We start from the raw sequence: 71,916 nt of genomic DNA, 5'->3' as shown, positions 1-71,916 counted from the left end.
GAGCGATAATCTGGATAGGCTAATCAGGGTTTGGGGGCTATCCCCTCTCACTCAGCCCCATAGCCCTGGGCTCTGGATCACCATAATAAGGAGCAGAGGGGTGAGGGCAAGGCTGATACAGGGATAGGGCTGCCATGGGGAGCCAGCCGGGGATCACTGACTACATCTCCATGCCCTAGTGATGTGTTTTAGGTTGGGGTTTGGGTGGGTGGTGGAGGGGGTCAAATCCTCAGCTCTGGGAATCCAAAGGATATGGAAAGGGATTGGTAGGGGAGGAATGGAGGTGGTGGCAGAATGGCTTATAGGGCAGAGTACGAAGAAGAAGGCCTCTTCCGTATGATAAATGACTGAGGAGGAAGCTAGTGTGGAGATCTATAGACTTTAAAGTACCTTGGTTTGAGTCTGGAGACTTTCAAACTCAGCTAGGAGTCGGGAGGAACAGGTCCAAACCTAGAGCCCTTTCCTGCAGTCAAATGACCAAATCGCCCTCTAGTGGCCTCATGGGTGGAACGTTATTAATACTGTTCATAATTTCATAATTAATCAAATAAAATTAAAAAAAAAATGCCAAAAATCCGGTGTTTCAAACAGTTTAGTCATATTTCGGTCTTCTGTGATGTATATAAAGTGTAATATTGGAATGCAACCACAAAATGGAAGACATTTCAACTCTATATCTGACATGGTACAGGTGTCTTCTTTTTTTGTTGATGCCCATAACCATGTTTGTGAGGTGTATACTTTGACTTCAAAGTAGATTTGTTTAAGACTTACCAAGAATCACTCTGTGTGACCCTGATTTAGCCCACTGCAGTAAAACATTTAAGTAGATCAACCAATACTCTTAACTGAACCTTTGCCTCCAATAAAAATCCACCTTCAGGAATCAAACCCACCATGCGATTGACTCACAGAGATTCTCTTCTGACCAAGGCGCTTTCCATGAGCCAGTTAAATGCCAGCAGGGGTTCAGTCTTGATTCCTATTCGCCAGCCAAAGGTGGCTCCTCAACCCCTGCATCATGAACCTACTCCCCTTCATCTCCCCCTTCACCCACGCCGCCCAAATTCAGCACCCCGGTCCTTTCGCCGCCCCTTTAATTCAGTCACTTTGAAGTGCCCCTGGCTGTAGCAGGGAAGGCACTCAATCAATTACGAACAAAATAATCTCTTTACGATATTCCAAGGTTTTCTTTAAGTGGAGGCAAAATGCAGGAAGAGATTACTGAATGCAAATCAGTTTTTAGCCACATCTAAAGTGACAGGAGGAGAATCAGCGCAGGCAATGCTGAGATATAAAAAAATAAAAACGATTATGTCTGACGAGAGAGGTGGAAATTCATTATTCCAAGACACATTTATTAAAAGGACCAGGGTTATTCAAATAGGTTTGCCTGCCCGAAGAGAAAACATTCACACATAGCAAAACATCTGTGTAACCTATATTTGTGTGACATATCTGTGGAAGAACACAGGGCATAAACAAAGAGAGGCATCTGGTCACACTTTGAATCCAACTTTACACACTGTCACACATATAACCTGTCTCTCCATCTCACTGTCACACATATATCCTGTCTCTCCATATCACTGTCACACATATATCCTGTCTCTCCATCTCTCACTGTCACACATATATCCTGTCTCTCTATCTCTCACTGTCACACGTATATCCTGTCTCTCTATCTCTCACTGTCACACATATATCCTGTCTCTCTATCTCTCACTGTCACACATATATCCTGTCTCTCTATCTCTCACTGTCACACATATATCCTGTCTCTCTATTTCTCACTGTCACACATATATCCTGTCTCTCCATCTCACTGTCACACATATATCCTGTCTCTCTATCTCTCACTGTCACACATATATCCTGTCTCTCCATCTCACTGTCACACATATATCCTGTCTCTCCATCTCTCACTGTCACACATATATCCTGTCTCTCTATCTCTCACTGTCACACATATATCCTGTCTCTCTATCTCTCACTGTCACACATATATCCTGTCTCTCTATCTCTCACTGTCACACATATATCCTGTCTCTCCATCTCACTGTCACACATATATCCTGTCTCTCTATCTCTCACTGTCACCATATATCCTGTCTCTCTATCTCTCACTGTCACCATATATCCTGTCTCTCTATCTCTCACTGTCACACATATATCCTGTCTCTCTATCTCTCACTGTCACACATATATCCTGTCCCTCTATCTCTCACTGTCACACATATATCCTGTCTCTCTATCTCTCACTGTCACACATATATCCTTTCTCCATCTCTCACTGTCACACATATATCCTGTCTCTCTATCTCTCACTGTCACACATATATCCTGTCTCTCTATCTCTCACTGTCACACATATATCCTGTCTCTCTATCTCTCACTGTCACACATATATCCTGTCTCTCTATCTCTCACTGTCACACATATATCCTGTCTCTCTATATCTCACTGTCACACATAAATCCTGTCTCTCTATCTCTCACTGTCACACATATATCCTTTCTCCATCTCTCACTGTCACACATATATCCTGTCTCTCTATCTCTCACTGTCACACATATATCCTGTCTCTCTATCTCTCACTGTCACACATATATCCTGTCTCTCTATCTCTCACTGTCACACATATATCCTGTCTCTCTATCTCTCACTGTCACACATATATCCTGTCTCTCCATCTCACTGTCACACATATATCCTGTCTCTCTATCTCTCACTGTCACACATATATCCTGTCTCTCTATCTCTCACTGTCACACATATATCCTGTCTCTCCATCTCTCACTGTCACCATATATCCTGTCTCTCTATCTCTCACTGTCACACATATATCCTGTCTCTCTATCTCTCACTGTCACACATATATCCTGTCCCTCTATCTCTCACTGTCACACATATATCCTGTCTCTCTATCTCTCACTGTCACACATATATCCTTTCTCCATCTCTCACTGTCACACATATATCCTGTCTCTCTATCTCTCACTGTCACACATATATCCTGTCTCTCTATCTCTCACTGTCACACATATATCCTGTCTCTCTATCTCTCACTGTCACACATATATCCTGTCTCTCTATCTCTCACTGTCACACATATATCCTGTCTCTCTATCTCTCACTGTCACACATATATCCTGTCTCTCTATCTCTCACTGTCACACATATATCCTTTCTCCATCTCTCACTGTCACACATATATCCTGTCTCTCTATCTCTCACTGTCACACATATATCCTGTCTCACTATCTCTCACTGTCACACATATATCCTGTCTCTCTATCTCTCACTGTCACACATATATCCTGTCTCTCCATCTCACTGTCACAAACACACTACCATTCAAAAGTTTGGGGTCACTTAGAAATGTCCTTGTTTTTGAAAGAAAAGCACATTTTTTGTCCATTACAATAATATCAAATTGATCAGGAATACAGTGTAGACATAATGTTGTAAATGACTATTGAAGCTGGAAACAGCTGATTTTTAATGGAATATCTACATGGGCGTACAGAGGCCCATTATCAGCAACCATCACTTCTGTGTTTCAACAGCACATTATGTTAGCTAATCCAAGTTTGTAATTTTAAAACGCTAATTGATCATTAGAAAATCCTTTTGCAAATCTGTTAGCACAGCTGAAAACTGTTGTACTGATTAAAGAAGAAATAAACTGGTCTAACCAGAATAGAAAGAGGAGTGGGAGGCCCCCGGTGCACAACTGAGCAAGAGGACAAGTACATTAGAGTGTCTAGTTTGAGAAACATCTGGCAGCTTCATTAAATAGTACCCACAAAACACCAGTCACAATGTCAACAGTGAAGAGGCGACTCCGGGATGCTGGCCTTCTAGGCAGAGTTCCTCTGTCCAGTGTCTGTGTTCTTTTGCCCATCTTTTCTTTTTATTGGCCAGTCTGAGATATTACTTTTTCTCTGCAACTCTCTGCCTAGATGGTTGCTGATAATGGGCCTCTGTACACCTATGTAGATATTCCATATAAAATCAGCCATTTCATTCTACAATAGTCATTTACAACATTTACAATGTCTACACTTTATTTCTGATCAATTTGATGTTATTTTAATGGACAAAAATGTTTTGCTTTTCTTTCAAAAACAAGGACATTTCTAAGTTTACCCCAAACTTTTGAACGGCAGTGTATATCTCATCTCTCCTCTCACTGTCACATACAGTGGGGCAAAAAAGTATTTAGTCAGCCACCAATTGTGCAAGTTCTCCCACTTAAAAATATGAGAGAGGCCTGTAATTTTCATCATAGGTACACTTCAACTATGACAGACAAAATGAGAAAAAAAATCTAGAAAATCACATTGTAGGATTTTTAATGAATTTATTTGCAAATTATGGTGGAAAATAAGTATTTGGTCAATAACACAAGTTTATCTCAATACTTTGTTATATACCCTTTGTTGGCAATGACAGAGGTCAAACGTTGTCTGTAAGTCTTCACAAGGATTTCACACACTGTTGCTGGTATTTTGGCCCATTCCTCCAGGCAGATCTCCTCTAGAGCAGTGGTGTTTTGGGGCTGTTGCTGGGCAATATGGACTTTCAACTCCCTCCAAAGATTTTCTATGGGGTTGAGATCTGGAGACTAGGCCACTCCAGGACCTTGAAATGCTTCTTACGAAGCCACTCCTTCGTTGCCCGGGCGGTGTGTTTGGGATCATTGTCATGCTGAAAGACCCAGCCACGTTTCATCTTCAATGCCCTTGCTGATGGAAATAGGTTTTCACTCAAAATCTCACGATACATGGCCCCATTCATTCTTTCCTTTACACGGATCAGCCGTTCTGGTCCCTTTGCAGAAAAACAGCCCCAAAGCATGATGTTTCCACCCCCATGCTTCACAGTAGGTATGGTGTTCGTTGGATGCAACTCAGCATTCTTTGTCCCCCAAACACGACGAGTTGAGTTTTTACCAAAAAGTTATATTTTGGTTTCATCTGACCATATGACATTCTCCCAATCTTCTTCTGGATCATCCAAATGCTCTCTAGCAAACTTCAGACGTGCCTGGACATGTACTGGCTTAAGCAGGGGGACACGTCTGGCACTGCAGAATTTGAGTCCCTGGCGGCGTAGTGTGTTACTGATGGTAGGCTTTGTTACTTTGGTCCCAGCTCTCTGCAGGTCATTCACTAGGTCCCCCCGTGTGGTTCTGGGATTTTTGCTCACCGTTCTTGTGATCATTTTGACCCCACGGGGTGAGATCTTGCGTAGAGCCCCAGATTGAGGGAGATTATCAGTGGTCTTGTATGTCTTCCATTTCCTAATAATTGCTCCCACAGTTGATTTCTTCAAACCAAGCTGCTTACCTATTGCAGATTCAGTCATCACAGCCTGGTGCAGGTCTACAATTTTATTTCTGGTATCCTTTGACAGCTCTTTGGTCTTGGCCATAGTGGAGTTTGGAGTGTGACTGTTTGAGGTTGTGAACAGGTGTCTTTTATACTGATAACAAGTTCAAACAGGTGCCATTAATACAGGTAACGAGTGGAGGACAGAGGAGCCTCTTAATGAAGAAGTTACAGGTCTGTGAAAGCCAGAAATCCTGCTTGTTTGTAGGTGACCAAATACTTATTTTCCACCATAATTTGCAAATAAATTCATTAAAAATCCTACAATGTGATTTTCTGGATTTTTTTTCTCATTTTGTCTGTCGTAGTTGAAGTGTACCTATGATGAAAATTACAGGCCTTTCTCATCTTTTTAAGTGGGAGAACTTGCACAATTGGTGGCTGACTAAATACTTTTTTTGCCCCACTGTATATCCTGTCTGTCCATCTCTAACTGTCATACACACACACATACAGTACACATGCACCCACTCCATACCTATTCAATCACACTCTCGTTATGTCTCTCTCTCACACGCATTCACACACACACACACACACCAAATGTTAGGCGGGGATGCTGTGTCCTGAAGTGGCAGTAAATAAGAGCTCAGGAAAGTACGTTATGACATTAATCAGCCTTCGTGCCGCATTTCCCCCGAACCCCTCCGACTGAGCCTCGCCGACTAAGCCTCCCTCTCATTGAGAGGGGGAACGAGGAAGGGAGTGGTGAGGAGGTGGAGGGGCATGGCCAACCACGTTTAACAGCGCGGGCGCTGGCACCAATTGTGACCGCAAAAAAGACCAGCTATTGCCGGGATGCAACAGGTGTGACACCAAAAAAGGTTACAGTGAGGTTGACACAAAAAGAGATAGAGAGAAGTAGACAAAAAGAGATAAAGAATTAATAACTCAGCCTAGATGGCGCGGCAACTCCTCCTCGATGCTGTGGTAACTCATCCTCGATGGTGTGGAAACTCAACCTCGATGGTGTGGTAACTCATCCTCGATGGTGTGATCACTATCTTGAGACCACATAAATGCAATCTGGGTCTGGTCCTTGGGTCCCTGGATTTTGGAATCAATTATGTTGGTGTGGGCCTTGTTTTCTTACATTTCTCACCAAGGTCTCAATAACACACAGTTTCTCAGTAGGTCTGTGTCGAGGGCTCCTGTCATTTCTTCATCTCTGACGTAGAGTGATCAGAGAGATCATTAGTGACCTGTTCAGTAAACCCAGCACTATCGGGCAGCCCTCATCACATAGCAAACCATGGCCTCATTGGCATTGGGTCTCTCCCGTCTACGGCCTCCACTCAGGCCGTATTAGTGTTCACCTCCCTGGCCTGAAGCTCTTATTTCCTCTTGATGGTTGTTTCTGCTGCTGCAAGCTCAACCATCACTCCACATTGATCGACCCTTCATCCCCAAAGTCCTTCCTGTATACCTGGCTAATGCTGCCTCACGCCCTCTTCATGCAGAGTGAGAAATCAATAACAGAACCAAGTGGGTGGGGTCAGGGGTCGACTAGGTCCTTAACAAGTGTGTCGGGGGAGGGAGGTGTATATGTGTGTGAAAGGGGAAAGGAATGGCCTAGTCTCTCTGCCAACCAACAGTCTTGTCAGAGATAACATTTACAACCGTTGATGAGGCGAAGGTTGTGCGGGTGTGTGTCCTACCCATGCTAGATTATGGAGGGATAATTTATAGATCGGCAGGTAAGGGTGCTCTCGAGCAGCTAGATGTTCTTTACCATTCGGCCATCAGATTCACCACCAATGCTCCTTATAGGACACATCACTGCACTCTATACTCCTCTGTAAACTGGTCATCTCTGTATACTCGTCGCAAGACCCACTGGTTGATGCTTATTTATAAAACTCTCTTAGGCCTCACTCCCTCCTATCTGAGATATCTACTGCAGCCCTCATCCTCCACATACAACACTCGTTCTGCCAGTCACATTCTGTCAAAGGTCCCCAGAGCACACACATCCCTGGGTCGCTCCTCTTTTCAGGTCGCTGCAGCTTGCGACTGGAACGAGCTGCAACAAACACTCAAACTGGACAGTTTTATCTCCATCTCTTCATTCAAAGACTCAATCAGGGACACTCTTACTGACAGATGTGGCTGCTTCGCGTGATGTATTTTTGTGTCCACCTTCTTTCCCTTTGTGCCCAATAATGTTTGCACCATGTTTTGTGCTGCTACCATGTTGTGTTGCTACCATGTTGTTGTTATGTTGTGTTGCTACCATGTTGTTGTTATGTTGTGTTGCTACCACTCTGTGTTGTCATGTGTTGCTGCCTTGCAATGTTGTTGTCTTAGGTCTCTCTTTATGTAGTGTTGTGTTGTCTCTCTTGTTGTGATGTGTGTTTTGTCCTATATTTATATTGTATTTGTTTTTTATTTTAATCCCAGGCCCTCGTCCCCGCAGGAGGCCTTTTGCCTTTTGGGAGGCCGTCATTGAAAATATGAATTTGTTCTTAACTGACTTGCATAGTTAAATAAAGGTTAAATAAAATAAAATAGGCTATCTGTGATGAGGCTAAGGTTGTGTGGGTGTGTGTTGTAGAGGCTATCTGGTGAGGAACCAGTGTGTGTTACTATGTGATTAGTAGGGGAACACCTGGTAGAAGGTGAGCAGTCATCTGATCAGCAACGTTATATCCAATGAGGGAAATGTGTCAGGTAAAGACTCTACAACGGTCCGAACATTTCCCTCCATTTGACATGCCCTGGATTTCAGTATACTGAAAAGTATACTATCAAATAGAAAAACAGGTAATTGGTCCACCCACCAATCCATAAATCAATCAAAACCATCCATAATCCATCCATCCAACCATCATCCATCCATAATCCATCCATCCATAAATCAATCAAAACCATCTATAATCCATCCATCCATCCATCCATCCATAATCCATCCATCCAGCTACCATCCATCCATAATCCATAATTCATCCATCTAGCCATCATCCATCCATAATCCATCCATAAATCAATCAAAACCATCCATAATCCGTCCACCCATAATCCATAATCCATCCATAATCCATCCATCCAGGCATCATCCATCCATCCATAATCTATCCATCCATTCCTAATCCATCCATCCATAATCTATCCATCCATTCATAATCCATCCATGCATAAATCAATCAAAACCATCCATAATCCATCCATCCATCCATAATCCATCCATCCAGCTATCATCCATCCATAATCCATCATCCATCCATAATCCATCCATAAATCAATCAAAACCATCCATAATCCGTCCATCCATAATCCATAATCCATCCATCCATAATCCATCCATCCAGGCATCATCCATAATCCATCCATAATCTATCCATCCATTCCTAATCCAGCCATCCATAATCCATCCATCCATAATCCATCCAGCCATAATCCATCCATCCATAATCCATCCATCCATAATCCATCCAGCCATAATCCATCCATCCATAATCCATCCATCCATAATCCATCCAGCCATAATCCATCCATCCATAATCTATCCATCCATTCATATGCACTAACCTCCAGTTCCCTCTGTAGTAGTACTGCTGTAACCACACAGCTCTGCCGACAGCTCTCCTGAGATTGCAGCACTTAGCGATCCCCCTCTGCTGCTCAATTTGGCCGCTCTTTTCCCACTGTTTAATTCCCACTGTAATCTCCCCAGTCCTGCTCAATCACCAGGCTTTTCTATTCAGGAATCATCTCAGGTTGAGTGTGTGTGTGTGTGTGTGTGTGTGTGTGTGTGTGTGTGTGTGTGTGTGTGTGTGTGTGTGTGTGTGTGTGTGTGTGTGTGTGTGTGTGTGTGTGTGTGTGTGTGTGTGTGTGTGTGTGTGTGTGTGTGTGTGTGTGTGTGTGTGTGTGTGTGCGTACGTGTGTGTGTGTGTGCGTACGTGTGTGTGTGTGTGTGTGTGTGTGTGGATAAGGGTGAGTGTTAATAGCCACAGTTAAATGACTGCCATCTTCATGATACGAGTAATTATCACTGATGTACTCCCACAGAGAGAGAGAGAGAGAGAGAGAGGAGGGGGGAGAAGGTGAGAAGGGGTTCTCCCCTCTTAACATAATGACATGATCATGGAGTGGGGAAACCCCACACATGTAACTCACTCATGAAAGAACAGGGACACATACAGTTAAATTGAGAGACAATTCCACCATCTGTGAATATGAAGTGAAACTTCATGATAGTAAATTAGTCATTCCATAACTCTTAATTAATAGGCTAAAATAATGAATAGGCTAAAAACTGGTTTTACCATTATATTATTTTCTTGGCTTCTATGTTTATTCATAAAACTCGAAGCAGGTGTGTGTGCTACAGAGGTGGTGCATGTGCTTCTGTAACAATGGAAGGGAGTGGGGCTGGGGAGAAGCCATTTGCAATTTAAATGGAAATTGAATGACCCCATGGTGGCAGTGAATTAGCCTGCTGATCAATTGATCATGTCAAGGATAAATAGGTAAACAAACATGTCCATTAGCTCTGTACCTCCTCCTCCTACCCTGACCCTAACCCTCCCTGCTGGGGAAGAATGCTGGGGGATCACTGCATACGCATGCTTTCACACACACACAGTCTCCCCACACTCCCCGCTGATACGGACCTGCCCACCTCTTTACACGGGCAGTTGGACTCAGCAAGACTCCTTTGAGAGATGTTGGAGAGGGATGGCAGAGGAGGGAGTGAGGAGGCCTCAGAGACACTACAGAACAAGTGAGGAGGGTCCCAGAGCACAACCAAGTGGAACCAGACCTGCTGCCAGGTCTCACCCAATCTGCCCCACAAAAAAAGAGGCATCTGGGAGAGGATGAGGTTTGTGTGTCTTGGAGTTCCAGGGAACCTTTGGTTATTGTTAATTGGTATGGAAGATGGGTTGGATGCTCAGTAATTGTGGGCAACTGCCATGACGGCATATGTCTTACCGTTTGTTAAAAAGGGGGACCCTGGGGTCTATTGTGACAGTCTATTGGACTAAATGTAAGTTCCAATGCTGCACAAATTCAAGCATGACATTTATAAAAGAAGACGAAAGCACTGGGATCTACAGCCTTCAGAAAGTATTCACACCCGTTGACTTATTCCACATGTAATTGTGTTACAGCCTGAATGTTTTATTTATTAAATTGAGATTTTATATTACTGGCCTACACACAACACCCCATAATGTCAAAGCTTTTTTCGAAATGTTATACATTTATAAAAAATGAAAAGCTGAAAGGCCTTGAGTCAATAATAATTCAAACCCTTTGTTATGGCAAGCCTAAATCATTTCAGTAATACAAATGTGCTTAATAAGTCAAATAAAAAGTTGCATGGACTCACTCTGTGTAGAATAATAGTGTTTAACATGATTTGGGAAATTCTACCTCATCTCTGTACCCATACATACATAATTATCTGTAGGTCCCTCAGTCAAGCAGTGAATTTCAAACACAGATTCAACCACAAAGACCAGGCAGGGCAAAGAAGGGCACCTATTAGTAGATGGGTAAAAAAAAAGCAGACATTGAATATTCCTTTGAGCATGGTAATTCAACTTTGGATGGGGTGGCAGGTAGCCTAGTGGTTAGAGCGTAGGGCCAGTAAACGAAAGATTGCTGGATCGAATCCCCGAGCTGACAAGGTTAAAAAAAAATCGGTAGTTCTGCCCCTGAACAAGACAGTTAACCCACTGCTCCCCAGGTGCTGTGGATGTCACCTCTCTGATTCAGAGGGGTTGGGTTAAACGCCTCACAAGTCCTCAACTGACAGCTTTGTTAAATAGTACCTGCAAAACACCAGTCTCAATGTCAACAGTGAAGAGGCAACTCTGGGATGCTGGCCTTCTAGGCAGAGTTCCAGTGTCTGTGTTCTTTTGCCCATGTTTTTTTCTTTGCAACTCTGCCTAGAATGCCAGCATCCCGGAGTCGCCTCTTCACTGTTGACATTGAGACTGGTGTTTCGCAGGTACTATTTAATGAAGCTGCCAGTTGAGGACCTGTGATTTGCCTGTTTCTCAAACTAAACACTCTAATGTACTTGCCCTCTTGCCCTCGTGCACCGGGGCCTCCCACTCCTCTTTCTATTCTGGTTAGGGCCAGTTTGCGCTGTTCTGTGGTGGGAGTAGTATACAAATCAAATCAAATCTATTTATATAGCCCTTCGTACATCAGCTAATATCTCAGTGCTGTACAGAAACACAGCCTAAAACCCCAAACAGCAAGCAATGCAGGTGTAGAAGCACAGTGGCTAGGAAAAACTCCCTAGAAAGGCCAAAACCTAGGAAGAAACCTAGAGAGGAACCAGGCTATGTGGGGTGGCCAGTCCTCTTCTGGCTGTGCCGGGTGGAGATTATAACAGAACATGGCCAAGATCTTCAAATGTTCATAAATGACCAGCATGGTCCAATAATAATAAGGCAGAACAGTTGAAACTGGAGCAGCAGCACGGCCAGGTGGACTGGGGACAGCAAGGAGTCATCATGTCAGGTAGTCCTGAGGCATGGTCCTAGGGCTCAGGTCCTCCGAGAGAGAAAGAGAGAAACAGAGAATTAGAGAGAGCACACTTAAATTCACACAGGACACCGAATAGAACAGGAGAAGTACTCCAGATATAACAAACTGACCCTAGCCCCCCGACACATAAACTACTGCAGCATAAATACTGGAGGCTGAGACAGGAGGGGTCAGGAGACACTGTGGCACCACGGCACAACCTAAGGGGGGGGGGGGGGGGGCGCCAACCCAGACAGGAAGATCACATCAGTGACTCAACCCACTCAAGTGACGCACCCATCCCAGGGACGGTATGAAAGAGCCCCAGTAAGCCAGTGACTCAGCCCCTGTAATAGGGTTAGAGGCAGAGAATCCCAGTGGAAAGAGGGGAACCGGCCAGGCAGAGACAGCAAGGGCGGTTCGTTGCTGCAGAGCCTTTCCGTTCACCTTCCCACTCCTGGGCCAGACTACACTCAATCATATGACCCACTGAAGAGATGAGTCTTCAGTAAAGACTTAAAGGTTGAGACCGAGTTTGCGTCTCTTACATGGGTAGGCAGACCATTCCGTAAAAATTGAGCTCTATAGGAGAAAGCCCTGCCTCCAGCAGTTTGCTTAGAATTTCTAGGGACAATTAGGAGGCCTGCGTCTTGTAACCGTAGCGTAGGTGTAGGTATGTATGGCAGGACCAAATCAGAGAGATAGGTAGGAGCAGTGTTGTACCAGATCTTCAGTTTCTTGGCAATTTCTCGCATGGAATAGCCTTCATTTCTCAGAACAAGAATAGACTGATGAGTTTCAGAAGAAAGGTCTTTGTTTCTGGCCATTTTGAGCCTGTAATCGAACCCACAAATGCTGATGCTCCAGATACTCGACTACTCTAAAGAAGGCCAGTTTAATTGCTTCTTTAATCAGTACAACAGTTTTCAGCTGTTAACATAATTGCAAAAGGGTTTTCTAATTACCAATTAGCCTTTGAAAATGACAAACTTGGATTAGCTAACACAACGTGCCATTGGAACACAGGTGTGATGGTTGCTGATAATGGGCCTCTGTACGCCTATGTAGATATTCCATTAAAAATCAGCCGTTTCCAGCTACAATAGTCATTTACAACATTAACAATGTCTACACTGTATTTCTGATCAATTATATGTTATTTTAATGGACAAAAAAATGTGCTTTTCTTTCAAAAACAAGGACATTTCTATGTGACCCCAAACTTTTGAATGGTAGTGTGTGTAAATTAGATATTTCTGTATTTCATTTTCAATAAATGTGCAAACATTTCTAAAAACATGTAAAAACATAATGGGGTATTGTGTACATATTTTGGTTAGGCCAGGGTGTGACTAGGGTGGGCATTCTAGTTTCTTTATTTCTATGTTTTCTATTTCTTTGTTTTTGGCCGAGTGTGGTTCCCAATCAGAGGCAGCTGTCTATCGTTGTCTCTGATTGGGAATCATACATAGGTAGCCTTTCCCCACCAGTGTTTAGTGGGTAGTTGTTTTCTGTATAGTTTATTTGCCTTACAGAACTGTTCGGGGTTCTCTTTGTTATTTTGTTTTGAGTGTTTTGATCAATAAATAGCATGAACATTTACCACGCTGCGCTTTGGTCCATGCTTTCCGACGAGAGACGGAACACTACCAGTCACCGTTGCTTAGTTCTTTTATCAGTCAGATTTCAATGTTCTATGAGAACTCTTGGGCCGGTCAATCTCTTAACATAATTTACCCTAATGGGAAACTGATAAAGACTTTCTTTGGCTTGATAGGGTTTCAAAAGATCTTGATTACCACGATATGGCAGAAGTCTGCATCAATAGCTCTAGGAAGAAAAGAACCACTGCCAAACAAAAACAATCAATGGATGCAATTGGGCTCAACAGACAGGTTAAGGTTCTGAGGAACTTTTAACCTGTATCTTTTAAAGTTTCAGACGTATCGCAGACGTATCGCTGCCGAATGCTGTGGTAGCCTTGCTGGTATCTTTGAAAGTTGGTCCCCCGAGTTCCTTATTTTGGGTTCTTTTGCTAAATCTCACCAGCTCCAGGTGGCCTTTTCCAGGTACCTGCTCAGCTAATAGGGTGGCAGGTAGCCAGGCGATTAGAGCGTTAGAATATAGGGCATACTTTACTTTTACAAAGAGCCTGCTTCTGAAGCAGAATATTACCCTCAGCCTTTGAGGGCAAGGACATACAGTACCAGTCAAAAGTTTGGACACCAACTAATTTAAGGGTTTTTCTATATTTTTACTACTTTCTACATTGTATAATTATAGTGAAGACATCAAAACTATGAAATAACACATGGAATCCTGTAGTCACCAAAAAAGTATTAAACAAATCAAAATATATTTTAGATTTTAGATTCTTCAAAGTAGCCACCCTGTGCCTTGACGACAGCTTTGCACAATCTTGGCATTCTCTCAACCAGCTTCATGAAGAATGCTTTTCCAACAGTTTGAAGGCATTCCCCCATATGCTGAGCACTTGTTGTCTGCTTCTCCTTCAATCTGCAGTCCAACTCATCCAAAACCATCTCATTTGGGTTGAGTTCGGATGATTCTGGAGGCCAGAACATCTGATGCAGCACCATCACTCTCCTTATTGGTCAAATAACCCTTACACAGCCTGGAGTTGTGTTTTGGGTCATTGTCCTGTTGAATAACAAATGTCCCACTAAGCGCAAACCAGATAGGATGGCGTATCGCTGCCGAATGCTGTGGTAGTCTTGCTGGTTAAGTATGCCTTGAATTCTAAATAAATCACAGACAGTGCCACCAGCAAAGCACTCCCACACCATCACACCTCATTCTCCATGCTTCACAGTGGGAACCACACATGCAGAGATCATCCGTTCACCTACTCTGCGTTTCACAAAGACACAGCGGTTGGAACCAAAAATCTCTAATTTGGACTCATCAGACCAAAGGACAGATTTCCACTGGTCTAATGTCCATTGCTTGTGTTTCTTGGCCCAAGCAAGTCCATTATTTGTATTGGTGTCTTTTAGTAGTGGTTTCTTTTCAGCAATTCGACCATAAAGGCCTGATTCACACAGTCTCCTCTGAACAGTTGATGTTGAGATGTGTCTGTTACTTTAACTCTGTGAAGCATTTATTTGGGCTGCAATCTGAGGTGCAGTTAACTCTAATGAAGTCATCCTCTCCAGCAAAGGTAACTCTGGGACTTCCTTTCCTGTGGCAGTCCTCATGAGAGCCAGTTTCCTCATAGCGGTTGATGGTTATTGCGACTGCACTTGACAAAATGTTCCTGATTGACTGACCTTCATGTCTTAAAGTAATGACGGACTGTCGTTTCTCTTTGCTTATTTGAGTTCTTCTTGCCATAATATGGACTTTGTCTTTTAACAAATAGGGTTATCTTCTGTATACCACCCCTACAACACAACTGACTGGCTCAAATGCATTAAGAAGGAAAGAAATTCCACAAATTAACTTTTAACAAGGTACACCTGTTAATTGAAATGCATTCCAGGTGACTACCTCATGAAGCTGGTTGAGGGTGGCTACTTTGAAGAATCTCAAATATGAAATCTATTTTGATTTGTTTAATACTTTTTTGGTGACTACATGATTCCATATGTGTTATTTCATAGTTTGATGTCTTCACTATTATTCTACAATGTAGAACATTTTTTAAATTATGAAAAACTCTGGAATGAGTAGGTGTGTCCAAACTTTTGACTGGTACTGTATATAAATAATAATTTGTTCTTAACTGACTTGCCTAGTTAAATAAAGGCTAAATAAAATAAAATAAAAATAAAAAGGCATTTGAGAATTATAATATATTGGATACTGTGCTATTTGGATTGCATGACAAGTTCTATACTATCCACTATTCTGAGACCACTACAAATTCTTCTGGATTGGTGCCAAAACCTTGTATCCCTACAGAGCTAGCTTCTGAAGCAAGCCTTTACAGAGTCTGACCTGACCACTGTCATAGCACTCCCGTAACACAGCTATGACAGTCTTACGAGTCGCATATCATGCCATGGTGTCTAAAACACAGTGAATGAAATAAGAATCGAAAGCCACAATCCAGAAAACAACGAGACAGTAGGTTAACACAGGATGAGGTTTTTATTCGATACAAGGCAAATAGCTTTTAAAAGGGCCATTTGTAAAACAAGGAGTTTAAACCCAGATTATAGGACAACAATAACCCAATCCCTTATGTTCATTCCCATAATATGCTGTGAAGAAGAGGATTTGTACTTATTGTGGCGCTGCAGAGCATCAGGCAGCTTCACTGGGAAACATTTGCTCCTAAGGCCAGGTTTAATCCCTGTGTGGCGAGAAGCTATGATTTGATGAGCCAAAATGACAGAAGTATTAACACTTTACCGCTAAGGGGAAAAGTAATTAAATCCACCAGTCTGGTTGGGTGGTTGATGATGCCATTGTGACTCTTCTCAACATCTCCCTAAGAGTTGGATTGCATTGGATTGGCTTAATTGGCTCTAATGGCTAAATTGTCCTCGCTTCTCGCTTCATTAGCTTAGCGTTAGCTCTGTTTAAGTGGGAAGAGAGTCAAAGGGAGACGGTAATTGTCTGACTGTTAATGAAGGCATCACAGGGAAAGCTTCTAAATGTGACTCTTCTATAAACGTACAACGCTGCTAAGGTCTGCTGAAATGTCCCATCGTCAAGTGTATTTTTACCTTGCAAGCTTTCGTCAGATGTATTCCTCAATATCATTTTAAAGCTGACAGTTTAGCCAAATCAACTGCAATCTGAGGTTTTAACCAAATGGATGCACTGTGACTACCTGTATTCAGGTCATAACCAGAGTGATGAATAGTGGGAACAATAGGTGGGCTGAACAGTATGAACACAGGAGTCCCAGACAAAACATCTAAGTGTTTGTTTTATCTGTATAAGATACTAGTCAAAACAAAACCCACTTTGCTACGTTCGAAAGTTGCATCAAGTACAATACACAGAACTGGTCTATTCAGCACTACGACAATTATTGTATATTTTCATGTTGATCTTCTTGCTAGATCTCCTTCAAGATATCTAGCCTACCTGGTTAAATACAGTTTTTTTTTAACTAAGCCTACATTCCCAGTGCAGAATGATCAGTCCCTTGCCTAAATTGCCTCACTATCTAGTGCAACAGGTAATACCAACTAGATGACACCCTATCCTCCACAGCCCTCACTAAACCCTCCCCACATGAGCTAACCCAGATTACGGGTTGATATTCCAAAGAGGAGCAGATACAAAGGGATTTGGGAAAGTAAAGACATATGTTTTAGGCGATCAACAGGGAGGGATTTTGCCTCAGGGGAGCAGAGGGCTTTGGTGGGAATTGTCATCGTCAGGAGATTGGCCCTTATACTGAACCCATCTCTTTAAATGGGGGAGGAATTTTGGACAAATTAAGATCACAGCCTTATCTGGCTATGCATATTAGCAGAGTGGGGATGAGGGCAGACCTAGCATTAATTCCCTATTTATTTATTTATTTAACCAGGCAAGTCAGTTTAAGAACACATTTTTATTTACAATGACGGTCTATCCCGGGCCAAACCCTAACCGGGCGATGCTGGGTCAATTGTGTGCCACCCTATGGGACTCCCAATCACGGGCAGTTGCGATACAGCCTGGAATTGAACCAGGGTCTGTAGTAGTGCCTCTAGCGCTGAGACGCAGTGCCTTAGACCCCTGCGCCACTTGGTATCCCAAACATATATATAGGGTGGATATATGGCATTGCCTTCTAATGTCAATTCATCCACTGTTTGTTATTGGGCTAAAGGTATGTAACAGAACCTGGTCTAATTAAGCCCCCATATGGGTACTAAATAAATATGCATAATCTTATATTTACTGATATGTTATAATTGGCTCTAAAAGGCTGTTGTAGGTTCAACTCTTTCTGCACTGGTCAGAACATACCGTTTCTATCCAACCCAATAACATAAACCCTCAGTACTGCAGTTGGCTGCTCAAAATGGCTACATTACTTTACATGGGAGGCCACAAATGAATAGGTGCTCTGTCTGGGGATGCTGGTATTCCCACCCTGTAGCCCACCACCACCACTTCTCCTCCCTGCTGGCCTTCCCATTATAAGCTGCTGATTCAGTACTAATCACCCAGTCAGTGATGAGGTTGAGTCCTGGGCTCTCCAATCATCCTCCGTACTGAGCCCTCTCATTCTATAAAACTAACTGTGAGTATAAGGCTACAGCAGCTGATATGACCTAAAAAGAAACCATTGTTTAACATTGACTAGATGTTTCTGACATTTCCAACACCTTTGGTGACTCTGAAGTGAATACTTTTAACACTAACAGGGAGGCCCTTTTTGTTGTGACAGTACATAGGAACCCATGTCATTCAAACTCGTAACGCCTCGCACACTTTGTGTCAGAAATACTGTTGACTCAAAATGGCATACCCAGGCTGTGAGTACATACTGGAAACAGCTTTCTTGACCCTGTGGGAGAGCCAGGCTCATTTTAGTGCCTATATAACCTGATACAGAAAAATGCAACCATCTCTCAAGTGCAATGCAAACCGTAAATGACAATAAGCATGCAATAACTTTATTTTGTGGTTACCAGGGGGCAATTTCATAACTGATGATAAAAGCTTGTCAGTAATGGTTAGTTTCTCCATGAAATTCATTCCTTTGGGTCTTAGCTCCCTGTTCAACCCCAGAGGGTGTGAGATTTTTTTTCACCCCTCTCTGTTTTTTTTTGCCCCTTTTCTTTTTTCGAAGAGAAGGTGGATTATGGCAGAGGGGCTTTTGTTTAGATAAAGGGAGGGATTAGGAAGAGATTTGCCCCCATAAAGTTGTGGGCTTGATGGGCCTTTTATCCCTCCATGTTGCTAAAGCTGTGTTGCCTCTGGATTAGGATTTTACAATGGGGCCCCTTGTGCTGAGAGATCCGGGCCAGAGAGAGAGACAGACAGAGAGAGAGAAAGAGAGAGAGAGAGAGAGAGAGAGAGAGAGAGAGAGAGAGAGAGAGAGAGAGAGAGACAGACAGACAGACAGACAGACAGACAGACAGACAGAGAGAGAGAGAGAAAGAGAGAGAGAGAGAGAGACAGGGAGAGAAAGAGAGAGAGAGAGAGAGAGAGAGAGAGAGAGAGAGAGAGAGAGAGAGAAGGGTGAGAGAGAAGGGCGAGAGAGAAGAAGGAGAGGGTGAGAAGAAAAAAGAGAGAGAGAAAAAATGGGGTAAAAGGTACAAATAGAAAGAACCTAGGGTAGAGAAAGGGGTGAGCCAGAAGGATAGAGAGACAAGGGTGAAAATAAGGGAGGGTGAGAAAAAAGAGAAAGGGATTGAGTGAAGAGTGAAAGAGGGGGAATTATACAGCTTTTAGAGAGAACTGACAGGTTGAAAACTTTTAGTGTGGGATTTGTTGAGGAGATCCTGAGATCTTGTCGCCAATAAAAGGATATCACCAGGATTCGGAGGAGTGGTGTTGACCATAAAACGAAAAATGTAGGTGTTCTTCAACGCAGGTATCTAATTAGGGAAATAAGGGAGTAAGTACATGGGGTTAAGATGGTTTGCTAATAACGTGTCTAAGAGATAGCTCCTGGCAAATTGCTTTGTTATTCTTGTCAAAAAAAAGGTCTCGTGGAAGTAGTCGATTCTAAACTACACATCAAAATGATTAATTGCCATGGGATGAACAGATGCTGAAATACCCTTGAATGGAGCCGCGGAGGCTAACGCTGGCTGGATTGCAGGCCTAATGTATTCATGAAGTTGCAGAAACACCATTAGGACTATTAATTAGCTATTAGCGAGCAGTATTCACTGTCAGTAATACATTTTTCCCTCTTCTGTCCCCCCCCCCCCCCCCCCCCCCCAAAAAAAAAGTAGCCTACTATTTCATTCGTTTTCATGTAAATATAATTGCAGGCAATCATCCAAAATGGAAATAAAGTTCCCATAACCGCCATAACCGCGCCATTATCAACGTTTTATAGGCTGCCATCATATAACATAAATGTTTCAATTGGCGAAACACTTACATGACTAGACATAATATGGAGATCAATGAACAGGACATAGGCAATTAATACATGTATAGACGATTAGGTCTAAAAGCAACTCACATCAAAATTATTTGCATGATGTAAAGGCGAGAGTAAGATAAATCGTAAACTCAAGGGTCTAAAATAACAAGTGACAAGCCGCCAAAAACCCAGGATGGACCTTGGGATAGCTCCAGTCCCAGGACCGTGGGGTCATAATTCGGAGAGGTGAGGACACTTGGCAGGGCTCGAGAGGTATTCTTATTGGGAAGCTCTTGTGACACTTGGGCGTTTAAACCTTTCAGATGCGCCGGACAGTAGTCGCACTAAGCCCAGCGCAAAGCAGCTTTGGAGAAGAGGCGCTGAGAAGAACTCGTTCTCGCTTTAATTGCTTTAGAAACGGTCCTCACAAAGAGACACTGCCCAGATTTACCTCCCGTTTAAGTTCTTATTTCCATTGGTTCACAAGTTAATCCTCTTTCTTTCTCAGACCTCAAGAAGAAACCGAGTGATAGACGAAGGCAACAGAAACCAGAGAGGGACAAGAGTTTGTTTGCGGGGCAGATTGACAGTTGAGCCAAACTTTTTACAGTTGAAATGACTATACCATAACTGTAATAGTCTATGTATGCACGGTATATATCTGCAGATATACACAAAGACATAGCATAATAACCATAATAATAATTATTATTATTATTAATACTGGTAAAAACATAAATAAAAAAGGTAATTATTGTTGTGGTGATTGAATGTTATAACGTTGGAATTATATTCATTTCAATCACGCTCATTTAGCCAAGTAGCCTATGCATCATTTAGTTAACTAAGTAAATAGTCAAAAGTTTCACTTTTACAGTTGTACAAACCCGAGCACATAATTGAACCCCAAAACAGCCTAATTTAAAGCAAAGATGAGGACCAACTTCTAAGCGTGCAACTTCAGAATCAGAATTCTCTATTTGGACCATAAGGAGCAACAATAGACCTATACCACCTAATTGGAATATAGACAATATATATTACCTATTGTCGAAAGATCATGTGTAAAAACTACGTTATACCAATTTTCTTGGAAAATCGTAATCCTGTTTACTGCACAAATGTGCTATTGCTACCAGTTTCTCTAACTTTCATATAGAAAAACAAAAAAAACGCATTAGGATTCATCCCATGAAAAATCATATTTCATGTGGTTTAGTTTCAGACTGTAGATACTGACAGCAGTGCCTTAATTGGAATAGTAATTGTATAACATTGTTTACAGTGTGTAATTCGTGCGTAATGTCTACCCGTCTTTGGGTACCTGCAAAATACCTCTCACTCTCTCTCTCTCTCTCTCTCTCTCTCTCTCTCTCTCTCTCTCTCTCTCTCTCACACACACACACACACACACACACTCGCTCTCTCTCTCGGACAGAAGTATGTTTCCCAAAGACAGTTGCAGAACAGTCTATACTATACTAGTCCATACATATTCATGCATTTGAGTGCAATGCATATTTCAAAGGGGGCATGTGTTATATAGAGGGTGAAAATGCAATATTCTCTACTCCATGGGATATTTTGTTTGCAATTCAAATGTATGTGGATGAGAAACATGGTCAGAGATAAAACTACGGCTAGGATTTTGTCCCTGGCCCGCATTCCCAAAGAATATTTTATAAAATATGCAAGCTTTACGTTAAAAGGCTACTTTGCGCTGCCCTTAATTCCCACCTAAACGGTTTTGCTCCGGGAGAAGAATCTTCTCTGCGACCCCTTCAAGAAGAGGAGGGCATTATTGTTTTAATCCTCTTACCCGCAGTCATTTGAAGACAGGGGTTTTTGGAGGCTGAGATGGCGTCTTGTCTTCCCTATCCTAGCCCAAATCCTTCAAGGCCGGGTGAGATTCTAAAGGCACTAGCCTGGCATCTTTTTGCAATCTCTCCAAAAGTCTTTGCACCGCGCTCTCTCCTCCAATGGCATGAGGAAAGCCGAAATACAAATAAAACCAACGTATGAGGTTTTCCAAAACCCAAAGAGATCCATGTACATCACTAATGCCAAAGTATTCTGAGGAATATACATTTCATTTCTCAGAAAAAATACATTCAGAAATATTTGATTAAAAAAAAACACAAAATAATGTTAGACCCTGCAACCACAATGTCTGTCACTGGTCATAGGAAACACTGACGTTACCACACTGAAGTTAAAACAGGCTCCTTTGTCAATTTATAAATCAATACAATTCATTATTATAAAATTATCAAAAATATTAGAAAATAAGTATTGAATATTGTTTTATCTTTTTAAAGATAATTGAACAGCGTTTAAATTCTGGAAATGTCATCCATCTCCCAATTAGGGGCTACTCAATTCACTGATCCAATTCCCTCAAAGGCAAGAAAAATCGAAGTATACTTGTTTTTACGTCTTGCTTTCCAGAATTTAAAGGAGATGATACTCTTCTTAATCCATGAATTGACTGAATGTTTATCAATTCAAACGCAAATGCGAAACAAATACATGTTGATTGCATATGGGAATCCGCATACATTATGTTCTGAAGTTGATGATTTCGAATATAGGTATGGTCATTGGCCAAACGTCCGCTACTAATGGTGGAGAAAGAGCCTCTTTATTTGATTGACAGCTTCAAGGACCACTAGAAAGCTAACATGACCTCACAGAGCACGCTTTAAAATCCCTCATCAGCTCATGGCCCAGTAGATGGCAGCCTACAATGTTTAGCGCGAGACGCACAGGATTCAGACACGCGTAAAGTAGCAGAGCACGCGTTTCACACAGAACAATATGGACTTGTAGTCGTTCGTTCCCAATCGCATGAAGAGCACGAGAAAGGTGGACATTATTAACAAGGAGCCATAGCAATAATACGAATCTTAAGAAAATCACTTCAGAATCGGGATACACTTCCAAGCAGCACAACATCCAAAGACAACTCGGCTGACTAAGCAAGAGGTAAGAACTTTTAGGACATCTCTGGGACTGGGTCAACTTGTTCACAGCATTGACAGGTTGGTTACAACAGTGTTGATACACATGTGGTGGAACAATATTTACATTATTGGTGCACACTTTAATCGTATAATAAACCTAATGGTAATTGCACGATATGATATTATGTTTTACAAGACGTTGTCGATCAAATATCGAGCAAGCATTTACAGTATAGCGAGCACAGTAAAATTATGTTTTGGCTGCAGATGTGAAGGACTTGACATAAGTGATAAAGTAGGCCTATTCAATTGGTAACGATTCAAGTACATTTTTGTAGAATTAAAATGAGGACATCCAAAAGGGAATGAGAGATCTTGCAAAAAAAATGGTACATAAAAAAATACATCAAATTAATATGTAGATATACAGGGTTTTGTGGAAGTACTTCAGTCATTTCCATCTGGGAATTATGACGCAATAATTTGTTGAGCGCATGAGGATTTCATGGCCTGGTATTGTAACTGATATAGGCATAACAGCTACATTTCATGTCATTTCCCTTTCATAATTATTAACATTCAGGATAATGAAGTACATTTTCAACCCTCAGATCTATAGGTTCAGATTAAACAAACAAAAAAGTGTTTTATTTTATCTTTCGTTTAGCAGGGAGTCGCCATTGAGACTGGTGTCGCTTTTTAAAGGAAGCTCTGCATATACCATTTCATGGAACTATAAAATCAAAAACAATATCAAATAAGTCAAATACAAAAAACAACACAAATTGCACAGACCCATGCCATTGTGTCCATATGAAATTGCAATTAAATTGTTTAAACTAATTGTAAATGAACGAATAGTTTGTCAGGACTAGTGGTTAATGCTACGTTGTTAACCCGTGTTGCCTCCGCCTCCTCACGTTAAATCCGCTAATCAAACACTTTTCTCGCGGATATGAACAGTCTGGAATACAAAATATGACTCTGACACCCCAAAGGGCAGATTGTCGCTTGCTTACACCTCCGGCCGAAGGGTTTTTAGCAATAAAATGTTTCCTAATTTAGTCAGATCAAAGGGTTGCAATGTACATGCCAAATTTCATAATGCTGTTTTAATAACCGATGCTTTGAACAGTGCTGCCTGGGGCACTCAAAAACGTACAACCCGGAGAAGGGATAGGCACATGAATAGACAACAATGGCAGCTAGACAGAATAAGTAGGTTTGTGTGGTAAATATGGTAGGCCTATCATAACAGTACAAATATCAATAACAATAAAATGCATGAAAAACGTGAAAGTACAAAATAAGAATTAGTATGAGTAAGTAGCCTCGGTATCTTTCGCTCTACTCATGCACGTGCACATGGACGCACACACACGTGCGCACGCTGTTGAACCGCACTGTATGTCCGTCGGTGTCAGCGTTGCTGATAAATGGAGAGCCTCGCAGTCGAAACCTATTTGCACTTCCATTAGACGGGGAGCCAAATGGGGATCAACATGCATATTTTACCCACGGAGAAGCCATACATCTCAGCCAAAACGTTGCCCCGCGGGGCGATGGGATAAGAGACCGAGAGAGAGGGGAGGGAGGAAAGCGGGCCCATTCAACTCAAATACTCGGGGGACCAAAGTAAATGTTTAGCGAAGCACCGTCCTTCTGTCCAGGCGAATTAACCTATTCCCTCTTGCCCTGTGATCACATTCATCAGGCACTGCAGTGTAATAGGTTGGAAATAGGCACTGCGGGCGTCATTCATACACACAGCTCCCTCATGCACACAGCTCCCTCATTTACACACAGAACATGGACAGCATCTTCACGGTGTTATAGGTCAGATTTTATTGCTGAGATTAGGAGTTGTTACAAAAAGTTTCATAATGCAAAAAGGGGAAAAATGGCAAATTCCTATTTATTTGGATGGAGTGTTTGATTCCTTCACTTGATTTAATTGTTACTCAAACACATTTTTATTTATTTTATTTTTACGGAGTCAATGCTGAGACCAACGTCTCCTTTCCTCCAGATGAGCCCTGTTTAGCACAACAATGCACATCAAAAAACAATATACACATCCACATTCAAATACACGTTATTATAAACAACAATACATGAAAAGCAAAACGCAATGATAAAAAACAGATACATTCTGTAGTGATGGTGCTTTGGCCTAAAAGAGATCTCTATTTGAACGCAATCAAATATTGAAATAAACGTTGTAATAATACAACTGTCAAAATCATTCATAATGTAATATCGATAGGTCTAACATTATAAAATAACAATAATAGAAAATAACAGTTTACCAGGCCTATTACATTGTTGTGTAGGTTACAACTATATCATTTAAGGTCTTACTATATCATAAATTAACATCATTAAGGGATTAAGTGACATTGAATTAAGTATTGTCAAGGGTAATGAAGTCAATGAACTTCAAGCAAAGGCTTACTTCTCAAGCATGTTAGCAATTACAGTTAATATTCAATTAAATACATCAATTTGATCCTTATCACAGACTGCATTAAGTGCAGCGTCACTTAAAAAAAAATGAATTGCGTGTGGATTAAATTCTTGACTGAATTTGAATTATCACAGCCTCCTTTAGCCTTGGGCAAGACTTGAGGCAGTTCATTCTGTTGTATAATGTTCTTATGTACAATTTAATATGTATAAATTGACTAGAAGAAATATGAGTCTCAATGCGCTCTTATATCAAGCTTATCTTCTAGGTTGTGGTGATAGAATCAAGATACAGTCAATGAGCAATTGAGCACCATGATATTTCGAAAACGACTAACTATTTGAATGACTTGAATAGGCCGACGTACATTTTCAATCAGCCGAATGACGCATGGACATATACCCTTTTTGGTTTAATTTAAATCAAAACATTCATATTGTACATATTCTTTGCCCCCAGTAACCCATAGTGAACTTCCCCACATCAAATCGTATTTGTCACATGCGCCGAATACAACAGTATACCTTACCGTGAAATGCCTACTTTCAAGCTCTTAACCAACAATGCAGTTAAGAAGAATAAGAGTTATGAAAATATTTACTAAATGAACTAAAGTTAAAAAATAGTAACACAATAAAATAACAATAGGAGGCTAATGGCTGGAGTCTTTAGCCATTTTTAGGGCCTTCCTCTGACGCCTGTTATAGAGATCCTGAATGGCAGGAAGCTTGGCCCCAGTGATGTACTGGGCCATACGCACTACCCTCTGTAGCGCCTTGTGGTCGGATGCCGAGCTGTTGCCATACCAGGTGGTGATGCAACCAGTCATGCTCTCGATGGTGCAGCTGTAGAACTTTTTGAGGATCTGAGGAATCTGTATCGCCCATCCTGAACTGGCCAATGAAAATAGACCTAAAGGAGCACAGACACCAGCGAAGATGAAAACATTAGAGGCCTAGCATGTCAAAATGCTACAGTGAGGCAATTTAAGACTTTAGGAAACCTCTCCCGCTTCCAAATCTCCTGATACCTGCCATGCATGGGAATATTTATATATTTTCTCTCTGTTATAATCATAACCGCTTGAGCCTCGAAGATGTCTCTTCTTGTCAAAGACCTCGACACTAACATGTATCTATCTAATCGTGCCCTGAAGCATTTCATTTTATCTATGAAAATTTTAAAGGGGCAAATAATAACCTACAAAAATGCAGGATGAGATATTTTGCCTCGGAGACCTACATATAACCCACTGGCCACAGACGTCAATTCAACGTATATTCCACGTTGGTTCAACATAATTTCATTGAAATGACGTGGAAACAGCGTTGTTTCAACCAGCGAGCCCAGTGGGAAGGCTTTGATTCATTTTCTGTAAAGTTGTTCTGTCCAATAAAATTAAGGATATACTTTTAATTAGACTTATTATAAAACACATTTTCTAACCTTTATTTAACTAGGCAAGTCAGTTAAGAACACATTCTTATTTACAATGACGGCCTTGGAACAGTGGGTTAACTGCCTTGTTCAGGGGCAGACAGACAGATTTGTACCTTGTCAGCTCGGGATTCGATCTAGCAACCTTTCGGTTATTGGCCCAACACTCTAGGCTACCTGCCACAAGAAAAGTTTGATTAGCGAATTTCACGTAAGGAGGCAACACGGGTTAACAACGTAGCCTAAATATAAACCAACATGGTCCAACAAATAGTAGGCCTAGTTAAAAAGAACTAAAGTGGCTACTAAAATTCATAGGCTAACCGAATGAGATAATTCAGTAGGCCTAGCTAGCATTGGTATTGACAGAACAGCCTATCATTACCGTTCAATATAATACATTTTCGTCATTTAGCAGACGCTCTTAATTAATCAGAGCGATTTACAGTAGTCATTTTCTTACTTGCATGTACTGGTCCCCCGTGGGAATAAAACCCACAACCCTGGCATTGCATGTGCCATGCTCTACAAACGGAGCCACACGGGACCTCTTTGATTTCAGGTTGCCATCCCGGCGTGGAACAAATCTTGTTATATCATCTCCAAAGCGTTTCATCAACGCAATGATCTCTCAACGCGGCGCTTTCAAAGGGGATTTGCGCTTTTGCTGCGATCACAGGGAAAGTAAGTAAATCAATTCCTTCATAAGGCATCCGTTACGCTTTACTACGTGAACGAGTGCCACTTACACCCTACCCCAATTAAAATAATTGTGTATAATGAATGGCTTGAACCAAGCGATAATTGGATATGAATGGTTAACGTTTTTGTCCAGATATTAAAATGTATTGCCCCTGAGCCATACATCTACCTTAACGAAATGAAATGCGTCTGTATGCGATTCAAATGACCACGTCATTGGCTATTACAAGCACCACACGACTCTGATAACTTTAACATGAACAACTTAAGTCATGGTTTGTCAAGGATTAACCAACCTTGGTTGCACAGATAAACACAAAGGTCTGCAAAACTACAACTTTATATATGAGGTGATCAAATTATGAACTGCAATATGCATAAACTGCAAGTGCACCACTGTCTACACACAACATATCCTGAACTGTCAGATCATTAAACCAACAGTGAATTTAGACCGTTCATTACGCGCGTATCTAAAATGGGAACGTTTACGCATGGAACAATAGCCTGTCAAACTCTCCGGACAGATAGCCAAATGGAAACATTCAAGCAAATGCTAACATGATCTATGCTTGTTTTCCAACAGGTAGTGCCCGTCATGCAGCACTATGGAGTGAACGGCTACTCTCTCCACGCGATGAACTCCCTGAGCGCAATGTACAACCTGCACCAGCAGGCCGCGCAACAGGCGCAACACGCGCCAGACTACCGACCTTCTGTGCACGCGCTCACCCTCGCTGAAAGACTGGCTGGTAATTTAGTCCAACAAATACACTTTTACACACACAAGGCATCACCTTTGATGATCACTTTCTGACATATCCCCCTATAGGATAGGGTACTATCCAATTAATTAAACTTGCCGTGTTTCTTCTCTTCCAACGGCTGCACATTTCAAGACATCATTCTGGAGGCTCGCTACGGGTCCCAGCACCGCAAACAGCGCCGGAGTCGCACCGCGTTCACCGCACAGCAGCTCGAGGCACTGGAGAAGACCTTCCAGAAGACCCACTACCCCGATGTTGTGATGCGCGAGCGCCTGGCCATGTGCACGAACCTCCCCGAGGCCCGCGTGCAGGTAACTAATTAATTAACATACATTAATTAACATTGTACCTGTAGATTGAAACACAAACAATATTGGTTATTGTACCTGAATTACAATTCATGAAATATATTTACCACTGGGTAAACATTGCAGAAAAAAAATACTTTAGTAATTTGCAATTCTTCTTGGCTTGTCTTAAAGATAAACAGTAGGCAGACCTACACCAATGTAACACACATGTACATCCACAACCATTTGGCTTAATCTCTTGCACACTGAGTATGCTTCTGACTGTCTCCCAATATGGCAACCTTTCAAACAGGTGTGGTTCAAGAACCGCCGGGCCAAATTCCGCAAGAAGCAGCGTAGCCTGCAGAAGGAACAGCTCCAGAAACAGAAGGAGGCCAACCTAGAGGGAGGTGACCAGGAGGCTGCTCCCACCACCATCACTCCAGAGAACCAGCTCCCCCCATCCTCTTCCTCCTTGGAGGTTGAGGGTCCGCCCCTTCTGTTGGTGCCGGAAATTAGCGTGGAGTTGAACGTGACCTCGGCGGAGCAGTCAGGCAGCGAGTCGGCCACAGAGGACAATGCCACCGATAAGGAGGAGGAGTCTAACCCACAGAGGGAGGAGTTAAAGAGTGAAAGGGTGATGACACCCGGCAACGTCTCTCCACCCTGCAAACGACTTAGCCCCAAACCTGGTAAAGGACAAGCTCTTGTGACTGGCACTTGTACAGCTCTAATATACTGTAGCTGGGGGGGCATTAGAAAACAGAAAGTCAATCAGAGAATTCCTTTAGCATGGTCAATAAAGAGTAAACATATGAAAAGCTCACATTGTTGCCCAACATCAGTTCATTTGTCATACTGGCAAATGAAGAAGTGGCACAACAGCTTTGCTGGTTCTTTGTTAGTTCTACATATGTTTGCCTCCCTGCCCACCAGTAAAACGTAGTTTAATGTTATTGACTCATGCTTTTTCCCCTTTCCCAGAATCCCCTATGGTCTCCCGGTCTGTGACGCCCTCTTCCAGTGGTGTCAGCGGTGGGATCTCCCAGAGCCACTCCTACTCCTCCTCCCCGCTCAGCCTCTTCTGCCTGCAGGAGCAGTTCCGCCAGCACATGGCTGCCACCAACAACATGGCACTCTACCCTTCCTTCGACATGGGCACCACCCCAACTCTGCCCTACCTGGGCATGAATGTCAACATGTCTCCGGCGCCGCTGGGCTCCCTGCCCTGCCAATCCTACTACCAGTCCCTGTCCCACCACGCAGCGCAGCAGGTGTGGAACAGTCCCCTGCTCCAGGCCTCCGGAGGGCTCCCCAGCCAAAACAGCAAGACCACCAGCATCGAGAACCTCCGGATGCGGGCCAAGCAGCATGCGGCCTCCCTGGGACTGGACACGCTGCCTAACTAAGCCCAGGATCTTAGTGCGACCTAGCTGGGAGATCGGTACTACATCCTACCCATCCCTTGTCTGTAACCTCCGTAGCCCTACAGGAACCATATTCTCCACCAGATGGTTTCGGGGCATTAGTAGCCAGAGTTTTGAAAACCAAAATGGCAAATCACCCTGGACCGAGTTCTCTCCTGCTTCTTGCTTTATCAGTTGCCTAACGTCTGGGATTGCACAGGCTATACACAGGATCTCTAAAGCAGAGCAAATACACTTCATACGTATTTATTTACCTGTCTAGTGTTGCACTTGGTGATAAAGACTTTGCAATGTAATGTTTACAGATAAAAGATGAATTTAGGCCGTTTTAAGGGAATTTGGGTCTTCAAGGGGGAAAATACATTTGTGCCAGCCTTGGTGGCATTGAGAGACTATTTGTACCGTGGGGCCATTACCATTTCAATTAGGTCATGTAGGTACCTAGCACATTCTAAAAACGCAATCACATACATAAATATAAACTCAAGCCATGTTCTCCTCAATATCCTAATTAGAAGTGACTAATTTATCAGTTTAATGCCCAGTATTAAATCATGTTGCACAGAGACTGGCTTGGTAATGAGAAAATAATTTCAGTGACTAAAGGTGCAAAGCTTTTAATTACATTTTGCCCTGGGCAGAGGGGAGGGGAGCATATGCAATTATGAACATTCACACTATTTATGATTCCCTTATACGTAACTTGGTAACAACATCCCTCCACAAACAGAATAGGGGGCCTTTAGGGCTGGGGGGCGGGGGTAGTCTCCAGTACTTTCTGTTGTACTCTTTAAGCACTTTAAGGAGTGGCCAATCTTTAAATTGTAGTCAATTATGCACCTGGGATTCTCTCTGTGCTGGGATCCCATCAAGTCCATCCACTCCAATAATGTAAATAATTGTAATATGTAAATTAAGAAGAAAAATAAGTCTATCTATTAATGTTTACTGATAAGGCAAATGTAAAGGTGTTCATATGTTGTTAATTGATCATAAACTGTCCAAGTTGGCAATTCCTATAGTTGTCAGAGTTGTACAATAGTATTTAAACGGCTCACGCCATTCCATTACCTTCTATTCCCTGGACTACTGAAGCTATACTGTCTGGTAGTCTACATATGAGTTCCATTGTGGCTGTGATTGTAAAAGTTCTACTGTTTCTCTCCAGCCTGTCATACTAACTGGTCCCGTGGTAGATTTTAAATGTTGGCGAGACTAATCTGGAAACCATAGGCATTATCATTTTCTCTCTTTAACAATGTAAGTTTGAAAAGTGATGTTGTAAAATAAATCCTAAATAAAGCCATGCTTGGTCTTTACATACTGTAGCTTCCTTCTCTTGGTTCTTGTTCTCACATGACAAAGCCACAGCTAAGGATTTTACAATCAGTCTTCTTCCAGGGGAGGAAGGAGTGCAGTGTGGAGGAAGGGAATTCACTTTTAGAGGAATAGAATGTGAGAAACGAGGGGGAAAAGGAAGGTGACAGGGATAACGAGAGGGAAAGACAGGCAATATACAGTATGGTAACACTTTACTTGACACCCAATGTCATAACACATTAGGACACGGTCATAACCTGTCATTATGGTCATAACACTCATGACCCATACATTTACACTTGTTGTGACATATATTGCGTTATTTTAAGGCTGGTTATGACACCTACATAAGTGTGTCAAAACCCACATTTATTCAAATTAGTTTCTTTCCCTGCCAAGAAGTTTCCTTTCGTTTGAAAGTAACAAAAAAAAAAAATCAGTTGTAATGAATTCTTGTAGAAAATAGACTTCATGACACTGTTATGACCATCATAATCATATAAGCCAGATAGGCCTATCATGTACATGACCTTATGTCAGTAGTCAGTCAAAAAGAGGGTGTTTTGTCCTGCTCCTGAAACCTGCTCCTGCATTCATCCCAGTCATCAGCAGCAGAGCATTGGGCTAGGTGCATGTCTGACCTCAATGTGTGTGCAATTACAATAATAATTGAATATGGTAAATAAAATAAAAATATATAACATAAAAATACTGTTGACACATAGGCTATGGTGTAATGGAATGTTTTGCCTTGTGTGCTAGGTTTTATGGGTTTTACACTCTTATGTAGGTGTCAAAACCAGTCATAAAATAACACAATATATGTCACAACAGGTCTAAATATATGTGTCAGGAGAATGTTATGACCATATATTAACAGGTTATGACAAGTTAGGTCAGCTGTTCTGACATATTATGACATGGTTATGACTGTGTCATAATGTGTTAGGACGCTGGGTGTCAAGGAAAGTGTTACCCCGAAAATATATATAAAAAACAGGAAAAGGTCAGAGAGCGAGAGAGAAAGAGAGCGAGAGAGAAGAAGGTAATCAGGAGAAATAAACAGCACAGGGGACATAAGCCATCCCCGATGAATAAGCAGCCTATTATCCTGAAGAATGGCGACCTGGGGCGGTGATTATGCTGCTATTATATCTTAAACAGCGTGGTTTGTCAAAATGCACAAGACCCCCCCCCCCCCTCTCTCACACACACACACACACCTTCCCCCCTCTGATAGCGTTCTAGGTTAGGATCGCTGCAATCCCCACCAACACCATGTTAACTGCCTCCTAGCTCTGCCTACTAAACTGCATGTTGATTGCCTGGCTGTGACATTGTTCAACTGCTAATTGATTTATCCTCGTTAGATATATCCTCCCTAACGGTGTAAAATGCAATCTGTTATGGATAAACACTTCCTCAAAAGTGGATACATGGGACAACAACCCAGTTTAGCATAGTGTTAATGTGAATGTAACAACTTTTCTCAACCTTGCTGTGTGTTATTACATTGTAGGTGTCCTATTTAAAAGGGCATCCTTGCTATAACACAGATATGCCTCTCGATATGTAAAGCTGAATTTCCTTGTTATTCCGGGTAGCAATTTTCCCCTGGGATGATTTTGAACCAGCAAACTATGACAACACTACCAAGTGGTCTTTATCCAACCCCCAAACACATCAATGTAGGGACACACAGATACACACACCAGTGCCTGAGGGCCCAACGGGGACTGATGTAGCGTAGATTGTAATGCCGCCGGGTCAAGCGTTTTCAGCCTTGATGCAGGATAAGGTGCTCTTCTCTAATATCCTACCTCCCAATCCCCAAAAATCCCTCGACATCCATCGAGCTGGAATAAGCCTCTATTCCTGTATACCTCACCAGATCATTTAGTTGAGATAAATCAGTAAGAACATGACCCTTATCTAGCCAAATACTGCTTCACTAGGTAAAGATGTGAATCTGGAACCCTAAAGGAGGGTCAAATCCCAATAGATAAACCTGACGATGTGGGCATTCTGTAGTGTAGATGCAGCTGAACTTGCAGGTTGCTGAACTCTCAGGACAAGAGATGTCCAAAACGTTGTGAGGAAAGATGCACCCTGATATTTTAATTAGTCTGGAGCCCTCCTGCACAAATATCACAGGGTACCATTCAATCAAGGTTTTTTCTCTCCCGCCTCCATGGTTAAAGGTTTTAACCCAGCCAAGAATGAAAAGCGCCACCGTAAGAAACCCGGCCCATTGAGGTGTGACAGGCTCTGCCAGAATATGATTTGAATCCTGTTTCCAACATTCTTTTAGCCCACTGGCATCGCAATTTCGCCACATATTCTCCGAGCTGTCAACCCAGGGAAATCCCTCTAATAGCACATTGCCCAGATACACATTAAAATGCTCCTGGAAACCACCGGGAGCTTAGTGACACACACACTTCTGATGTTCAACAGGCTTTTAAACATTGAAGTATTGAAAGTTTGAAGACTACCAATCCTTTTTAAAAATTGTACCTTTATTAAACCAGGCAAGTCAGTTAAGAACAAATTCATATTTTCCATGACGGTTAACTGCCTGTTCAGGGGCAGAACGACGACCTTGTCAGCTCGGGGATTTGAACTTGCAACGGTTACTAGTCCAACGCTCTAATCACTAGGCTACCCTGCCGCCCCTTGTACTATTTAAAATTGTATGCAAGACCATGCTCCAATAAATGTATTGTCGTTCTACATTTTTGTTGAAAAAAAGAAACAGTTCTGGATAAAAAGAAAGGAAAAGGAGACAGAGGACAAAAGGGGAGGAGTGATGGCCAGAAGAGGACAAAGGGGAGGAGTGATGGCCACAAGAGGACAAAGGGGAGGAGTGATGGCCACAAGAGGACAAAGGGGAGGAGTGATGGGCACAAGAGGACAAAGGGGAGGAGTGATGGCCACAAGAGGACAAAGGGGAGGAGTGATGGCCACAAGAGGACAAAGGAGAGGAGTGATGGCCACAAGAGGACAAAGGGGAGGAGTGATGGCCACAAGAGGACAAAGGGGAGGAGTGATGGCCACAAGAGGCCAAAGGGGAGGAGTGATGGCCACAAGAGGACAAAGGAGAGGAGTGATGGCCACAAGAGGACAAAGGGGAGGAGTGATGGCCACAAGAGGACAAAGGGGAGGAGTGATGGCCACAAGAGGACAAAGGGGAGGAGTGATGGGCACAAGAGGACAAAGGGGAGGAGTGATGGGCACAAGAGGACAAAGGGGAGGAGTGATGGGCACAAGAGGACAAAGGAGAGGAGTGATGGCCACAAGAGGACAAAGGGGAGGAGTGATGGCCACAAGAGGACAAAGGAGAGGAGTGATGGCCACAAGAGGACAAAGGGGAGGAGTGATGGCCACAAGAGGACAAAGGGGAGGAGTGATGGCCACAAGAGGACAAAGGAGAGGAGTGATGTCCAGAAGAGGACAAAGGAGAGGAGTGATGTCCAGAAGAGGACAAAGGAGAGGAGTGATGGCCAGAAGAGGACAAAGGAGAGGAATGATGGCCAGAAGAGGACAAAGGAGAGGAATGATGGCCAGAAGAGGACAAAGGAGAGGAGTGATGGCCAGAAGAGGACAAAGGAGAGGAGTGATGGCCACAAGAGGACAAAGGGGAGGAGTGATGGCCAGAAGAGGACAAAGGAGAGGAGTGATGGCCAGAAGAGGACAAAGGAGAGGAGTGATGGCCACAAGAGGACAAAGGAGAGGAGTGATGGCCACAAGAGGACAAAGGGGAGGAGTGATGGCCGAAGAGGACAAAGGGGAGGAGTGATGGCCACAAGAGGACAAAGGGGAGGAGTGATGGCCACAAGAGGACAAAGGGGAGGAGTGATGGCCACAAGAGGACAAAGGGGAGGAGTGATGGCCACAAGAGGACAAAGGGGAGGAGTGATGGCCACAAGAGGACAAAGGGGAGGAGTGATGGCCACAAGAGGACAAAGGGGAGGAGTGATGGCCACAAGAGGACAAAGGGGAGGAGTGATGGCCAGAAGAGGACAACAGGTGGTTGACACTCTTCTTTCGTTCCACTTCATCTCCCATTCTATTGTTGGCCATTTTAAATACTCAGCCTGCCATCTCCTCAAAGATAATCCTCTTACAGGAAGAAAAGAAAACAGCAATGTGAGTTGGGAGCAGTGCATTGCCAGTCCCTGGCCTGGTTGAGACACTGTGCAAGGGACAAATAGTTACACATCACACTATTCCATACTATGTTGAGATGATTTTCCATCCCGAGTTTGTTTACTATTTGTTTACGTAAAGTCAGTTGAAGACCAACAAGTACAGAGCAGTGTTAGGAAGCCTCACCAGCCCATCCCAAGTTTTGTCAAAGTAAGACCATTTACTGTAGCCTATGTCAAGTCAGTTGATACCTAATAAAGTTTTCAAAGCCACTGAAATAGTGTAGCGCTGATCGGGAGGCCATGCTGTGTCGTGTTTGAGCCCTGTGGCGGGTTGGTTGCCTGCTGGGCCCACTCTTCACAGTGTGTCTGGGACAAAGACCCCCGCTGGTGAGATCCTCTCACTCACAGCGGACTGGGCCAGCCGTCTGATCCTCGCCTGTGGGCCTTAACACCCAGCAGAAGTTCCTATATGAACACATAGGCCTTGGGGGCAGGATCACATATCTGTCATAACCTTTAAAGGGGGGTTGCCTTTTGTCCTGACATCCCGTCTGATGGTTGTGTAAACTAAAAGGGAGTAAACATAGCTGTGTATGCAGTCACCAACACAGTAGGCCTATGTCTCAAAGGTTTCTGCTTGTTCAGCCCAATCTGTTATTACGTCGTATGCTGATATCACACCACAACATAAATGTACCATCTCGTAGGGACACACAAAAGTCCCAGTACACTCATTCACTTATCTTGGCTTACTCTCAATCTTCCTCTTCTGCTCGCTCCCTCCATCCCTTTCTCCTCCCCTACCTCTCCTAAATAGACCAGACACAAACATCCTATTGATATAATTCCCCTCTCCCATACCTAGGCCTACAGCAAAGGAATACCATTGGCTAATTCAATAAGGAACAACCTAATACAAAGAGAAGAGAGGAGTAAGTCATTCCTAATAGTCTCTGGTCTCCTGAGCGTTAAAACATGTAAATGTATGTAAAACCCATAGGAAACATATTTACAATACCTTTAGGTAATCAGAAGATGCGGCAGCGGCGTCCTGGGCTCGCCGATTGAAGCAGTCAATACAGAAATAGTTTTAGTTAATGTGTCATTAATTCCCTTTGCATTCGCTGATACATCCTGTTACCGTGGTAATACAGTAATCACTCACAATCACATAGTGAAAATATCTGCACTCATCTGTGGAATAAAAAGACCATACCATTTTAGCATCTCTCTTTCATCCTTAATGTTCATCTGGGAGACGCCGAGCAAACAGCCTCTCTTCTCCCTTGGTGGCGACAGGGGCGCCCGCTTAATGGCAGCGGGAAGTCGATGACACTCGGCGGCACCGCTCGTTAGCCGTGTCCACACCGCTTTCATGCTACATTGCCCAGTTGGTGCAACAACAGAGAGGGTCATCAACGTTAGATCTGAGAAACAAATACGTTGTAGGCTGCCTTTAAGTGACATTAAATAGTACATTGAGAAAATGCAACTGTTGTAACGACAGGCCTAGAGATTCTCAGAGAGATTCTCAAATGTGACAATGATTATTTGAGTGTTCATTATGAAAATGTTTAGAATCTGAATGAAAATGTCATGATGGTATTACATTTAAAAGAAAGAGTTCCAATGACATCAGAAAATTATAAAATAATGAAGGTCACTATTGGACCACATCAACCAGATTTGAATTGGTTTATTTCAACCTCAGTGACTGGGCAAAATGATCTATAAGCAAATAAACATTCTGTTTATTTGACAGGGCACTGTTTCGAGTGTAGGTTGAGTTTATCCTCAAAATAATTTAAAGCTAATCTATGGGTCTAGTAACTTCGAGCCCTGTTTTCAATACAGAGAGCTCGGACTTGTATAATTGTCTAATACTGACACCTAGAGGTCAAAGGTAGCACTGCATACAAATGCATAAGTCCGTTGAAAAATGACTTAAAACCGGTTAAATCAGGTCGAACCGAAGGGGTCAATAAGATAAGGTACTGTAGTGAATCCATGTCCATCAGTTCTAGTTTAACCTCTGCAGCTTGTACATGTAGATGGGCCCAAAGTTAGTGGTGAGGTGGGCAGGACCAGCTGTCCCAGGTGGAGGCCTGGAGCTAAGTGGAAGGTGTCCTTAAAGAGGTGTGTGAGGGGTCGAAGGTCAGCTACCTGCAGGCTGATGCCATGTTCCTCCCGGGCCAGGTGCATGGCGTGCTCCACTACGCACTAGTTCTGCAGCTGGGACAGGGAGCAGGTGGAGTAGACGACCTCTCCCCGCAGACGAACTGCCTCGATACCAGGTGGAAGAGGATCAGGGAGAGAGATATGTGATCAAGTATTATCAGATATCATATGATCAAAATAGGACCGCTGAGATACAAAACTGCCATACATTTTAGCAGACACTCTTACCCAGAGATACAAAACTGCCATACATTTTAGCAGACACTCTTACCCAGAGATACAAAACTGCCATACATTTTAGCAGACACTCTTACCCAGAGATACAAAACTGCCATACATTTTAGCAGACACTCTTACCCAGAGATACAAAACTGCCATACATTTTAGCAGACACTCTTACCCAGAGTGACTTACAGTTAGACCATGCATACTGTAGAAAACATTAAAAGATACAGTCCCTTCAGAAAGTATTCTCATATTGTTGTTACAAATTGATTTGTTAAAAAGCATTTTTACATAAAATTAAAATACTAATGTCAAAGAGAAAGAAAAATTCTAACATTTTTTAAAGATTTCTGAAAAATAAAACACAAATATATCTTAATTAGATAAGTATTCAACCCCCAGACAATACATGTTAGAATCACCGTTGGCAGCGATTACAGCTGTTCGTCTTTCTGGGTAAGTCTCTAAGAGAATTGCATTTCTGGGTTGTACAATATTTACCCATTACCCTTTTTGAAACTCTTCAAGCTCTGTCAAGTTGATTGTTGATCATTGCTAGACAGCCATTTTCATGTCTTGCCATAGATTTTCAAGACGATTTAAGTCGAAATTCAGACTGTAACACAACGAAATGTGGAAATGTCAAGGAGTGTGAATACTTTCTGAAGGCACTGTACATAAATACAATCATAAACATATTTAGAAATTAGGAAAAAAAAAAATCACAGAAGATATTGTAAATTGAATTTATTTTAAAGATAACATGAATAATAATAACTCCTAACACTTACAGGAGGAGTTCTATCTGCAGCAGAGGCAGCCTCCCCTTCGTCCTGGCCCTCTTGAAGATGTTGTTCTCCACCAGCTTCACCTGGAATGCTTTTCTTACAGCCTTGAAGGAGTTCCCACATATGCTGAGCACTTGTTGGCTGCTTTTCATTCACTATGTGGTCCAACTCATCCCAAACCATCTTAACTGTGTTGAGTACGGGTGATTGTGGAGGCCAGGTCATCTGATGCAGCACTCCATCACTTTCCTTCTTGTTCAAATAGCAGGTTACACAGCCTGGAGGTGTGTTGGGTCATTGTCCTGTTGAAAAACAAATGATAGTCTGATAAGGGAATTATATGCTTAAAGGTAATAATTAAAGAATTCCACCCTGAAACATAACTATTAGCGATTATTAGTTTATGTAGCATGTATAATGAATTATTAAAGTACTAAACGTAAGTCCAATAAGGTTTGGTAGAGACATGTGAGGGAGAGAAATGTGTGTGTGTGTCTGAGAAAATACAGAGAACAATTCAACTGTGTTTGACCCGACCTGGCTAGAACTCTGAGAAACTTATGATAGGACAAGGAGTCCTTTCAAGGTTCCTCTAATCTCGGGGGAATGGAACTGTCGGCTTGGTAGTGATAAACAGTGGTGAGAACTATGGGGAAAGATACAACTCATCTACTGTTCGTGTGTATGTTTGTGCGTAGGATATCTACTGTTTGTGTGAAGGTATGTGCGTAAATAGGGAGTGAGTTATAAAATGGATGTCTTTGTATTATGGACTTCAGAGCGCTCTCATGAATAAACTGCACGAACCTTTTGCATAAGCTGAGTCTTTGCCTAATTATTATTAAACCCAGGGTATTACAAACCTCGGGGATTGGTCAAAGCTTATTGATTGTTAGTTATTATTATTGGGATTGAAAATTCTCATGACATAGTCCCACTAAGCGCAAAGCTGATGGGATGGCTTATCGCTGCAGAATGCTGTGGGAGCCATGATGGTTAAGTGTGCCTTGAAAAAAAGTGGGTTAAACATTATGTAAACATTGTGATCAGTGTTCAATGACTATGTATATAGTGCAAAGCAGCCTAAAGTGCAGGGTAGAGTACAGGGTGGTAACCGGCTAGTGACTTAGGTTCAGGGCAGGGTACTGGGCGGAGGCCGGCTAGTGGTAACAGTCTGATGGCTTGGAGATAGAAGCTGTTTCTTAGTCTGTCCGAGCTTTGATGCACTTTTACTGTCTCCTACTTCTAGATCAAGAATGGGCAACTTTGATGGGGGTGGGGGCCACAAAAAAATGGATGTCATCATGATGGACCGCAGTGCTTTGTGGTTCTGCCTACCCACAAGCCACTGCGGAAATTTGACCATGCTTACTACAGGTTTAGATAGCTGACCACTAGACTAACTTACCAATCAACAAAAGGTGCCATTTATAAATGTGGTTGTGCTTCAGCAGTCAATTAGCCAAATGTTTAAAATTATATTATTCTAACAGTAAGTTGAGATGCCAACTGAGTTCATGTTGATGTAAATGGGGGCGTGCTCTCTCTGCCGTCTCCTGTTGTCCACGATCAGCTCCTTCGTTTTGTTGACGTTGAGGGAGAGGCTGTTTTCCTGGCACCACTTCGCCAGGCAGGGGCACTGCCAGGGATTTTGGGCCCCATGAAAAGATATCACATTGGGCCCCACCAATCCTGCGCAATTGCTGTAACCACACACCTCCAGAACCCAATCAACCCATTCAAAGCTTTAAATAACTCTACCTTTGCAGGCTTGCAACTCCAATATTTACTGTACAACATTTACTGACAGTGAGCTGTGAAAATATAACACTGTGCCGACATACATGCAACATTCTGCATACAGTGGAATTCACTATTTGATGCAGGACTGATGCCCTCTATAAGAAATGTGCTAAAGGCCATCTTTTACAGTAAAATGTAATTTTAATGGTAAAATTATTGAATGGAAAATTCTTAACATTAATGAATAACTTAAAATAAATATAACTTAAATATACATTAACCTCTTAAATTAAAATAAATGTACATGATCATCTATAGAATGATATAACAAACAAAATAATAAAATTAGCAGCAGATTTTTGAACTAAGTACACATACCGACTAGAAAATAAGCAGCTGTAAAAATGGAAATGCCTGATGGTGGCGCTAGAGGAAAGGTCAAGAGGTCACCAAATCAATAGGTTTCTTCCACTTGGGGTCTTGATTGTGCACAACTAATTTTACGGCAATCCAGCCATTACTTTGAGATTTATCTTGTTCTCAGTCTTGTTCTCAGCCTGTTCTCAGTCTTGTTCTCAGCCTGTGGGCATCATGTGTGTAGTGATCCAATATCCATAGCCATGCCATTAAACAGTTATCACTGGCCCTTGCTCAGCCTTACTCACCAAGAGCCCAGCGCCGAGCCTTCTTGCTAGCAATGTCACCGATCAAATCTTTGAAGTCCAGCTTTCTAGCTAACTAACTTTCAATGGACAGCTTGGCAAGACTGCAAAGCCTGTCCTGGGACATAGTGGACCTCAAATAGTTTAGTAGTTTTATCTTACTGAAAGCTCTCGCCACCAGCAAGTCACAGGCAGTGGGCAAAATATACGTAAAGCAATGCACACTTTTCCAAAAATGCTTTGCAGTTGCATCTTCCAAATTGCATTCAGGAGCCCAAGAGGGGACAAGTTAGGGGGGAAAGTGGCAGAATATACAGTGTTCAGGTGGCTTCATTTTGAAACTCAGGTGTCAGATCTCTGGAATACTTCATAATCAGTGGTTGGCACACAGAAGAGACTTTATCCTCACTAATCTGCCCGACTTTCAGAACAGCACAAAATCATTCTACAATTTTTGCAGTGGTGTGGAACCTAGTGTCCAAGTCACTTATGATGTTGTCCATAGCAGTAAAAAACACTATGTTCCAAAACACAGTTGCTGCACTGTCCTGAGCGGTCTCCTCTTGAGGTCTCATCATGGAATCAGAGGCTCTCTGGATGTTTACTTTTTGCCAAAAGCAAGAAAAGAAAAATAGATCATTAGTTTTATTAGCAATATGTAAATAAAATATTATATTAATGATGATTAACCTGTCATTTAATTTTGAAAAAAAATGTACATAATGTTCTAATAATTTTTTGGTGCCCGTCAGTCACAGGCCCTTAGAATAGTCCTAACTTTCCCCTCCCATACGGCGCCAAAGCCGCCTGGGCCCTCACCTCCTCTCTGTAGACTGTCTCGTCATTGTTGGTAATCAGGCCTACCACTTTTGTGTAGTCAGCAAACTTGATGATTGAGTTGGACACGTGCGTGGCAAGTCGTGGGTGAACAGGGAGTACAGGAGGGGGCTGCCCCTTGTGGGGCCCCCATGTTGAGATTGGCATCAAATAATATCACAATACAGGAGATATGTAGCTACAGTAAATTGTGGTGATGAAACAGACTGAAGCCCAGATTTCAGCAATTTCTTCTCTCGTGTCTGTAACAGAAGTGTTGCAAATCTCACCTGGAAGGCTGGAATCTGGAGATGTCACTGGGGGGGGGGGGCACTTGATATTGGTGCTGGGGTGAGGAGGAGCCATATCTTGACTGGCACCAACAGACTTGAGTGATGAAGGGTTATCGTGGGAAGGAAATCCAGCTGCCTGCAGTCTCTCCAGAGCTTCTTTTCCAACTGGCTGTCTGACAAAGTCTCTACATCCCTGGGAATGCAGGTCCGCGATGACGGCATGTTGAAAGATTACAAAAGATTTGGAGGCGTTGAATACATGGAGTAATTGATGTGTTTGTTTTATGCTCTAATTTGTTGGGGGGGGGGGTTCCACCCAGCCAATTAGGAAAGGTACATGATGTACCAATCAATGCTAAGATTCTATGGGCTGTGTTTAAAAAGGCAGCCTTTCCTGATCTTTTTTTCACCTTTTTGTTCCAATCAGATCAGCTCTGAAAAAGCTGTAATGTGAAAAGCTCCGATGTGATTGGTGAAAAGAACAATTAGTGGGAAAAAAAAGATCAGAATTGGGCCGTATGTGTAAACGTAGCCTATGCAGTATGTATCTATTTTAGATCCTGCATGAGTGCTGGGGGGAGAGACTAGGAACCAATTTGGAACTATTTTAATTTGAGACATATATTTCTGAATGATCCACAATGCAACACAAGCCCTGAGTGCACCTTCTGCCCAGGTGTGGCAAATCAACCTTAACTGGGGAGTCAAATTTTTTCACAAAGATCAAACTTTGTGCTTTGGCAAGTTCACCCTTCCTTTGTAATGTTTGTCTTTTTACTTCTCTTTTATGTGTAAAAAAAAGTGATTACCATGGCAAACAATTTTCCGCCTGTGACACGAGTTCAGTATAGGGCCATTTCCATGGTAACGGAATTATGCTGACTCAGATTTTTCACTTTAAAATGTATACCCAATGCACAAAGATGACATTTAACAATTTCCACAGAATTTGACTAAATATTTACAGGAATAACTCTACATATACAAGGTTTGTTAACAGAATACAATGAGGATGATAACCATGGCATCCTCTTGTAACTAGCTAGCAAGAGCCAATTTATGCTCGATCCGAAAATGTGGTCGGAGGTGCCGCCGTATGGATGGTGACGCAATTGTGAGGCCTAATTGAGCTAAGTACCACATCAATGTGCACCTCTCAAATTTTGTAACAATGCGGAGGGCTCTGTATAGCGCCGCATTGACATGATTGGTTGACGGTAGATGAGGACAGGAGATCCTGTATAAACACAAACTCATTTTCTCACAGTGGCGTGTATTCACGGATGCCAAGGGAAGCCAGGCCTCCCCCAAAAAATGAGCAAGAAAAATGTCCATAACATTTTTTACCTTTCAATGTTTTTTACATTTTGTCTCTGTGTTTCATAATTGTCCTTCAATTCGCAAGAGGCTGAATGTATCGCTCAGGAGAAAGAATCAAAGCAAGCAAAACAGAGCCACACTCGACGTGTAGGTCATCCATCTGATGCTGTCGGGTCCAAACGAGTATGACATTGTTGCCACCCATAGCATTGAAGCAAGCATAGAAGTAGTTTAGCTCGTCTGGTAGGCTCGTGTCACTGGGCAGCTCTCGGCTGTGCTTCCCTTGTAGTCCGTAATGGTTTGCAAGCCCTGCCACATCCGACGAGCACCGGAGCCGGTGTATTACGATTTAATCTTAGTCCTGTATTGACGCTTTGCCTGTTTGATGGTTTGTCGGAGGGCATAGCGGGATTTCTTATAAGCTTCCGGGTTAGAGTCCCACTCCTTGAAAGCGGCAGCTCTAGCCTTTAGCTCAGTGCGGATCCTGCCTGTAATCCATGGCTTCTGGTTGGGGTATGTACGTATGGTCACTGTGGGGACGATGTCATCGATGAAGCCAATGACTGATGTGTACTCCTCAATGCCATCGGAGGAATCCCAGAACATATTCCAGTCTGTGCTACAAAACAGTCCTGTACCTTAGAATCTGCTTCATCTGACCACTTTTTATTGATCTAGTCATTGGTGCTTCCTGCTTTAATTCTTACTTGTAAGCAGGAATCAGGATAGAATTATGGTCAGATTTGCCAAATGGAGGATGAGGGAGAGCTTTGTATGAGTCTGTGTGTGGAATATAGGTGGTCCAGAGTTCTTTTCCCTCTGGTTGCACATTTAACATGCAGATAGAAATTTGGTAAAAACGGATTTCATTTTCCCTAGATTAAAGTCCCCGACTAGGAGCGCCGCCTCTGGGTGAGCATTTTCTTGTTTGCTTATGGCGGAATACAGCTCATTCAATGCCATCTTAGTGCCAGCTTCTGACTGTAGTGGTATGTAAAACAGCTACAAAGAATACAGATGAAAACTCTCTCGGTAGGTAGTGTGGTCTACAGCTTATCACGAGAAACTCTACCTCAGGTGAGCAATAGCTCGAGACTTCCTTAGATATCGTGCACCAGCTGTTGTTTACAAAAATACATAGACCGCCGCCCCTCGTCTTACCAGACGCCCCTGTTCTATCCTGCCGGTACATCGTATAACCAGACAGCTGTATGTTGATGTTGTCGTCGTTCAGCCACGACTCCGTGAAGCATAAGATGTTACAGTTTTTAATGTCTCGTTGGTAGTTTAATCTTTTGCGTAACTCGTCAATTTTATTGTCCAAAGATTGCACATTTGCAAGCAGAATGGAGGGAAGTGGGGGTTTATTCGATCGCCTGCGAATTCTCAGAAGGCAGCCGGACCTTTGGCCCCTTTCTTCGCCTCCTCTTCACGCAGATCACAGGGATCGGGGCCTGTTCCCGAGGAAGCAGCGTATCTTTCTCGTCAGGCTCGTCAGAGTCATGAAAAGAAAAAGAGGATTCTGCTAGTCTGTGGTGAGTAATCGCAGTCCTGATGTCTAGACACATAGGTTGCAATATGGCTTCCCCAATGATTTTACCCACACACCGCTGTTTCCTCGACAACTAATCTGGACTGCTCTGCCCGGACTTCTGCAGAAGCCATATCAACTTAAATGCCACATGGCCAATGCAGATGTCGGAATGGCAATGCAGCCAAATTATGCAGATCCTTTAATGTTAAGTTTAAAGCCAATTTATGCTTGATCTACGAGTTGTATGACGCAAATGCGGAGTCTCTGGAGGCATGCAGAGGTCAAATGGAGCTCCATTCCGCATCGCTGTGAAATTCTGTAGCATTGCGGAGGGATCCATAAACTGTAGCTCTACATAGCTCCGCATTGACATGATTGGCTGAGAGAAGGCGGCCCCAAATATTAACAAACTGACTTCCTTGACAACAGCTCTGCACTGCTCCGCGAAGCATGAATGCCATGATTTTGCAGAGGCTGCACAGCCAATGCAGACTGACCATGTAGTGCCTTTTAGATAGTGAGCACTAGATCTGCACCGTGTGTGCAACATCCCAAACTGTCCATAAACAGAAAATGGTGGTGGATTTTTTTTATTTTATTAAGACAGTACAGATTTTCAATTTTTTTGTGTTTTCGGTGGCTCGCCATTAAAATATAGTTAAGGAAGGGAATTATGCCTTTTCAACCTGAATGGAGGATGGTTTAGGGCGGCGCATAATTGGCCCAGCGTCTTCCGGGTTTGGCCATCATTGTAAATAAGAATTATCTTAACTGAATTGTCTAGTTAAATAAAGGTCCAAAAAAATGGTTTATGTCCAAGCCGTTCCCTAGTGTATTACAGAGAATGCACATAAATCTTAGAGATAGTGCAGATCCAGGACCCATACCCTAGGCTAATTTAGAGACTAACTTGGTAACATCCTTGTTGCCAGTAAATAAGCAGTTCTCACTCTGTTGACTCCATCACCGGTGATGATTAAAATATGAAGGTATACAATTGTGCGCGAAAAAAATACTCTCCTCACACAAAGTGAACGGGTGCTAGATTTTTTTTTTCGCGAACTTGTTTTGTGGATTTTTTGTTGTTGCTTAAACCAGTCTACACGTTATACGTACAATTTTGCTTTCACGCGATTCCGTTAGACACCGTAGATCTTCAATTTTTCTAAACCATATTCTCGTGTCCATGGACGCTGCCATGTTGGTGTACGACACTGTTTCCAACCCGTCTTGCCATCGGGCAGAATATATCAGAACATTGGTTCCCCCAGCGCATGGAGATGGTTGGAGGGCTGCCATCTAGTGAACGAAAAGAAACATTCTTCCGGCGAACTTTCTAGCTAGCTATTTCCTGCGTGTGACGTAACACGTCCTCCAAATCAAAGCTGGTGTTCTAACGTTAGGTCGTGTCTTCTGCCGGTGTTGTCCTTGCCAATTTTAGGACTAAAATCATGGTTTTCGAAAACAAAATGATAATGAATGGGGAGCCTGATGATGAGGTATTGCACAATATCAAAATCTTCCTATTGCAATGTAGTTTTCTCTGCGAATCCTACCAATATATCAAGTTATGCAACCCGAATGCTATCAGTTAGCTAGCTAACGGTAGCTGCACACAGTAACTTGCTAAATGCATGGCTAGCCAGGCGTGCGTCCTTGGCAGCTAGCTCTGGACACCCCTCGTTTAATTAACATGGAAGATTGAGATTGGTGTAACGTCGTTACCACTTGTTATTTACACCTGGATTTTATATTTAGAAACAAATTAGTTTTAGTTAAAATTTCAACCTAGGTTTGAAAACTAGTTTTTAGATCATTTGAATAAATCAAGTTGATGAGTTTTTTATATATTTATATATATATATATATATATATATATATATATATATATATATATATATATATATATGGAAAGCTATTCAACCCATAACCTAATATTGTTGTTTGCTTTTACAATAGATCAACTCATTCACTTCCTATAGATCTCATTCAGAAAGTTAGTCCTGTCAGATGGAACCTTATTGTGTAGAACAGAAATTACTTTTGTAGAATTAATAATTGATAATTGTTAAATGTTTATATGCAAGGTGTATGTTGCACCCCACTAATGTTGTCACTGACCAGGAGGAAGAGGCACCGGCAGAGGAGGAAGGAGATGAGGAAGAGGAGGAAGAAGACATGGTGGTAAGACAGTTGAACTTACATTTACCACACTGTCCTTTGATGACTAATATTTGAATATGAACACACACATTAAGATTCCCTGACTTTTCTATACATTGAGAGGTACTGTTTTTTTGATGAGTCATCTGCAGCTGTGTTGGTCTCTGCCAGGATCCCTTAGAAACAATACGGGCAAAGTGTGAGGCGTCAGAGCACTGCACCCACACAAGGGAGAGGCTGGAGGCCTGCACGGCCCGAGTGGGCTCAAGATCACACACACAGGAGGAATGCACAGAGGAACTCTTCGACTTCCTACATGCACGGGACCACTGTGTAAGTGTTTTTTTAAGGAACCCCGTGAGCACACACACTACTGCATGCAGGAAAATGTCAGGCTTACATGTGATCAATTTATTATTTGGGGTAATAATCTGTAAATTACAATACATTATCATATTGAACTAGTTATTTCTCCTTTTTTCTCACAGGTAGCGCACAAGCTCTTCCACAACGTCAAATGAACTTCTCCATTCTTCGTCAATTCCAGTAGTTTATTGCAGCTGTGGAATCTGTTATAAATACTACAGATGTGCAGTGTCAGGGAAAGCTTGAGACCAGAGCCTGTGTTCTACCCATGAATGTTAATAAATTAGATCTTGTTAGTTTTTTTTCTGGACAAAATACAGTTCTGTATACACCAGCAGCCTGAGCCATTACACATATGTACATTTTAGACTGTATATGGCCAACCTGCTGCTTGTATTGGTGATAGATGCAAACTTCTCAGATCTTTGTGGCCAGTAAATTAAGACTGGCCAGGTGACTAACCACTCAGGAGTTTTACTGCATTAAAATGTCAAGCACTGCAGACCCTGTGTCCCCCCTACTTCTTCAAACCGTACGTTTATACATGAATGTGTTGATCCAGAGAAGATTAGTGTGGTGTCCCTCCGTCACCATCTCTGGCCCAGAGTGACTAGTGTCAGAATTAGTTGGGAAAACTCTACAAGCAATTACTTCCTGTGAAGACTGAAGTTTTCACATTCGACTGTTGGTTTCAAACACCTCTGGTTCTAGTAAGCCCTGGCTTGCAGATGTTGCATGACACTGGCTCATGGCTCATGATTCAGTCAGTGCTTGGTTTGACTACACTTTATTTACTTTTTTTCACCTTTATTTAACCAGGTAGGCTAGTTGAGAACATGTTCTCATTTACAACTGCGACCTGGCCAAGATAAAGCACAGCAGTTCGACGCATACAACACATGGAATAAACAAACAAGTCAATATACAGTGTGTGCAAATGAGGGGAGGTAAGGCAATAAATAGGCCATGCTGGCAAAGTAATTACAATATAGCAATTAAACACTGGAACGGTAGATGTGCAGAAGAAGAATGTGCAAGTAGAGATACTGAGGTGCAAAGGAGCAAGATAAATCCAGTATGGGGATGAGGTAGTTGGATGGGCTGTGTACAGGTGCAGTGATCTGTGAGCTGCTCTGACAGCTGGTGCTTAAAGCTAGTGAGGCTTCAAAGATTATTGCAATTCGTTCCAGTCATTGGCAGCAGAGAACTAGGAGGAATTGACTTTGGGGATGACCAGTGAGATACCTGCTGGAGCATGTGCTGCTATGGTGACCAGTGAGCTGAGAAAAGGCGGGGCTTTACCTAGCAGAGACTTGTAGATGACCTGGAGCCAGTGGGTTTTGCGACAAGTATGAAGCGAGGGCTAGCCAAGGAGAGCGTACAGGTCGCAGTGGTGGGTAGTATATGGGGCTTTGGTGACAAAACAGATAGACTGCATCCAATTTGTTGAGTAGAGTGTTGGAGGTTATTTTGTAAATGACATCGCCAAAGTCGAGGATTGGTAGTTTTGGGTATGTTCGGCAGCATGAGTGAAGGACGCTTTGTTGCGAAAATAGGAAGCCGATTCTAGATTTAATTTTACATTGGAGATGCTTAATGGGAGTCTGGAAGGAAAGTTTACAGCCTAACTAGACACCTAGGTATTTGTAGTTGTCCACATATTCTAAGTCAGAACCGTCCAGAGAGCAGTGATGCTGGACGGGCGGGCAGTGATCGGTTGAAGAGCATGTATTTAGTTTTACTAGCATTTAAGAGCAGTTGGAGGCCCCAGAAGGAGAGTTGTATGGCATTGAAGCTCGTCTGGAAGCTAGTTAACACAGTGTCCAAAGGGTCATAAGTATACAGAATGGTGTCGTCTACGTAGAGGTGAATCACCAGCCGCAAGAGCGACATCATTGATGTATACAGAGAAGAGTCGGCCTGAGAATTGAACCCTGTGGCACCCCATAGACTGCCTGAGGTCCGGACAACAGGCCCTCCGATTTGACACACTGAGCTCTATCAGAGAAGTAGTTGGTGAACCAGGCGAGGCAGTCATTTGAGAAACCAAGGCTGTGGAGTCTGCCGATAAGAATGTGGTGATTGACAGAGTTGAAAGCCATGGCCAGGTCGATGAATACAGCTGCACAGTAATGTCTCTTATTGATGGCGGTTATGACCGCAATCAATTCACATATGGTGTCCAGGGCACAGCTGGGGGCAGAGGGTGGTCTATAGTAAGTGGCAACGGTGAGAGACTTGTTTCTGGACAGGTGATTTTTAAAAGTAGAAGCTCGAATTGTTTGGGTACAGACCTGACCTATTAAACCACATTGAAGCAATCAAGGAGCCCCGAGTCATCTTGGAAATCAAACAGGACGTTTCTTGGTACTAGGAGTATGTAAGCCCGAGAATGTGATGCTCTAAATACCTCAATCGAATGTATTTTTGGTTTATGACCTTACAATATAGGCCAAGCCTTGAAATGAACTGGTCATAGTTACTGTACAAAGTCTACTGGGGAAAATAAATATGCAATGATTTCATATGAAGGAAATCTGTCAAATTAAGTTGATTAGACCTAATTGATGGATTTCACAACTGGGCAGGGGCACAGCCATGGGAGGGCATAGGTCCACCCACTAGGGAGTGAAGCCCAGTCACTCAGAATGAGTTTTCCCCTCAAAAAAATGACTTTATTACAGACAGAAATAGTCCACAGGTTCATCAGCTGTCCAGTTGGATGTATTGCCAAATTCTCTAAAATTACAAGTGGTTGATGGTAGAGAAATTAACATTAAATTCTGGCAACAATTCTGGTAGACATTCCTGCAGTCAGCATGCCAATTGCACACTTCCTCAAACTGAGACATCTGTGGCATTGTGTTCTGTGACAAAACTGCACATTTTAGAGTGGCCTTAATGTCCCCAGCACAAGGTGCACCTGTGTAATGATCATGCCGTTTAAAATGCCACACCGGCCAGGTGGTTGGATTACCTTGGCAAAGAAGAAATGCTTACTAAACAGGTATGTAAACAAATTTGTGCACCAAATCTGAGAGAAATAAGCTTTGTGCATATGGAACATATCTGGGATCTTTTATTTTAGCTTGTGAAAACAAAACTTTACATGATGCTTTTAAACTTTTCAGTTTAGTTCTAAAACTTTATTTGCTTAAAAAAGTCAAACATTCCCACATGGTCAAGATCATGACAATAAATAACAGGTATAAAAGATAAAACTAAAGTTGTTGGCAGTACAAAAGTCCATGATGTGTATACACTTTTTTAAAAAGTCGACAGCCCGAGACAATCACTTGAAAGATGGAAATAAAACCATAAATCAAATGTTCAATTAAAATAGTTTGCACAGTTTGGGTTGTTGAGGGGTTCCTTCTCATCAACGATTCGCCTTGTTACTTTTGCCCACAAACTCATTCATTGAAGCCTGCAGAGATACAGAGTGTTATACAAGCCATTTGCTTTGGACACACAGTCAGTCACACAGCTGTGGATGGCCACACCCAACAAAGATCATTAGACCTAACCCACCCTCAGAGGCCAAATCTCTGGAAAGCATTGCACCTCTTGACACAGGGTGGCAGTACACAGCAGGATACCATTAAAGCACAACTGCTAAGGTCACCAGTCCCCCCCCCCCCCAAAAAACACTGAGAAAAGGCTATTCTCATTGCTTCAAATAATTAGTATTTTTACACAATGCCTTCAGAAAATATTCACACCCCTTGACTTTTTCCACAATGTTGTCACAGCCCGAATTTAAAATTGATTAAATATATTTTGTCACTGGCCTACACACACACAATGTCAAAGTGGAATTATGTTGACATTTCGACAAATTAAGAAAAGCAGAAATGTCGTGAGTCAATAAGTATTCAACCCTTTTGTTATGGCAAGCCTAAATAATTTGAGTAAAAATGTGCTTAACAAGTCACATGGACTCACTGTGTGCAAGTGTTTAAAATGATACTTGAATGACTCCTTCAGCTCTGTATCCCACACATAGATAACTAAGGTTCCTCAGTCGAGCAAAGCATTTCAAACATACTCCACCACAAAGACCAGGGAGGTTTTCCCAAGGCCTTGCAAAGAAGGGCACCCATTGAATATCCCTAAGATGAATATCTGAAAATGTGTGAGCAGCGGCGGAGAGAAAATAAATGGTGCAGTGTGAGACCATGTGGCGGAGAGTGATGCGGGCGCTGGAGATGTGAGCAGGCAGGTCTGGGCAGGTGTGATGTAGTTGATGTTTCATGCATGGATGGATGGATGGATGGATGTTGTCACACACACATCCTTTGGGCATGCTGAAGATATTACACTTTGGATGGTGTAGACATACCCAGTCACTACAAAGATAGTTGCTGGAGAGGAAGGAAACCACTCAGGGATTTCACCTTGAGGCCAATGGTGACTTTAAAACAGAGTTTAATGGTTGTGACAGGAGAAAACTGAGGCTGGATCAACAACATTGTAGTTACGCCACTATACTAACCTAATTGCCAGAGTGAAATTATAGTAAGCCTGCACAGCATAAAAATATTTATTGCAACAAGACATTAAAGTAATACTGCAAAAAATGTGGCAAAGCAATTAACTTTGTCCGGAATACAACACATTTCTGATTACCACTCCATATCGTCAAGCATAGTGGTATATAGTGTATAATGTTACGGACTGGGGAGTTTCAGGATTTAAAAAAAAGAGCAGGCAAAATCCTGGTTTAGTCTGCTTTCCACTAGTGACTAGACACAGAGAATAATTCACCTTTTAGCAGGACAATCACCTAAACACACAAGGCCAAATATACACTGGAGTTGCTTACCAAGAACACAGTGAATGTTCATGAGTGGCTGAGTTAGTCTTGACTTAAATCTGTGTGAATATCTATGGCAAGACCTGAAAATGGTTGTCCAGCAATAATTAATAACCAATATGACAGAACTTGAAACAAATTTAAAAAGGCAAATATTGTACAATCCAGGTGTGCAAAGCTTTTAGACTTACAGCTGTAATCACTGCCAAAGGTGCTTCTACAAAGTATTGACTCAGGGGTGCGAATACTTACATAAAACATTTTGAAAAATGAAATACGGAAATCTAATTTATCTAAAAATGTCTAAAACATGTTTTCACTGTCATTATGGGGTATTGTGTGTAGATGGTTGAGAAATGTATGTAATCCATTTTGAATTCAGGCTGTACCTACAAAATGTGGAACAAGTCACTGTAGGTCTATAAGCCCTTTGACCTATTCTGGGACCTTGTTAGATAACCCCTGTGAGGACCCAGACGACTGTGAGGACCCAGACGACCCCAGACTGGGTCAAAGAACATTAGGCCCTACGGTCAATACAAATGAAGCATACAGCCAGAAACTTACCTGCAACAGTAGCCGCTCTTTCCTCAGCTTGCTGTAAAAGTGCAGCACGTCGGGGTCGGCACGGACCACGTGGGGGTCAAAGTCCATGACCCTTAGCCCCTCCAGGCTCTTGGCCCGAGACAGCGCCACATAGGCCTGGCCCCTCTCAAACACACGTGCCAGGGAGATCTCCACACAGTCCAGCGTCATGCCCTGACATACAGTAGGTAAGAGACATGCCCCAAATACAGTAGGTGAGAGACATGCCCCAAATACAGACGCATGGACATAGACAGGATGCGGTAGACAATCTTACAGACAGGAAGACCTGATACACGTGATGTGAAATCAGTCAGCCTGATATGTAGTGAAAACTAGCTTTGCTTGGATAGCTGCAGAAAAAACAGAGCAAGAAATGGGGTGAAATAGGAGGGAGAGAGAATTGCTAATGGTCATCCATCGGAGGCTAGATTCCATTTCATCCAGGCACATGCCACCTTTTCTCTCCCCTTAATGTCTCTGCCTTGTGGAACTTTAATTGGCAAGATAAAAACATTATGGTGATAAGCATGGCTAGTTGGAGTTGACCAGATATCACATTTATCTGCGCAGTAACAGTTTGGTAGGGGTGCGTCGTCGCAGCCAAAGGGAGAGGATTGCGTTTTGGGAATGTGATCAAACATAGGACGCAGGTCCATCACATTTGTCGTCGGAGAGAGGGCGTCATCAATGATCCAAGATTATTGGACAGGAGAAAGCAGCAGTTGCACTGCATAACTTAAACCAAATAGATTGTATCAGGTCACCTCCAAAAAGAGATGGAAGGATGCATTTTCTTTTGAATGGCTCATATGTGGAATCCCTACTCCGTTCTAGAGCGTTTAGCCAAGCACACCGTAGGGTCTTACATGGTCATTGCCACACCTCACCTGGCTCTTGTGGATAGAGATGGCCCAGGCCAGTTTGAGTGGCAGCTGCTGGCGGCTCAGATAAAGCCCGCCTCCGGCCTTGAACATCCAACGCTCTGGCTTCAACGCCTCAGTGGTGCCGCACAGGAAACGCACGCGTGGGAGCCCTGAGGAATCAGAAAGGACTGATGGACTGCTACTATACAGAGTTAGGGAACACCGTCAATGAGTCGATCATAAATGCACAGCTAAAACAGATAACTGCAATGAAATTTGAGGGTTATTAGGCATTAAAGTATACTTCTGGGTCACTTTGTTTGGATAGTCTGGATTTTCCATCTGTAGATGCTGTACAGATGGTCATACTATCTGTTGATAAGCAACTGCTTGATAAGGTTAGGGTTATAATAAGGGTTACATTTAGGATAAGGGTTAAGATTACAGCTAGGGTTAGTAGATAGTTGAAATGTTACCGAGTATGTTAACCAAGACCTGAACCACATACTTTTAAAACCTCAATCCTACTGTTTATTGATGTGTAAGTGTACGGTATATTGAATCTACCTAGTTTCCCCGGCTGAAAGTCCACCACGACACCTCGAGCCCCGTTGACCAGGCCACGCTGGACATCCAGGTTCTTTGTTAGCATGACCTGGGGATAGGAATCAAATCAGTTTAGTCAGTGAGTGGTCATATTACAATGGAAAATAAAAATAACTTAAAAAAAAAAAAAAACACTATGCATCTAATCAATGACTCAAGCTAGTTCAACAGGTTAAAGATGCATGTGTCTCTATTCAGCTGTGACCACTGAGGGAGTAGTCTCCATGCACTGACCTGAGCGCCCACTTTAAGCTGTAGCAGCCTGCTGACGGGACTCTGGCTGTCTATGGTCTTCACCAGTGCAGGGTCGCTGTCCACAGCCTCAAACACCCGCACTGACCCTGCAAGCAAGAAGACCCCTTTAAAATGTTACACACAGTTCAAGTCTAAAAGTTTTAAATTAAAATTTGCCCCAGAAGGCATTGGGCTTTGCATCAGGGGGAGCATATGGAGACAAACTAAGTCCACATAGATCCAATGGGCTACTACAGTCATGGGCTGACAGGATCATTTCAATTGAGACCTAGACAACCAGGTGAGGGGAGTTTTACGAATTAGTCAAACAGGTGGAGTGAACTGCAGACAAAGCGGTACTCCGTGGAATGAGTTTGACACATGTTCTACACCGAGTTCCATCCTGTCTGACTGTGCAACATGAGCAGCAGCACATAAAGCAGTCGTAAAATTACCCAACAACATTCTCAAATTATCACGTCAACATCAAGAATATGCTGACAAATAAAATCAGCAGCAACGTCATTACCACCAACATCCCCATGTTATGACAACCAAGGACAATGAAACCAGTTGGGCAGAGTAGCCAACCTCTTCCCTGTATTGAAAAGGGAAATGACCGTAGCAATAAAGGAGTGCTTGTACCAGTTAGTCTTGACAGTGGGGACTCTAAACCGGGAGCAAGAGGCTAGGCCTTGCAACTCACAGTGTAGAGGGTGGGCACAGTCAGACAGGATGGGAAGAGTGTAGAGGGTGGGCACAGTCAGACAGGATGGGAAGAGTGTAGAGGGTGGGCACAGTCAGACAGGATGAGAAGAGTGTAGAGGGTGGGCACAGTCAGACAGGATGGGAAGAGTGTAGAGGGTGGGCACAGTCAGACAGGAGGGGAAGAGTGTAGAGGGTGGGCACAGTCAGACAGGATGAGAAGAGTGTAGAGGGTGGGCACAGTCAGACAGGATGGGAAGAGTGTAGAGGGTGGGCACAGTCAGACAGGATGAGAAGAGTGTAGAGGGTGGGCACAGTCAGACAGGATGGGAAGAGTGTAGAGGGTGGGCACAGTCAGACAGGAGGGGAAGAGTGTAGAGGGTGGGCACAGTCAGACAGGAGGGGAAGAGTGTAGAGGGTGGGCACAGTCAGACAGGAGGGGAAGAGTGTAGAGGGTGGGCACAGTCAGACAGGATGGGAAGAGTGTAGAGGGTGAGCACAGTCAGACAGGATGGGAAGAGTGTAGAGGGTGAGCACAGTCAGACAGGATGGGAAGAGTGTAGAGGGTGGGCACAGTCAGACAGGAGGGGAAGAGTGTAGAGGGTGGGCACAGTCAGACAGGAGGGGAAGAGTGTAGAGGGTGAGCACAGTCAGACAGGATGGGAAGAGTGTAGAGGGTGGGCACAGTCCTGCCTTCCTCACCACTTGTCTGTTGTACAGGTCAGACTACTCTGCGGGACTCCTGTGAGCTTTCACCATTCTAGCTAGTGGATTTTTAGCTTTGATACTAAGGTTGCCATACCAACAGATCAAAGAAAATGTTAAGCCTGCACGATTTCTAAGAGAGTCAAGGTCCTGTCAACCTGGATCTTTCCTAGTTTCCTGTGACAAAAAAAGCTGTTGCTTGTCATTCTTACACAACATGCCAGTGTTACACTGAGCTGAATTTAGCCAATTACAATCATTTTGGCACCATGATTGACTAGTGTCTACCCCTTGGTGACTGGTCTGTAGTTATTAAAAACCTTTGAGTGGTTGTCCTTGGCAACATGGATCCCAGTAGACTGTTATTACGCAATTTAAACAAATAAAGGTCTAATTGCTCAGCAGGAGAGGGGAAACCAGGTGACGATTGGCAAGGGCTGTGTGCCACAGGCTCCTGACATCTTACACCTGTACCAGTTGACTGTCAGAATTAAAGCCCATCCAATGCCAAAATAAAAAAATCCTTACTTTTGTCCTGCAACCCCAACAACAGTTGTTTTCATACCATCCCGAGCCTAAATTATTGATACCACGTTCTTCAAATGTTCGCCTGATATTACGTCACTTTTTGCAGCCTATTTAACTCCGTATTGGTTACCCTCTTCCTGTTTAATAGCTCACTGAGAGACATGCTAACAGAGGGCTTACTATTGGAGTCCACCTTCACAATATGACACGCAGGAGATCCCAGATCTGTAACCGTAGGCAGCAAACAGCTACAATATAGTATTTAACTTTGAGTCACAGACAGAGGACATGTGGTCTCCTAACAAAAGCAGCACATGGATGTTGATTTTGTTTTCACACCAAATATTTTTGCAAGTGACAACCCTACTTTCGATTTTCATCTCAGTAAGACTCCATGACCGTTGAAACCAGCACGACACAGAGAGCACTCATGGTAGCTGCAGGCAAACACTCACCACAGGTTGCCCAGTAACAAGGGCAGCACATGGCAGGGTTCACAAATCAAAAACAAGACCACTTCTTTTCATTGGTTCTAGCTTACTTAATCATGTGGTGTGTCTACGCTTGAGATATGTGCCAAATGTACAATTTCACTTAACTATAAACTGCCTTTTTTTTCTCAAAAAATGAACTGATTTTTTATTTATTTTTCAAAATGACAAATTCAAAATTCTAATATGCTCGTGTATGACCTCTAGGGGGAAATGAAGTTCAATATACAGCAGTTCTGGGTACCTACCAACTAGATGGCACTCATCTTACTGCAGTCCCTCACCTACTCAGCAACAAAGGTATTAATGTCATTTCAGGTGGTTGTGAGCCTCTCCTCCAAGTTCTCAGTACGTGGGACTTCATGTCCCACTTCTAATCAATGTGATGGCTCGTTGCAGTGATGCATGACAGTGTGTTCATAGACGGCCAACAATCTTAAAGCCATGTGTTTGAGAGCTCGTACTTTGTACTCGCAGAGCAATCATTGTACAATTTCTCCATCTGGGCTGTCACGGTTTTAGATATGCCAGATATTTTTGCCTTTATGATGATCGGGACCTGTTAATGGAAGTTGTGATAATCATTTAAATCACTGCAGTTATTTTTTTTACGACCCCAAATTCCTGAAATGGCCTGCTAATTGTGTTAGCACCCAAAAACACCTTTGGAAGCGAGACCCTCAAGGTCCTGTGCGGTCATGAGGCAGCCATTTTTGGGGCCTTAAGCGAAATTGTTGCCCCCCCCCCACCTAGCGAGCAAAACATCTGTGGTCTCCACTGCTCTTGACAGCAAAGGTTAATCAAAATAATTTCCTGCAATTCTAAACATTTTCACATGACTTACGCCATGTTAAGATATCTGAGTGAGTGACTAAAAGTCAGTGGCTTATTTATAAAATGCTTTGGTCTGGGGCCTCCTAGTGTTCATGGGGCCCCAAGCGGTCGCTTCAGTCACTTAGAGGCTTGGACCAGCCCTGTCAGGAGCTGACTCAAGCCTGAGACATACAATAATGGCCAATTGTCACTTGCCTCAAGGCAACAGTTTGTTTCACAACAACGGAAGAACTGTAGGCAATAAGTCATTAAAATGATCAAAAATAGAAGAAAAACACCAAACCTGGCAGCTGCTGGAGCTTGTTGTCGTTAGTGAGCTCTACATCGTCCTTGTGAGTGCAAAGCCTGGTTGCCAGGATACCATCCCGCTCGATCTTGTGATAGGCGCTCTTTATCAACTTGGCAGTGACTTCCTCTGTGACTCTGGGATTTAATGATGGACATTGAAAATACAATGATTTAGAATATTGCATGATTAGGATTCCATTTTACTAAATTGCTCAAACTCTATATGGTATACTGTAGAACTGGCATTTTGTCACGAGACCATGGATATCAGTTGGTTGGTGGCACACTGGGTGCTTCTCAACGGTCTATAAAGTGGCTCTCTCCTCTCGTTCCAAGTCACATTTTGTGAAAGCATAAATTTTACCAATCTTGCATTTCATGTGACAAGGAGAGGAAGCTGCATCAGACTATTGAGATACACCCATTGAAAAAGCCCAGAACAGACATCCAAAATGGCTGCCTAGTGTCCACTGCTCAGCGTACTGTACCTGCCCACCCTCACTGCCTGCAGGAGGGAGATGAAAGACTGGTCAGTCTGTCTGCGCACCTCAGTCAGCTCCATGTTCAGATGGATGCACTTCCGCCAGCTTCTAGACTAGAGGTCAACACGAGGTCAGCATTTTCAATGTATGGTGCGCTCTTCATCATATCAGGTATCATCTTAGACAACAACTTGAAATACTGTACAAGTTAAACATAACTCAAAGGTTTACCCCAAATCTGCCAGGGATACTAGTAATGCATTAATTATTCACATGTACACAAGCTTCTGTGTTAGAATCCCAACATGGCTAGAGACTGACATGCTGTAATGAGAAAAGCTCAAGGTGGGAGTCAGTGGAGCATTATCATGACATGTCACCATTATCACCAGGCTTTCTGACCTGGAAGCAGAACGTGGCCTTGTCCTTTTCCTTGGAGATCGGGGGCAGCTGGAGGAAGTCCCCACACACTATCAGATGGATTCCTCCAAACGGCTCTGTGGACCTCCTCAGACACCTGGCGCAACGACATGTCAATGGAAGAAATCATAGCAGAATTACACACAATGAACTCAAATAGAAACACGTCGGTTGATACGTGTACATAATTCTTACAATTGTGTATTGAAACAATGGGACTGGCAACTTAATTATATAATACAACACTAAATTCTATAGGGTGCGAGTGGGTGGTGATTCTAGTACCTGGCTATGGCCTCCAGCTTGTCGAAAAACTGGGCCTCAACCATGGAGATCTCGTCGATGATGAGGTGGCGACAGCTAGTCCAGTGCTGCAGGACCCCGGGCCTCTGGGCCAGCTCTATACACTGCTCCAGAGGGGCGGAGCCTGACCCGATACCTGAGACAGAGACAAGAATGGGGTAAGACAAGGTTAAAGAGAATTTGGAAAAGGTGAGAATGAGACAAGGAAATAGAGAAGGTGAAAGATAGCAAGATGAGGGTGTTCAGCCAACCCTCCACTAAAGGCTCCCAGTACAGTTCTGGTAACCGGCAGTAAACCATTTTGTGAAGCTAACTACGGGGACTATCACAATGTGTCAATTGAAACAACTGTTAGAGTTGAGACTGCCATTTCTAGACAGACAGCTCGCTCCTATTCGGTGGTGTGGTGACTAACCAGCAAAGTTGTGTAGCGTTGTCCCCCCGATGTGACACGCTGCCACGCCCGTGCTGGCCGTGGCGTAAGTGCTTTTGGGCGGCAGAGAGCCCACAATCCTCTTCAACAGGAAGGACTTCCCTGTGCCTGAACAAAAAGACAGAACAGTCTTGAATAGCCCAAAACACTATGTGGGGGTCCTGAATGTATGAGTCATTGTATGAATCAAACTCATACAATGAAAGTAATGACTTCAGCTTGGAATGGAAGGTAGATACCTGCACTGCCGGTGAAGAAAACATTCTTCCCACTCAACACAGCACTGAGGACAGCGGCTTGTTCTTTGTTCAACTTCCGTGCCGCCGGTAGAGACAGGGTGGGCTTTTTGCTTGGGTGGAGTGCCTTCAACTGAAGACGGAGCATAATAAATAACTTCAAGGACTAGCCTAACAACTAACAAAATGTTGGACATCAAACCAATCTTATGTCTAACGAAACCAAATCAGTGATAAACAGACTAGGCTGAACGGCATGCAATGCATTCCCACTACCAGGGTTGTTAAGTGCAAACCAGGTTGAATATCAGCTTGGGGAGCAATGACAAAGTCACTGAGGATATGAACTCAACTCACTGGGCTAGAGTCACAGTCCGTCCTTTGTCTCTTAACCTGCTGTCCCGGTGGTCCTCCTGTCATCTTATTACCAGTCCTCACTACCAGACCTTTAGAGAGCACTGGTGCATTCACTTTGCTCCTCAGCTCATTGGCCTTCTGTACATCCTTCTGCTGTAATGGGCTGATGGTCTCGAAGCTGCGGGGAAGACAGGCTTTCAGCTTCTCTCGGTCTGTCATAGGTTTGCTAGTCTGCCAGGCCTGGTGTTTGATACTCAAGGTCTTCAGGAAAATGTTTAGTAGGTGGGGCGGGCAGTCAGAGATGAGCACTTGGACGTTTTCGGGGAGCAGTTTGACAGTGCACTTGCCATCCTTAGCAAACCGGGTAAAAAGCTGGAACTCTTTGAGCGTGTAACTTTCGGTCACTTTGCCGTTGTGCACGCGCAGGATTATCTCCTGGAACTCGTTGCGACCGAGAAGAACAGCTGCCTTCCGGATGACTTGGCGTTTGGTGGCCTGGCCAGAGGAGTTCAGGCGCTCCACCACGACACTGCACTGGAGCTGGGCACCGTCGTCCCCTTGCATCATTGTAACAATGTGCGGGCTCTAATGTTAGAAGAGGTAAAAGTCACATGAAACAAACAATGAACACTGATCAAACGAATCGCACATCTTACACCAGCTAGATAACGTAATCAACTGGACCCTAAATGCCTAAATGCCACGGCTGTTTTGTAAATTATTTAATCAATACACGTCTGCAAGTAAATCAATATTTGGCTACCTACTAGCCATCTGGGTTTCGATTGAAAGCAAATAGTGGATCCCTTGGCTAGAGATGCATGCAACAAAACATTAAAATATACTTTAAACGTACCATGCATGAAAAACAGATTAACAAACACACAGGGACGCTCCAGAATTCGATGTAGTAACTTGATTTACCTCTTTGAATAAAAATGTAGCTAGAGCAAAGACTGATGCTTTGCGTTGTAGTTCGTGCTTTCTGAAGTAAAATGCAGTTTTCAAAACTGTCGGTGTTTGTAATATAAACCAATGGCAGCGCAACATATTTTGACCAGTAACAGCAGGGTCCTTTAAAGGATTTAACCAATGAAAGACTCGTAATGCCATTTGACGTAAATGACCCCGCCCATACATTTGCCATACCCACCAATTGCTGCGATTGTGGAGCCATACTTCATGAATTTCAGTATTTGCGAAGCGTTCATTTTGGAGATACATCGGCCCACCGATTAAAACCGGGTAGATAGTGGGCCATTCGTTTGGTTTTAAAAATTCCAATCATGATTACAAAGAAAAAACATGTATGGCTATGTTTCTGGACGATGCTTAGTTTAAATGTGAGCCGGTACAGATTATCTTCTCGATTTGAATTTGACGTTCCCCCTTCACTGGTTTTCAGCAAAATCAATCAACGCACCTAATCCGCTTGCTCAGCATAGTTCTAATCTGCATATCTCTATCTCTTTACAGTCGTGTTCTATAACATACATCTGTTTTGCCTTGTTCTAGAGAAAATGTGTTTATAAACATTAAAAAAAAACAATAGGCCTATGCTATGTCTCCAAGAGAGATGACAATCCCTCTGCAAAACGGCAGTAGAGCTAAACACCGGAGAGAGAGTGTTGGCTTTTGTTCCAGCCCAACCACAATTGGTTGGCGCTTTAAATGAAGAACAATAGAAATGCAGAAAAAAATGTTGTTTGCAAAACATATTTTATTTTATGATCAAAATACTTTGCACAATTTTGGCTATTAAATGATCAATCAGTGGGCCTATTGCATTTTATTGTAAAGTATCCTACATGTTTGCATGTCATTCTTCTGAAGTGCCCCTTAGTTTTTTTCTCTCCAATTTTGCTTGAATAATGTCGCAGTACTGCGTGATCGAACTGTATGGATAAAAGTTGAGTTCTGTATGACAGAGAGGGCCGTCTGAATTATATTTGAATGACCGGATCTCAATTAAGAGTTTTTAAAACATTTTTTTACCTTAATGACCTTGACAAGAAGGAACCCATGGGCTTCCCTATGGTGATGAGTATGCCTATGCTGGAAAAAGAAGGGCGGCGGTGTATGTTTCATGATTAATGACTCCTGGTGTGATAACATACACAAACTCAAGTCCTTTTGTTCATCCGACCTAGAATACCTCACTATCAAATGCAGACCTTATTATCTCCCCAGATAATTCTCTTTGAATATAGTCACAGCCGTGTATATCCCCCCTCAAGCCGATACCACAACAGCCCTCAAGGAACTTCACTGGACTTTATGCAAATTGGAAACCATATATCCTAAGGCTCCACTGCTACAGGTGGGAGGAAGAAGACTGTAGGAACCGGCTGCATCCATGGACTCTGGAGAGCACTGAGAGAGGAGCAGAGGAAAGGAGAAGGAGCCTGTAAGCATTACTAGTCACTGTTGTACTGTTATTCTGTATTTCAGTTCTCTAATATTGTTGCAACACATGCTGTCAACACAGAATATTAAAAAGATGATGTTGTGAACTGTTTCATCCTTTTTTGTCTTTATTTTTCAGGCTCACTGAGTTGCTCAGGCAGATGAGAAACTCCTGCACTCAAAACAGGAATGATTTATATTTATTTAGGAACAGAAAAATGAAAATGCTAACTTTTGTAATTTATTTGGAAACGTAATTTTGTTTTCCTTGAAACTGTCTAATAACCTCTGATTTCTCTGTTCCTCATCATCATCCACTAATGTTGCATATGTTTCTAGGCCCTCTGCATGTCTGATACAATGCCCTGTACGTCCACTGTTATGTATGTCCCCCCTACAACACCGTAGTAGCAAAACTGCAGTAAATAGAACATCAATGTGAATAGGCTATTCAATAGCCGAACGTACACCGGAACGTCTTTTCTTTTTTAACATTCCCACCCACCATAACATCCAATAATCCGGTAGGCTACGCTATTTTCACATTTTGATGGTGCACAAAATACTGTCAGGAAATTACCAAATAAGTTATAAGCACAACTTCCCTGATTACTTTGTTGCTCAGCATCCAAGTTTGATACGTCCACCTGTCCTCCCACAATTATATTTATGACCATTCAGCTCATATGGCAGCAGGCCATTCATCAATTCTGCATACCTGTGCTTTCTGTAAACCACAATGCCTGTGCGTAGGCTGGCGAGAATTTCCAGGCACGAGTGATTATCAGTGTTTGGGCATTGGACAGGGGCCATGAATTGTGATAGCCTAGGTATTGACGGATTATGATTCTGGGAAATCACCCTCTCTTCCCCCTCCTCCCACACCTATTTCCCACCCATTCTGCACCCCAGCTGTTTACTGTACAGCTCATTATGAATGTCTTTAGGGAACCTGAGGGGAAATGGAGTGAAAGAGATGGATAGAGCAAAACAGGAAGCAATGAGGAGGAAGGAAGAAGAGAGAAAGAAGAAATTGGGAGAGTGGAAGACAAAATCCAGTTAGGAGAGAGAAGAGATAAGGGTACCGGTATTGATTTTACTTTTGCCATTTGGAACCGGTTAGGTTCTATAAAATGACTGTAGTGAATTAGAAGGGTATTGGTTATGGCAGGGGTTCCCAACATTTTCCCCCAGGGAGCCCTATTTCACATTTGATAAATTTCACATATTTTTTTTGTAAAAATAATTCAGGGTGCCCATAATGAAAATACTAGGAACCTCTGCACTGCTAGTGCATGAGTTATTAGCCCATTATATTCCCACTGGTGCCTGGGTCACATGAATGGCCAGGTATGTGTTGTAGACTGCATCCAACCCAGAAAGGGAAAGGCTTTGTGTCATGATATTAGGTAACATGAGAAATCATGACCTGGCTAATGTTAATCCTGTAATGTCAATGAGCATAACAACAATGTACATCAAACGCCACAACATTTAAGTAGCTTTATGTAATAGCCTATACAACCAGTGGGAGCACTCTGTATTTTTTCAGAATATATCCTCCCAAATACCAGTATGCATTTATTTACCTATGGCATAATTTGAGAGTCACATATCCATAGTTAATCATCTGAATTATTAAACATTGTCACAAGAATCAAGATACCATATTAATGACACACACAATAGCCCATTAGTTACCATGCTATGACACATAATGGACAGTGTTTATTTGCCTAGGGAGAATATGATCTAGCATGGGGACAGTGTGACTGTGTCTTCATCCTAAATGACACCCTATTCCCTATATAGTGCACTACTTTTAACCATGCCCCATAAGGCTCTGGTCAAAAGTAGTGTACTAGTATAGAGGGAATAGGGTGTCATTGGGGACACAGCCTGTGACTGTACTGCAAAGTTTATGTGTAAGCACTTGGGACAACCTAATGGCTTTTCAGTATCCATATCCATATCCACTTGAAGAGTAGACGTTTAAATCCTTTGCCCTCCTTCAACCATAATACATTTCTGTTGTCAAGAACATCCTCTTTAGCCTCCTGAGTGGCGCAGCGGTCTAAGGTCACTCCATTTGCAGTGCTTGAGGTGTCACTACAGACCCGGGTTCGATCCCAGTCTGTGCCATAGCCTAGCAGTGACTGGGAGACCCACGAGGCGGCGCACAATTGGCCCAGCGTCGCCCGGGTTAGGGGAGGGTTTGGCCGGGTGGGATTTCCTTGTCCCATCACACTATAGAAACTCCTTGTTGCGGGCCGTGCGCCTGCAAGCTGACTTCGGGCGCCTGCAAGCTGACTTCGGGCACCTGCAAGCTGACTTCGTGCGCCTGCAAGCTGACTTTGGTCGCCTCCAAGCTGACTTCGGGCACCTCCAAACTGACTTCGGGCACCTCCAAACTGACTTCGGGCACCTCCAAACTGACTTCGGGCACCTCCAAACTGACTTTGGTCGCCAACTGGACTGTGTTTCCTCTGACACGTCGGTGCGGCTGGCTTCCGGGTTAAGCGAGCAGTGTGTCAAGAAGCAGTGCGGCTTGGCAGGGTAATGTTTTGGAGGACGCATGGCTCTCGACCTTCGCCTCTCCCGAGTCCGTAGGGGAGTTGCAGCAATGGGACAAGACTGTAACTACCAATTGGATATCACAAAAAAGGGGTAAAAGTACAGCAAAAAAAGAACATCAACAAGAATTCAGGTCAGGAAGTTTCTCAACCCAGAAGCCGTACTGGAAATGTACTTAATGTGCGAGAGAAGAGAAGCTGCACAAATAAGCCTGTGCTAATGATTGTAGCTGTATTCAGAGGGACCTTTAATGGATTTCCTGCTCATGAGTTGAAAGTGATTTACCTCATTCAATTAAATGGCCAATTTGCTCTTTCCTTTTGCAATGGCAATGTGCATTAGTGGCTGTTTCATTAAGAGCAGTGTTTTTATTTCGGTGGCTTAGCTTCCCTTTCAGAATACAGCAAGAGTGAGTCTTGAGGCTACGAAACAAAAACTCAATTTCCATTTTGCCCCCAGACTAGCCACTTGCTCATCCATTACAGGAAAGGCTGCTGACGTACTTACATTTCCTAATTTTATAAATCCAACATGAACAGATAATTACTACATGGTTTAACCACAGGGGAAAGTCATTTTGGTGTGGTTGTAGTGAGGTAATATTTATTATATGCAGTATCTCACACATGCGACCCATAATAAAATCATGCATTTAATATGATCAAAACCTACTATAGCTGAGTTACAGTAATAGAAAAGCCAAGAAAGGAATAAGAATTGTCTATGTCAAAGGCAAATATTTAACAACGTTGTAAAATGAATTAAAGCACAAAGCATAATGCTTCAGTTAAAAAGCATTAACAAGCTTTACAAAGAATTATTCTAGACATGAAGATCTCACAGTTACAAAGCATTAACAAGCTTGGCTTACGAGGCCCATCGAATTACATTCCGAAGCCACTAGCTAGCAGTCAGCTATCCTTTGCTAGTGGTCATCAGCTACCTTTATCCCGGACAACTCTCGCCAGTCTGTACAGCGCGACTCAAACCAGACCTAGTCGGACTTATTCTTCTCGATATCTCCGGATTCCTACCGCAAGCTCTGAACCTATTTTTTTGAATTTTTATTTTATTTTTATTATGATTATTTTTTAATATTTTTTTTCCACCTGGAATTATAGCAGCTAACGACCCCTGAACACACAGCCACTAATCTGCGACCTGCTAGCTATCTGAAACACATTGGACTGCTGGCTTAAGAGGCCCTTCGGACATATTTCTTCGGCCACTACACATATTTAGCCAATTGGCCTGGTTTACCACACGGAGCCCTGCTGATCTGATGTAGCTGCACGAGGGGGCCACAACAGACTTCCCTCCGTCACGTCATCCCTCTAAGGCCGTTCTGTTAGCCTGCTAGCCCGTGCCGCTAGCTGCCTGAAGCCACGCACTGGACTTTTATGATCACCCGGCTACGCATGTCTTTCCCTAACGTCACCATGCCGTGTCGATTGCTGTTCTGGTTTGTAACTATTGTTTTATTTCACTGTAGAGCCTCTAGCACTGCTCAACACGCCTCAGCTAACAATTTAGTCCCACCCCCCACACACGCAGTGACATCACCTGGTTTAAATGCTATTTCTAGAGACAATATCTCTCTCATTATCACTATATGCACAGGTTTACCCCCACTGTATTCACATCCTACTATACCTTTGTCTGTACATTATGCCTTGAATATATTCTACCGTGCCCAGAAATCTGCTTCTTTTACTCTCTGTTCTGAACGTACTAGGCGTCCAGTTCTGTTAGCCTTTAGCCATAACCTTATCCTACTCCTCCTCTGTTCCTCTGGTGATGTAGAGGTTAATCCAGGCCCTGCAGTGTCTACCTTCACTCCCATCCCCCAGGCGCTCTCATTTGTTGACTTCTGCAACCGTAAAAGCCTTGGTTTCATGCATGTTAACATTAGAAGCCTCCTCCCTAAGTTTGTTTTATTCACTGCCCTAGCACACTCCACCAATCCGGATGTCCTAGCCTAGGAAGACCACCAAAAACCTTGACATTTCCATTCCTAACTATAACATTTTCCGACAAGATAGAACTGCCAAAGGGGGCGGTGTTGCAATTTACTGCAACGATAACCTGCAGAGTTCTCTTTTACTATCCAGGTCTGTACCCAAACAATTTGAGCTTCTACTTCTAAAAATTAACCTTTCCAGAAACAAGTCTCTCACCGTTGCCGCTTGCTATAGACCACCCTCTGCCCCCAGCTGTGCCCTCGACACCATGTGATTTGATTGCCCCCCATCTATCTTCTGAGCTCGTGCTGCTAGGTGACCTAAACTGGGACATGCTTAACACCCCGGCCATCCTACAATCTAAGATTGATGCCCTCAATCTCACACAATTTATCAATGAACCTACCAGATATAACCCCAAATCCGTAAACACGGGCACCCTCATAGATATCATCCTAACTAACTCCCCCTCCAAATACACTGCTGTATTCAACCAAGATCTTAGCGATCACTGCCTCATTGCCTGCATCCGTAATGGGTCTGCGAGCTGATGTTCTGAAAGAACTGCAAAATCTGGACCCCTACAAATCAGCCGGGCTAGACATTCTGGACCCTCTTTCTTAAATTATCTGCCGAAATTGTTGCAACCTCTATTACCAGCCTGTTCAACTCTCTTTCACATCGTCTGAGATTCCCAAAGATTGGAAAGCTGCCGCGGTCATCCCCCTCTTCAAAGGGGGAGACACTCTAGATCCAAACTGTTACAGACCTATATCTATCCTACCCTGTCTTTCTAAGGTCTTCGAAAGCCAAATTAACAAACAGATTACTGACCATTTTGAATCACATCGTACCTTCTCCGCTATGCAATCTGGTTTCCGAGCTGGTCATGGGTGCACCTCAGCCACGCTCAAGGTCCTTAACGATATCATAACCGCCATCGATAAGAGACATTACTGTGCAGCTGTATTCATCGACCTGGCCAAGGCTTTCGACTCTGTCAATCACCACATTCTTATTGGCAGACTCAACAGCCTTGGTTTCTCAAATGATTGCCTCGCCTGGTTCACCAACTACTTTTCTGATAGAGCTCAGTGTGTCAAATCGGAGGGCCTGTTGTCCGGACCTCTGGCAGTCTCTATGGGGGTGCCACAGGGTTCAATTCTCGGGCCGACTCTCTTCTCTGTATACATCAATGATGTCGCTCTTGCTGCTGATGATTCTCTAATCAACCTCTACGCAGACAACACCATTCTGTATACTTCTGGCCCTTCTTTGGACACTGTGTTAACTAACCTCCAGACAAGCTTCAATGCCATACAACTCTCCTTCCATGGCCTCCAACTGCTCTTAAACGCAAATAAAACTAAATGCATGCTATTCAACCTGCCCGCCCATCCTGTATCACTACTCTGAACGGCTCTAACTTAGAATATGTGGATAACTACAAATACCTAGGTGTCTGGCTAGACTGCAAACTCTTCTTCCAGACTCACATTAAGCATCTCCAATCAAAAGTTAAATCTAGAATCGGCTTCCTATTTCACAACAAAGCTTCCTTCACTCATGCTGCCAAACATACCCTCGTAAAACTGACCATCCCACCGATCCTTGATTTCGTCGATGTCATCTATAAAATAGCCTCCAACACTCTACTCAGCAAACTGGATGTAGTCTATCACAGTGCCATCCGTTTTGTCACCAAAGCCCCATATACTACCCACCACTGCGACCTGTACGCTCTCGTTGGCTGGCCCTCGCTTAATACTCGTCGCCAAACCCACTGGCTACAGGTTATCTACAAGTCTCTGCTAGGTAAAGCCCCGCCCTATCTCAGCTCGCTGGTCACCATAGCAGCACCCACTCGTAGCACACTCTCCAGCAGGAAAATCTCACTGGTCAACCCCAAAGCCAATTCCTCCTTTGGTCACCTTTCCTTCCAGTTCTCTGCTGCCACTGACTGGAACGAGCTGCAAAAATCACTGAAGCTGGAGATTCCCATCTCCCTCACTAGCTTTAAGAACCAGCTGTCAGAGCAGCTCACAGACCACTGCACCTGTTCATAACCCATCTGTATACAGCCCATCTATCTACCTCATCCCCATACTGTATTATTTATTTTGTTCCTTTGCACCTCAGTATCTCTACTTGCACATTCATCTTCTACACATCTACCATTCCAGTGTTTAATTGCTATATTGTAATTATTTCGCCACCATGGCCTATTTATTGCCATAACTCCCTTATTTGACCTTATTTGCACTCACTGTATATAGACTTTGTTTACTTTTTTTTCTACTGCATTATTGACTGTATGTTTTGTTCATTCCATGTGTAACTCTGTGTTGTTGTATGTGTCGAACTGCTATGCTTTATCTTGGCCAGGTCGCAGTTGCAAATGAGAACTTGTTCTCAACTAGCTTACCTGGTTAAATAAAGGTGAGAATAAAAAAAAAAAAAGCTTTACACGGCATTATTCTAGGCATGAAGATCTCACAGTTACAAAGCAAAGAATGAACATAACAGGCCGACTCATGCCGAAGGCCGAGCAGCCTACAAGAGATATGTTTTTATTTATTTTATTTAACCTTTATTTAACGAGGCAAGTCAGTTAAGAACAAAAGACAAAAGGCCTCCTGCAGGGACGGGGGCAGGAATTAAAAATGAAATCGAAATATAGGACAAAATACACATCATGACAAGAAAGACATTACAACACCACATAAAGAGAAACCTAAGACAACAACACAGCATGGTAGCAACACAACATATCAACAACATGGTAGAAACACAACATGTCAACATGGTAGCAGCACAACATGGCAGAAGAACAACATGGTAGCAGCACAAAACATGGTAAAACATTATTGGGCACAGACAACAGCACAAAGGTCAAGAAGGTCGAGACATGTCCATACAACCTTTCTGCAGAGCAGATAACTGGTGCAAGAGAGTGAAGAAAATATTTTGTTTCCATTTCCATTTCTGACTTGTTTATATTCAAAATCAGTTTTTCAAAATCAGTTTTTGACCAATCACAGACCAAACCAAAGATAAGAAAAATTAAGATATGCAATCAGATTAAACCAGCCAACATCCTCTAAGAAAGGTGGTCTGGCTAGAATAGAGACTGAGACAGCATTCCTGAAGGGACAAAAGAGATCCTTGCATACAGTGTCGTCAAGTTCACTCTGCGTAACTAAGGGTAACCACAGACATCTTCCATCCATATAGATAGCATCAGAGATGCAGATAGATACCAAACGTGGCTGCAGTAATATTATCCTATTAGACAGTCAGTCTACTGGATACTGTGTGCAAGAGAGAGACATTTTGTCCTCTCAACTGGCCATTTGCCATGTGGCCAGAGGTGACAGAGAGCACACAAGTTAGGGCCATGCCTACAAGGTTGGTGTTCAAGGTCCAATGCAGACGTTTTAATCTCAATATCAAACCCTTTCTGGGTAACAATTAAGTACCTTACGGTGAGTGTTTTCAATTAAAATGGTCAAAAAGAAACAAAAATAGCTTCTTAGCAAAGAGCAATTTCTCAAGAAAGCATTTTACTAGGACTGTCTGGGAGGGGTCCGATTCATCGGGGAGGGGAAAACTGAAAACTAGCTCTTATTGGCAGAGGTTTGGAGCTCTTGTTCTTATGCCCCTTTCAGATTTATGGAATGTGGTGTCTTGAAAGCACCTAAGCTACGACACGTTTGTTTGTCTGTAAGGTTTAAAAAAAATAATTAAATGCCGACACGAAACCTCCTCTGGAGCTAGTGTTCTCCGCCCCCCCCCCCCCCACCCCCCTTTCTCCCCCCAAACATAACGATGGTCATTATGGCCAAACAGTTCTATTTTTGTTTCATCAGACCAGAGGACATTTCTCCAAAAAGTACGATCTTTGTCCCCAAGTGCAGTTGCAAACCGTAGTCTGGCTTTTTTATGGCGGTTTTGGAGCAGTGGCTTCTTCTTTGCTGAGCGGCCTTTCAGGTTATGTCGATATAGGACTCGTTTTACTGTGGATATAGATACTTTTGTCCCTGTTTCCTCCAGCGTCTTCACAGGGTCTTTTGCTGTTGTTCTGGGATTGATTTGCACTTTTTGCACCAAAGTACGTTCATCTCTAGGAGACATAACACGAGTCCTTCCTGAGCGGTATGACGGCTGCGTGGTCCCATGGTGTTCATACTTGCATACTACCTTCAGGCATTTGGAAATTGCTCCCAAGGATGAACCAGACTTGTGGAGGTCTACAAAAATATTTCTGAGGTCTTGGCTGATTTCTTTTGATTTTCCCATGATGTCAAGCAAAGAGGCACGGAGTTTGAAGCTAGGCCTTGAAATACATCCACAGGTACACCTCCAATTGACTCAAATGATGTCAGTTAGCCTATCAGAAGCTTCTAAAGCCAGTCAACTTATAGTGTATGTAAACTTCTGACCCACTGGAATTGTGATACAGTGAATTATAAGTTCTAAGAAATAATCTGTCTGTAAATAATTGTTGGAAAAATGACTTGTGTCGTGCACGAAGTAGATGTCCTAACCGACTTGACAAGACTATAATTTGTTATCAAG

General features: G+C 43.0%; 3 protein-coding genes and 1 long non-coding RNA gene across 6 annotated transcripts; 2 read left to right on the top strand and 2 right to left on the bottom strand.

Annotated features, from left to right (window-relative positions):
* Positions 1 to 22,617: 22,617 nt before the first annotated feature.
* LOC110508938 (diencephalon/mesencephalon homeobox protein 1-A-like) lies at positions 22,618 to 31,268 on the top strand. Its single transcript, XM_021589861.3, has 5 exons — positions 22,618 to 22,881; positions 28,052 to 28,217; positions 28,365 to 28,543; positions 28,836 to 29,214; positions 29,507 to 31,268. The coding sequence occupies exons 2-5, from the start codon at positions 28,064 to 28,066 to the stop codon at positions 29,929 to 29,931; spliced, it is 1,137 nt and encodes a 378-aa protein (XP_021445536.3). The 5' UTR covers positions 22,618 to 22,881; positions 28,052 to 28,063; the 3' UTR covers positions 29,932 to 31,268.
* A 9,267-nt stretch (positions 31,269 to 40,535) lies between these two features.
* Positions 40,536 to 46,231, bottom strand: LOC149970828 (uncharacterized). The gene is made up of 3 exons (XR_016492749.1): positions 46,096 to 46,231; positions 42,123 to 42,318; positions 40,536 to 41,620 (listed from the first exon to the last, which is right to left on the bottom strand). It is a non-coding gene; the product is annotated as an uncharacterized LOC149970828 (long non-coding RNA).
* Positions 46,232 to 46,236: 5 nt separating this feature from the next.
* On the top strand, positions 46,237 to 48,010 carry LOC110508937 (cytochrome b-c1 complex subunit 6, mitochondrial). 2 transcript variants are annotated; one of them, XM_021589860.3, is made up of 4 exons: positions 46,237 to 46,478; positions 47,104 to 47,163; positions 47,314 to 47,475; positions 47,631 to 48,010. In XM_021589860.3, exons 1-4 carry the CDS (start codon positions 46,431 to 46,433, stop codon positions 47,661 to 47,663), a joined length of 303 nt encoding a protein of 100 aa, XP_021445535.1. In that variant the 5' UTR covers positions 46,237 to 46,430; the 3' UTR covers positions 47,664 to 48,010. The 2 variants fall into 2 exon arrangements, with proteins under 2 accessions (XP_021445535.1, XP_036822356.1); XM_036966461.2 differs by having other exon boundaries at positions 46,320 to 46,478; positions 47,324 to 47,475.
* A 2,547-nt stretch (positions 48,011 to 50,557) lies between these two features.
* pif1 (PIF1 5'-to-3' DNA helicase homolog (S. cerevisiae)) lies at positions 50,558 to 61,449 on the bottom strand. 2 transcript variants are annotated; one of them, XM_021589858.3, is made up of 13 exons: positions 61,322 to 61,449; positions 60,398 to 60,982; positions 60,044 to 60,173; positions 59,787 to 59,912; positions 59,354 to 59,507; positions 59,051 to 59,165; positions 58,655 to 58,761; positions 58,162 to 58,301; positions 54,616 to 54,722; positions 54,343 to 54,430; positions 53,800 to 53,945; positions 52,892 to 53,083; positions 50,558 to 50,935 (listed from the first exon to the last, which is right to left on the bottom strand). In XM_021589858.3, exons 1-13 carry the CDS (start codon positions 61,445 to 61,447, stop codon positions 50,888 to 50,890), a joined length of 2,064 nt encoding a protein of 687 aa, XP_021445533.3. In that variant the 5' UTR covers positions 61,448 to 61,449; the 3' UTR covers positions 50,558 to 50,887. The 2 variants fall into 2 exon arrangements, with proteins under 2 accessions (XP_021445533.3, XP_021445534.1); XM_021589859.3 differs by having other exon boundaries at positions 61,254 to 61,390.
* Positions 61,450 to 71,916: the final 10,467 nt, after the last annotated feature.

The sequence above is a fragment of the Oncorhynchus mykiss genome, chromosome 28, assembly GCF_057628025.1.
Source record: "Oncorhynchus mykiss isolate SJ-2025 chromosome 28, ASM5762802v1, whole genome shotgun sequence".
In the NCBI taxonomy this organism is placed as follows: domain Eukaryota; kingdom Metazoa; phylum Chordata; class Actinopteri; order Salmoniformes; family Salmonidae; genus Oncorhynchus; species Oncorhynchus mykiss.
Note: the sequence above shows the minus strand (reverse complement) of the source record. Positions and strands in the feature narration are given on the sequence as shown.

Coding starts and splice junctions, on each gene's coding strand:
- LOC110508938 (XM_021589861.3), top strand. CDS start 28,064: ATGCAGCACTATGGAGTGAACGGCTACTCTCTCCACGCGATGAACTCC. Junction 28,218..28,364: donor CCTCGCTGAAAGACTGGCTG/GTAATTTAGTCC, acceptor GCACATTTCAAG/ACATCATTCTGGAGGCTCGC. Junction 29,215..29,506: donor ACGACTTAGCCCCAAACCTG/GTAAAGGACAAG, acceptor CCCCTTTCCCAG/AATCCCCTATGGTCTCCCGG.
- LOC110508937 (XM_021589860.3), top strand. CDS start 46,431: ATGGTTTTCGAAAACAAAATGATAATGAATGGGGAGCCTGATGATGAG. Junction 46,479..47,103: donor ATGGGGAGCCTGATGATGAG/GTATTGCACAAT, acceptor GTCACTGACCAG/GAGGAAGAGGCACCGGCAGA. Junction 47,164..47,313: donor AGGAGGAAGAAGACATGGTG/GTAAGACAGTTG, acceptor GGTCTCTGCCAG/GATCCCTTAGAAACAATACG.
- pif1 (XM_021589858.3), bottom strand. CDS start 61,447: ATGTTGCGCTGCCATTGGTTTATATTACAAACACCGACAGTTTTGAAA. Junction 59,508..59,786: donor AACGCTACACAACTTTGCTG/GTTAGTCACCAC, acceptor TCTCTGTCTCAG/GTATCGGGTCAGGCTCCGCC. Junction 53,946..54,342: donor CTTTCAGCCGGGGAAACTAG/GTAGATTCAATA, acceptor CTGATTCCTCAG/GGCTCCCACGCGTGCGTTTC.